At 33.0% G+C, this 72089-nt stretch overlaps 2 protein-coding genes and 1 long non-coding RNA gene across 3 annotated transcripts; 1 reads left to right on the forward strand and 2 right to left on the reverse strand.

The window, feature by feature from the left end:
- Positions 1-682: 682 nt before the first annotated feature.
- LOC147075750 (circadian clock-controlled protein daywake-like) lies at positions 683-22461 on the reverse strand. Its single transcript, XM_085942067.1, has 5 exons — positions 22237-22461; positions 20674-20905; positions 14686-14816; positions 12462-12608; positions 683-883 (listed from the first exon to the last, which is right to left on the reverse strand). Exons 1-5 carry the CDS (start codon positions 22319-22321, stop codon positions 732-734), a joined length of 747 nt encoding a protein of 248 aa, XP_085798193.1. The 5' UTR covers positions 22322-22461; the 3' UTR covers positions 683-731.
- LOC147075751 (uncharacterized) lies at positions 3897-5438 on the forward strand. The gene is made up of 3 exons (XR_015069994.1): positions 3897-3961; positions 4310-4515; positions 4940-5438. It is a non-coding gene; the product is annotated as an uncharacterized LOC147075751 (long non-coding RNA).
- A 15042-nt stretch (positions 22462-37503) lies between the features above and the next one.
- LOC147075752 (circadian clock-controlled protein daywake-like) lies at positions 37504-46079 on the reverse strand. Its single transcript, XM_085941795.1, has 5 exons — positions 45834-46079; positions 44277-44508; positions 40326-40456; positions 39696-39842; positions 37504-38026 (listed from the first exon to the last, which is right to left on the reverse strand). The coding sequence occupies exons 1-5, from the start codon at positions 45916-45918 to the stop codon at positions 37875-37877; spliced, it is 747 nt and encodes a 248-aa protein (XP_085797921.1). The 5' UTR covers positions 45919-46079; the 3' UTR covers positions 37504-37874.
- Positions 46080-72089: the final 26010 nt, after the last annotated feature.

Raw genomic sequence — 72089 nt, forward strand, 5'->3', positions numbered from 1 at the left:
TAGGCTATAATACCTCAATACACTACATTTTGAAGCATGAATTTAAATGTGAGTATCCTACTAAAATGAAACACATATTATAGACGTGCAACAGTGTATGTTGCAACCTTTAAATACACGAATATTGAATGAGCGTCAGTGCAGTTATCAAGACGAAGGAAAAGGTTAAAATGACGTATTCTTGACACGTATTCAAGTTTATCCCATATTCTTCCACACTCGAGAGCGGTTGCCTGTTACTCCACACCCGTTAGGTATTTCAATTCTCATTAATTCTCTGTTCCCTGGTGGATTTAACGGTCAACGTACTGTGTGAAGGTCAAAAATGAAGACTGTCTTTGCGAGTAGGTTTAACCTCAAATAAATAATCTATAGATTTTGTAGGAAAACGTAATATGATACATTACCATTTTTAGAAATTAACATTTGACGAACCCATAAAAAATATGATAATACAATGAAATACTATTACTTACTGTAAAAATTACCTTATTAGTATTGAGAATAAAGTCATATTTGGTACGTACATCAGATAGCATAATATTTTAAGGCATGGTATCTATTTTTAACTACTTTGACACTATAAAGGGAATAAAATATATTTGGTACCCTTAAATAGGTACTATTTTTCTGTATGCCTAGCAGTTGGCCATTCAATTACGAAAATTAATTCCGATCTTTTAATTCTAATTAAAATATGTTTATTTATATAATATATTATGTCAACATGTTTATTCTGGGAAAAGTACATTGAAAGGTATTTTACTCAAAAAAGTATTCACAATGTCAACCATTCTTACAATTACAATGTCAATTCCAGGACCTCCAACTTCACCTATCACATCTTTCCAGTTGTCATTCAATATGATAGTCATTGTTTCACCTGAAATAATAATATAACTACTTATAAATAGTCCATATTAATAATATCGTATTAGTTCTTTCAATTTGGCCACACCAAAGTTTAGATCCAGTATAGGGTGTGTGATGATATTCTCTATTCAAATCCATTCTCACCTCGTTTTACATTATGTTAATGAGAACGGAACTGGAAGTAGATATAGCGACAAGCTGGGAACATACAATAATTAAAACTCCTTGGCGACTAATATATTATATACAATTTATTAAATTTAAAAAATTGTATAAATTAGCTCTCTCCCAGAGTTGTGAAAATGTACCTGTTATTTCATTCATTATCCAGAAATTATGTTTGTTTTATTAACAACTAGCTTCCAGTCCCTGTTAATTAGGGAATCCAATCCCGAGCCAAAATTCTGATCCCGGGATTTTGGGATTACAATTTGACAATCCCGGGATCCCGGGACTGGTACCGGGATTGGCATTTTTTTCCATTGTTAATACAAAATTTTTATATTTACAAATAACATTGATAAAATCGGTCAAAAATAAATCTAGTATAATTTATACTATTTAAGACATTTATTGTTAATTTCGCATACGTTCAATCTTGGAAATACACAAGTTTAACGGAGTAAATAATATTGTAATAAAAATAATAATGTGAATTTAATAGGAGATTGCTGTTTCTGATAGTAAAGACATAATGAATGGATTAGCGAGATTTAAAATAGTAAAGCAAATAATCATGGCGTACTTATGGCCTTTCCTCTTCATAAATCTAATTAGTCAGCCAAATATGAAACTACCGTAACACGTATGAGATTATGGCGGAATTACTTTGTTAAAAGTGCGAAGCATTGTTTTTTTCCAATCTTTCCATTTTTAATAATTTATGTGAAAAAATAAAATGAATCGGCAACCTACACATGGGTATAAATCAAACTTCATTCAAACTCAGTTTATTTCTAATGTAGTTATTTTTTATTAAAGTATTTTTTCTGTTATATTTTCACTTTTATTTTATTTTCCATAAAAATTGATAAAAGAATCAATCCCGAAATCCCGGGATTATGTTTATAAATCCCGGGATTCATAGGTATCGAAAATAGCTCGGGATCCCGGGATCCCAGGATTGGATTCCCTACTGTTAATAGAGGCCGATAATGGAATTGCGTCTTTCGTCGGTCAATATTAATTTTGAAGTCGAACGTTCTGAAGATGGACTTATTATTATATAACCTGTGACAGCTCTCGTAAGACGGAGACAGACGTAAATGACTCAATTGAAGTAGAATTAACAAAACTAACTTTGTTTCAAAACCATTATATGTGGGGTTACTGGCAAAAGTCAAGTCAATAATTGAGGTATTAACACCGGATTATTTGTCTATAAATATAAATATGGATAACCGAACAATATAGAACATGACAAAACGGAAAATGACAAAACAGAACAGCCAGGGGAAAATGAAAAAATATTTTTTGTGGAATCTATTTAGGTTAGGTTAGATCATTATTTCGTTGTCCACCCAATCATTTTCAACATATTCTATTGATTAAGATGAGATATCCTAAGCTTGCCGGCAACACCGAGTTAGTCCCGTTTAATTGAGGCTTTCTAACGATTAGGAATGCAGAAATTAGGTATATAATTTGATTTATGATGGCGTATTGAAAACATGTTCTATTAAAAATCTATCAAGATAATAGAGATAGGACAATTTCAATATTAAATTTATATTTTTCCTGAAAGGTCATAGTTATATTTATCGTTGTTCTGTTTTGTCACTGTTCTGTTTTGTCATGTTCTGTTTTATCACGTTCTGTTTTGTCATGGAACCATAAAAAATATGTATGCTAGAAAAAAATCAAGGTCATCATATAGAATTTGCATATTATAAAGCACAAAGAAATTAGCATCATGCCTGATTTTATAGGGCATGTCAAACTTTTAAATTGCAATTACTCCATAACACGATTTCTAGATTATGGAGTTGTACCACGTAAACGCCAATGATTTGAGTTACTCCATCTCCACCCGTCATGTATGCAGCCGCGATTTGTGCACGGCCGCGTTCCATGACGTAATAAACGTTGTCAAAATGAAAAAAAATAGTGCCACACTCCTTTGTCCCGAAACAAAACTGCACCCAATCGATGTTAGTAGCAACCATGCACTTTGGTGCTTAAGGGCCCACATGCCCAACGAAGGTCAAAATGAAGATTTATGGTATTTTCAAAGCATTAGCCTGAACATACCTAAACGTTGTAGATAATCTCTTTATATAATTTGTAAGCCTTATTATCCTTTATATTTATTTTAAACATTTGATGACTGCATAAAGTATTTTTATTACATAAAATAGTATTCTTTTAAACCTCTCGATCTAATGTTTTAGAATATAGTCATATTTCAGTAAAAAAATCGTTTTCTTCGGTAAGGTACATGTTCAAACACGCGCTTTAACATGATCTTACTCCCTACTTTAGTTATCATTTGTCAACTTATGGCTACGGCCGTATGTTGTAGCTTAACTACTGGGAAATGCCAATAGAAATGGAATATTTCAAAAAATACTACCTTAAGGGCACACATGCTTACCTAGAGTTTCTGTTTTTTCATTTAAAGTTGAACTATGACATTGAATACTAGGTATGATTTTTAAAGTGAAAGTGATATTATGTTACATCTCTTTTACGCATGCTAATATGATTAAAAAGTTTTTCTTTCTCTTTCTGTCACATTCGAATTTGATTACCAAAGTTTAAACATTTACTATGCGTATTAGCTGACGTGCTTCGTCGTTTACAAATTATAACATGAATTTAAAAAATATATGTATTTATAATATTAAATATATTTTATAATGTACACAGATTTTTTTAACAACTATATTATATATACTTTTATTTATTTGTCGCATATTCAAAATGTTCTTGCTATATTAAAATCTTTTTTTTAGCCGGCCAAGTAAATCCGTATTTTTGGCCATAGACTAATAGAAAAAACTCTCTGCTGTCAGATTATGTTGATAGCAAATTGCAAGATACCTAACGAAGGAATTGTGTTTTATATCAGGAATAAGAAACACTATCTGTAAGTACAATATTATGTTATTTATTACTGTAGTAGTATTCTGTGTGTTTTGCATATATTATTCAAGTGTTAATTTATTGTTTTCTTAGTCTACATTAGTTGCGTGGTTAGTTTAGAGGTTATTGCGAGAATGCCTGTGATTTCATATTTATTTGTTTGATATAATCTAAGGCGTTCTAGTTGTTATTAAACATGTTACCTACCTGATTACTTTATTTTAGTTAATCAATCTTTTTTGATGCTTTGTATTATCACTAATCCGTTTTAATTACCATTCTTCAAACAGTCGCACACTATAAAAGATTAAAAATCACACTATTAACAGTTCATATGTTATGTTTTTTGCAGATGGAGAAAATGTCTACCGAGATCTTTGCTTGTCGACGGTTTCATATGAATAAGATGGAATGAAATAAATCTTTTAATTAATAATGAAATAAATCCGACTTTCGGCGTACGATCCGAACATGGCGTGATTCATATAATATTATTTATGACGTAGACCATCAAGCATATATACCCATTTTATAGATTTAATAGTACAATTACAAAAGGTAAATATAAAGTGACTAATGTTTGTAACCTATAGCTATGTCTATCTCGCATACATATTTAAAAAATAAAACAATTTTATAATTACATTTTTGCACTAAATTTATTATCGATAATGATATAAAAGTTGCTAAATTGATTCATAATATTCTAAAATATAATATAATTTTGCATATCAGTTACTTGTATCATATCAGGTATGTCATTTGGTAGAGCTTACTCTCCAAGTCTTTTCTTTTTCATCCTCAATATCACTTTGATATTAGAAACATTGTCTTTCTAACACCATTTCAAAGACTTTAAGTTTTCTAGATGCTGTATATTAATTCTTCTCTTCGGCTATATCTGCATCTTAGTTGCAGCATATGGATACAATGCGGCGCCTCCAAGAATCTCTGTCACTCTAGTTTTTTTGCATCGTTCCAGGTCATACTAGCAGCCCGTAACTCCGCCAGATATGCTATATAGATAGTATTTAGCGGCCATCCAGGACGCCGGAATCCGGTTGGCTTGAAGAACAGGCAAACCAGATTGGGATTCTCTTCAGGCACTCGCAGCACGTGGCCGGGCCAGGTACAAAGTTGCGTATTCACTCTCAACGTGATGCGAGGCTATTTGGTGCGTTCTTTTATCTCCCGTTACTTCTAAAATTACCGCACACCCAGTATCCGTCGTAAACATCTGTTCTCGAAGCTCAGTATACGGTTGCTCGGAGCCTTTGTAAGGTGCCATGACATAAAAAATAGTAAGATATTTAAAATAGCTGCTAGAATGAATACATTGTTGAAAGGAAATGAAAACTGATAATATGATATATCAATTAATTTGTCCATCTGAAGTTGTAGATATCAGTTAATAATTATGTGTTATACCAGTAATTAAATGCTGACTTCAAATGAAAATTGACTATTAAATATTGAAATAATATATTACCAGTTTTGATTTTTTTAAGTACTATACTATATCCATGGTTCATATTACAATGTCATAGTAAAACTTAGAAGAATAAAATATGTCGTAAGACGAAATCAATCTTGGGGTTTTAATATAAGTTAAATAAATAGTACACAGCTAATTTGTTATTACTTTGAATACATGCCATGTCTTTACATCAATAAAAAACAGAAAAACAATTTAATAATGTATAAATATTTATATAAGACTTAACGTCTAGTTAGACATCTAGTTAGACACGATGACCTCCATTTAATTTCCTCTTATTTTAAAATTCACCAAGATATATCCTAATAAGTAGGTAAGTATATTACATTTGTACATATAATAAGTAAATCAAGTACTTAACATAAATAATTATACTGTAAAATTAAATTACAATTGAAGCAGTATATATGGACCCCACAGAGTAATTAACAATATAATAATTTATATAATTATATCGGGTATATACTATATTGACACATTTTAATGAAGTCTATTTTTCTTGGTACCTACGTTCAATGATAAATGTTGTTTTATATTGTAACATAAACAATGGTAATATGCATTGATCTTTCTGATTTTTAAACTGTGATATCTATTTTATATATCTATTGATTTCTATGTGTATTATTGATACATTATTTATTTCAAATACAATAATTTCAAAACTAACAGTAAATAATATATAGAAAGCGTCATGTTGTTTAGTTGGAACATCTACTAGGAAATTCCATCCAATCCAAATTCAATTTTTACCAGGTGGGTACTTGTAGGTCAGTTATTTTTGGAATAAAATGAATCCCTTAAAAAATATGAAATAAGAATAGAATGATAAATATTTGTGAAAATTTACCAAATCAACATGTTTAACGTGAATATTTTCACACTAAAATGATAAATATTGTTAAGAAAATATACACAAACAGTTCATTCAGAAGTTATGACGTTTAAAAGATCCCGCGAGTTAACTCGTGCGTGGCACTGATCATGAGGTGATATCAGTTATAATCATTTATGAGGAATGGTTATAAGCCATTGGCACAACCAATTTGGTTTTTGACCTTGAGAACAAAATGTACTTTTTACACGGAACCAAAACTCACGGCTGCAGAGACGAATGCTTATACAAAATATGGCGCAGTGGAATCGCCAGCAAGATCAGGTATCATTATTTAGATGTAAGTATACATATTATTTTGAATTTCATAAAATTACACTCGTTCTGGGTGTCTCGTAACAGTAAACTATATTAGTAAATTAGATATATCTTGATGAACTATAAAATAGTGATGTAATATAGACTTGTTGAAAATATATTAAGCATAATAAAATTTAAAATAAAAATTTAGAAATTCAGCCTTTCTGGTTCTCTAATATTCATAGATCTACTGGTTCTGGGATCTACTATTTCTGGCAGTAGACAATTCATATAAAAGTGATATATCTTTTTTTCAATCTTTTCAATCCAAAATGTCTCGTCTTTTTTGATTAATTCTATTTTAACAGGAAAATTATGTCCCGTCCAAACTCCAAATAAACAGACATCTTTCTTAGTAATATGAAGCTGCCCCTGAATCTGGAAGTACCAATCGTGATTTTTATCTATTACCATATTCCTGTCTTTATCTACTTTCCAAAATTTAATTTTTTTCTGTACAATAGCTTCATCTGCACTTATTCCAGCAGCTGAGAAAGGACATTTTATTTCAATAATTGTATCATCATCGCTGATGCCATCTGGCGTTGCACCGATAAAATCATACACATCATCGATAAACAATCCACATCTCTCAATCTTAATCCGTTCTTGTACACTAAGCTGTTGTAAAGCTATTGATTCATTTTCTTTACCATATTTTACCGCTTTCACGTTGGCTAATGATTGGCTATATAATAAACGTTTTACCAAAGGCCCAAATTTTGTATTTTCTCGCCGCTTACACACCTTACCAAAAACAGAGGCAGTAAGAAGGTTTCGTCGCCTTTCTAGCCATTCTGCACATTCAGATTGTAATACGGTGCGTCTTTCTATATCCCTCCTCTCATAGTTTGTCAGTTTGAGTTTTTTCAAAAAAGTTTCTTTTAACAATTGATATTGATTTTTGTCCATATCAGGTTTTTGGCAACTCTCTCCATAATCTGGATTAGATAAAGGAACAGTATGTATTGGTTTTCGCCAAGATTTTCCTATTTTTTTTTTATTTATTTTCAACCTTCTTGATTCTAAGCGATTTATGAAGGCTTTTGGGCTATTTTTATAAACTTGTTTTTGAATTGTGCAATGTAACTTATTTGTATTAAATGCGATTACCGCCGCTGCACATCGTCCCATGTACGATTGTCTTTGAGAGTAGTTAATTCTCTTGCCGCCTACAAATTTTGCAATCATGTTATTAAAAGATTCTGAAATATTAGTAGAAAAATTATAAATTAAACTTTTTGAATTTAGCACCAAACGAGAATTATATATCATTAATTGAGAAAATAGACTGCATTCTTTTAATGCTGGTACATAATTTACATCAAGCATGTCCTCTGTATTTGGTTCATTTGTACAAAAATATGGTAGACAAGAAGTATGGTCTCCAAAAACATGGTGCGGTCCATTAAATAAATCTTTTTTCAGAGCGATAACCTTTTCTTCGAAAGTACTATCTTGTAGTTTTCTATACTTGATTGCACCTATGACGGCTTTCCGCAGACGTCTTTTTCTTGACGCAATGATTTTTCTTACATTCAAGGGATATCTTGTGTCTTTGGTTAATGCCTCTATTTTGCCACAATAATTTCTAATTAAATGGTTTTTACATTCAACTTTCTCGACAGTTACATTCGGATAAGGGTGACAATCAAGAATTTTTTTGTATGTGCTGGAATCTCCATCAGCAATCAATTTTGAATAAATCAATCCATGTGTATTAATAGATTCTTTAAAGCCTTCTAATATTGCTGTAGATTCCATTCCACCTGACGGACCGGTATAATTTAAAAAGCATTTATGTTGTTGAGCAGGGATATTTTTATTTTTAGCTTTGGCGCACAAATCGCAATATTTATTTTTCACTGACATGTACAAAATCTTTCCGGTTCTTTGACCAATGATCGTGGCAGCGCCAGATGCTGCGGAATAATTGCATCTGTATGAACGTTTCGACCAACAGCCGTCTGCAACAACTGATATCATGGGAATACCAGAAGAATCGACGTCACCATTTTCGATTGCAAGTTGTCGCTCTTCTTTCGCAGCGTTTTCCATACTCTTATTTTTGGTTTCTTCAAACCACTCGTACACCTTCTGTTGACTCTTTCTGTATGTTCTTGCTGTAATCGATGGTACGTCAATTGCTGAACACATTTCTTCCAGATTTGAAAATCCACTGCCGATACTGATTATACTGGATACAAATGCGTCACACAGATTCATTTTGTTTTTGTTCATTTCAGTGGTATATAATTTTAATTTTTTACCACAAAGTTTACATTGAATAAAAAATGTACTACTAAAGTTATCCCGATTTTCCCCAAAAATTTCTAAATGTGATAAATTACAATTAAATGGAGAATCATGGTGGCTAATTAATTGAAGTTGTTGGAAAAAATATGAAAAGTCTATAATTCTACGGCCTTCTACACGGAATTTAGGGCTTGAATCTTCAATTTCATTTTCTATAATAAATTCTTCGTGTTCGTGTTCAAATGTGGGATGAAATTCTGGTTCAGGTAGTATGCTTTGAGGATTTCCATGCTCAGGCATAGTCTTCGGCAATATATCAATACTATAATACATTCAAAAATATTAGTTTAGTAGATAGTTAACAGAAAACAAAATGTATAGCTGCTATTAATTATTGTACCAGATTATAATTTTTGTCACAGACACACTAATTTCGAATAAGACATGGCACAAACATAATATAAAAATAATATAAGTACAAATGATCATTATACTTAATTGTGTGTATTAATAAGTAATACGCAAAACTTCCTTTTGCAAGATAAATAAATATTGTGAACCAAAATTTTCTGTGAAATGTGGTTTTTTCAACTATGTATAATTATGTCAAATTATAAAATAATAATTTCAAACCTTTGTGTTTTTAATGTATTAATATTTCCATCTTTTCTCCTACGTCTTTTTTTGGAACTTCCAGCCATCGGATAGTGAGTTCGTGGCATTTTTTGTAAGTACAATCGATATAAATAATTGTGATAATATTGTTAGGTACCTATGTCAAAAACCGAGGATGAAAATTTCGCATTCCCGCTGAAATAAATGACGTTCATAGTATTGCCAGGCTAAACTTTCGAAATTAAAGTTAGTTTTTAAAAAAAAAATTACATTGGAAAATATTATGTAAGTACAGGCATCCATTATTATGTTATTTGATGAAAGTATTCTTTAAAATCATCTGTATTATTATAATCTCGCAAATTCATAATTTAGTAAAAGTTAAATTTTCTGTAATATAAACATCAGTAGGTACCTAACCTATGTTGATTCATAATTTTGGCTAAGTAAAAAATATAGATATTTTTACTTCGCGATGTGTTTGGGGTGTTCTAAATTATGTAAGTATGTTTAATAACAAATGTGAAATTCGTAAAACCTCATGTGTATTATTTATTAAATAAAAATAGTAAAACTAATAGTAGATACAAATGGTGAAAAACTTCATTCTCTTATTTACTAAAATATCAATTCAATAATATTTTAGTAGATATGGCAATACTGGACGACCCGATATATGTCACTGAAATAAAATAAAATCTATCACAATTTATAAAATACATACCTACTACAATCATAATTATTTTGAATGTAGAGGGAGATAGTTATAGAAAGGGACAGAAAACTGATTGCTATGTTGCAATATTAGGCAAAATAGATTGCAACAGTGTTAAAAATTATAATGTATGATTTAGTATGACATTACGTAGAATTGACGCAAATACAAATTTCTTCAGATTTTTTTTTGTTTTGTCCTCAAATGTCAAAATATGTTTTCCTTTTGAATAATATGTTCGAATTTGTGTTTGTTTCGCCTATTTTTGTGTTCAATTTGTAGCATTCACTTTTATAAACATATTTTTGTACAATACTTGTGTGTTGGCGTATTTTTTTGGTCATATAAAGTTAAAATAATACCAGCTAAAGATTCCATACATCATACACCAATTCGCAGGTGGGTCTGGCGGATATCAAGATGGTCGAATATTTCGTGGAAACAGTTGTTTTAAAAAGGTCTCTATTTAGTATTACAAATTTATAACTAACAAGATATTTCATCATTTATTCAATGATTAATGATAAACCTTCTGATACGTAGCTTTATATTATTTCGTATGTCTATAATTGTAGCATATTTAAATAACAAAATGTCCACTCGCTTCCATTAGATTTAGAACCAATAGAAACTGCAAATATTATAATTATACTGAATATATTTTACTACATTATGTTTTATAACATTACAACTATCTATAATAAATCGTTTGAGATAATAATTAAGGGAAAAATTTGTCATCATCACAGCCTATTAATGTCACAAAAATATGGCTTCGTTCTCAATTATCACGTTTCACGGTTTCAAAGAATATTATTTTACGTCATAAAAATACTTTATGTAGTTATCAAATGTTTTACATAAATATTTGACGATGAATAAGCTTCATAATGATATAAATAGTTTTTCTACAAATCTTACGTACTATTCAGGCTTAACCTCTGAAAATACCAGAAAATAGCTGACATGGAACACCTTCCCCCTTAATAAACCAATAATTATTATAAAACAATCATCATTACTAGGATGTTTTATTACATTTGAATGGTCAAAGACATAGCTTGTAATTAGTATCTTTAGAATTATCATTCAATGTGTATAACACATTTGAATAATTCAATTATTCAAATGTGGTAATCTTACCCATTTTTTGAATAAAAAAATGCCTAATCCGACATGTCAAATTTGGGATCACAGAAATTATAAATATATTTTTTTTATCGTAAATATTTCACTATAATAATGTCAACATAAATTTTACTCATGGTTTTACTAATCTTTCCAGTTGTCATTTAATATGATAGTTATTGTTTCACCTGAAATAATAAAACTTCTTATAAATAGTCCGAATAATATCCTAATAGTTCTTTCCATTTGGCCACACCAAAATTAAGATCCAGTATAGGGTGTGTGTTGATATTCATTATTCAAATTTTAAAATAAAACGATTTTTTGTACTTGTACGTAAAACATTAGATCGAGAAGTTTAAAATAATACTATTTCATGTAATAAAAATACTTTGTGCAGTCGTCAAATGTTTAAAATAAATATAAAGAATAATAAGGCTTCAAAATTATATAAATAGATTATCTATAACGTTTAAGGAATGTTCAGGCTAATGCTTTGTAAATACCATAAAACCTCCATTTTGACCTTCGTTGGGCATGTGGGCAGTTAAAAAAAGAGTTTAGAAATTAATTGTTCAATAGTTCATTTTGATTTAATTGAGCTTTCGACAAATGGGTCTTTTACACATTGTGAGATTACAATTAAGTTTTTGAACATATCTGAAAGATACCGAGAGATAACAATATTTAGCACCAGCTATCTCTTTTCCAAATTATTTGTCACTCATAAATGATGCACTATGCTCTGGTTTGACCCTTATAAAAAAGTAGGTATTGTGGATTGGAGAAAGTGTGCAACCAAGGCGGCTGCTAGTAAACATTAATTCTGAGTTAGACAGGAAACGTTAAAACTTTTTGAATTATATAATACCCACCGTATATACGTGGGACTTATCCACCGCGTGCAAAGCACCCATCAGTCCACAATGAGCACTCTGATGTAAAGCAAGTAGTGGGAAGATCGAGTGCGATCGATTTGAGTGAGAGAAAACGCGAAAGAGATTCCAGTTTAGTGTCCAGTAGTGGAAGATAATAATCATTGGGTAGGTTGAGAAGATAGGGAATATAAAAAATACTGTTTACAGTGAATACTTTACCAAATTGTTTACTGGACAGTCCGTCTATCTGAAAATTGGCATGTCCTACCGCCACATCCTTTTTTGTTATCTTCAATTTCATGAATTCAGTGCCTTGTTCATCTTTTGTCAATGTATAAGACATAACCAGTTTTAATCTGAATTTTTCTGCAAATAAAAATAGAACAGGAGATAAAGAACTGAATTTTATGATACACTATTGTATTGTACATTATTGTATTCGTCAGCTGAATGCAGAACTATTCTAACTCACATTTGAAATATTCTGCAGAAGAGTTTTTTGAAACAGTCTACTTCAGTTATTTATTATTTATATGGACATGTGTATGCACCATTTTTTTCATCAATAATCCTACTAAATATGATGCATCCATTTATCCATAAAGATAATAAATAATTTCAGTAAGTTGTTTCAAAAAACTCTCTCCTCAAAAATTTCAAATGTAAGTTAGAATAGTTCTGCATTCAGCTGACGAATTTATTGTCACGCCATTAATAACCGGGTGTTCAAAAATCGTGAGGGTGGTGGTAACTACAGACTAACATGTCTCAAACTTGTCATCCTTCATACTGTTTGAACCTCTTCTGAATATTAACGCTATACTTCAGCTGAGGCATGGTCTAAAAATATCGTGACTAAGCGATGCGCGGATTGTGCAAATGACGCGAGCCGAAAGAAATATAATTTGTCATGAAAATTCAACATGCGTCCATTTAATGTTATGTTTATTGTTATATAAGTAATAATAATAGTATATTTATTGACATGTTTTCTTTTTAATGTACATGCGTAACGTATTTTAGTCCTTTCTATGCCGCAATTAGTTAATTGATAGTAATTAACATAAGAATTGGTGTAATTAGGGCGTCCAAAGACGCTTTGGGCACTTAACCGGTTAGTCATCTTTACACGATTTAAGAATATATTCCTCCGACGCCATCACAAAATAAATTGACGTGCTCACACCTCGACTGTCGGTCTTCGATTGGCCACGGGCGCGAAATTTCGTTCCACCTACTGTTGAAATTTTTTTGCCGTTTCACTTATGTATGCTCTTAAACCTTGTTACAAGTAAAATACTTACATATTATATTCGATCCAGAATGAAGAAAAACTAACCATAAGTGCGAATGAGAAAGTATTCGGCACGCGTATAACCGCCGCAATATACGTTAGACTAAGACAGAAGGCATATAAATTGACTTAGTGAAGCCATAAGTGAACTCGGTAAAATATTGGTTTGATTTATATACTTAGGGCACATCTGGGAGCAGGTACATACGTATTGTTGAAATATAAAGTTACTGGTCAACATTTTTAGTTAATTTAATTAGTTGAAAAGATGGTTAAGTTAAGTGTGTTGTGTTTTAAATGTGATAGACATACTGAGAAACAAAATGACTATAAAATTTCATAAGTAAGTCAACTCATTAGCTTTGCAAAAAGAAAATGGCTTAATGTGACAGGAAAATAAAGGTCCACCCACATTGAGGTGCATAGCACGGTGCTTGTCGCCTGCTGTCACGGGCTACGGCTACGGGAAAAAAGTGTGTAAAGTCGTTGTTCTTGATGTTTAAAATCTTATCAGACTGATGCTCTCATCCCGTAGCACATTTTGAACATTTAAACGAACATTTTCAGTTGAAAAATCTGCCGTTATCATTAAAACAAGAATGAACGCACTTCACGTTGAACTTCACTGCATCTGCACCTGCATGACGTTTTGAATGTTTTTATCATATTCCGCATGCCTGCACTTTTTGAATGTCACGTCAAACTGACGTTCTTTTTTGTTTTTAGCAATTGGCACTATGTATTTTCTATAAGAATGCAGGCTGTGTTCTATTATCTATGAATGTCATGCCACATGTATTTTAAGGTACGCACACGTAGAAACTGTTAAAATTAATTGAAATTAGCATGAATAATTAATAATAATTCAAATTACTAATACATTATAGTAGGCACTCTTCATCAGTGTCATTATTCAGTGAATTTACGAGACGGTGCACGTTCAAAATATTCTCAAAATGTATTCCACGGTGAAATGTTCAACGAAGAATTCGTCATTTGATAAAATGTTATACGAACTCATGTTTCACGTACTGCGGCGCACGAATAAGTGTCCCACGATGAACTGCATACGTACAACTTACATGTAACCACATACGACACATTGGCTCTGTCGTACAGATATATTTTCGATAATATCAAAATTCTTACTTAGCTTCATGCCCATGTTGCCTTTGTCGTTGATTGGTATATTTAATAATTTCCCACTAACTTCGAATTGTCCGTACGATTGGAGGTCAGCTCCGTATATAAGTGTCACCCGTTTCTTGCGAAAATTTATCCTATAAAAACAAAAATAGCCAATATTAATAACAATAACTGTCAGATTATTATATCACAAAATTGTTTTGTTTATTAAGGGGAAGTGTCGGGCGCTTACACAAGGGGGCACATTAATCTACTCTACGTCTCATTAGTGCGTAGCATTCTTGAATATGGGTCGATTATTTGGTGTCCTTATGAGGTTTCCTATAAGCTTATTTTAGAACGCGTCCAGAAGAAATTTCTTCGATTTCTTTATTTTAAGACATTTAACTATTTTTCTTTTGATAATTCGTCAAATGATTATTTTCCGACTGCCTTTCTACAAGGCATGCTTACTTTTCACTCTCTTGAATCTCGTCGGTCTCTTCTGCTCTTGGTAGTGCGAGGGATGGTTTCCAATCCTGGTGTCCTAATGAATTTGAATTTACATGCGCCTATTCATTACCTACGTGGTCGCAGTCATGATTTATTCTGGATCGGAACCGTTTCCTCGTGTTAAGCTTATCAGGCACCAGCTATTCTGCCGTCCTAAGCGAAAGAGCGGTATCTCATTTTTTTTCGTTTTCTGGTTTTTGTTGCCTTATGAACATTCAGGGGGTGCCACATCTATTTTCCTAAGCGATGTAGCCGCATCTCATTTTTAATGGGTAAAATAAGCTAATTAAATATGGCGTATCTCAAAATCACAATGAAATCCTAAGCGCAATAGCAGTATCTCAATTTCCTAAGCGGTTTAGTGGAATCTCTGAGATACGCCCTTTTCGCTTACCATTATGACCGAAAAAGCTCACAATATTTCGCTAGCGACAATGCCATAATTGTCGGCTTGACGTTTCGGCGTGTATTATTGTAGGTTTGACAAGCGTGTTTTCATCAAAAATATATCAAGAGTGTATTCAAGAGCGATGAAAATGATGATAATGTGTCAATAAAATATAAAGGAATTAGGTAAGACATTAATATTATTCAAATACAATGCATTTAAATTTCTCGAAAAAATGCATGTGAGGTTATGTCAATCAAATTCGATCAAATCGACTTTTATATTCTTTTATACTACAATATTATCAGCGATTGTTGCGAAATTTGGTTGTTTTCAAAGTAAGTATTCTGAAATCTATATCTAAAACTGAGAAAGAATTAATAAAGAATAATTTAGCTGTTGCTGAAACGATTTTTTTTCGGTTCGATATATCTTCAAACACGCGTGTTAACATGATCTTACTCCCTACTTCATTTATCTTCAAATGTGTTAATCGTGTTGAATAATAAAATGCCTAATTCTTGTCAAATTTGGGATCACAGAGATTATAAGTAAATATTTCACTGTATAATATTAATATTAATTTCACTAATGATTTTATAAATACCTTTAAAAATTAATATATCTAGAAAATCTTAACTATATTCTAAAGATCGAGAGGTTTAAAAGAATACTATTGTATGTATTAAAAATACTTTATGTAGTCATCAATTGTTAAAAATAAATATAAAGGATAATCAGGCTTCAAAATAATATAAATAGATTATCTACAACGTTTAGGAAATGTCCAGGCTTATGCTTTGAAAATACCATAAAACCTCAATTTTGACCTACGCGACGCGGCGCACGTGGGCCGTTAAGTGCGGACTTACGTCATTTCAGAAACTGTTAAATGTTCGGAACCTGATGTTGGTGAGGCAATGCAGAACAATTTGGGTGGGTATGGTTTCAGAAATGCTTCAGGATGAAAACATATTGTGTTTTGAAGGTAACTTTGATTTGTTTTAATCGATATAATTCAATATTATGTCCGTATTTATAGTGTATCAGATAAAGGCCAAAAAATACAATATTACGAAGATCTTGGCATAAAAACATCAAATGTCCACTTTTTTCCATTTTCATTTTATTGCATTTCTATATTCCCTGTGTATGATTACATACAACTGTGCAAAGATACATTTAAAAAAAAAATCATAAGTCCCTCAAATCTGCTCTCAAAAATATGCCACTTTTCTAAAAACCGCAATAGTCCAGGCATTTTTGTGTGAAAACAGCAAAGGTCCAGTAGTTCTAAACTTTTATCACCAGGCGGCGTTAGTAATGTTAGTATACATTCCATACAATTTAGTGTCTGAGCTGTCAAATTATCCTTGATTCGTTTAATTATTGCTTTTTATAACGTTTTCTAATGATTGTTTTTATATTTTATCATGAATATTACTAGCATAGACATCTGAAACGTTTCAAAAGAGAAAAATTAACAAAACTATGCAACGTTTTTACCAAATAACGGTGACTCTCATTATTGTTCAGTTGGATGCAATAAGGAAAATTCTGGGCCCTTCATTATAAAATCTAAAGAGACCGGAGAAAAAGATTTTTTTAATATGAAATATAGGTTAAAACTTTGACATTTTTCTGTAAAAATTTGTAGGCTAGTTATAATGTACAAAATAGACCAGGCTAGTAAGGGAGAAGTGCTTTGCGAACATTTCAGTTTCTCTCTAGGCTGTGGGATAGATTCAATGTAGTAAATAAAAATCAAATGCAAGTCACGATTGCATTTAAAACAACATATGGTGGATTAGATCCATTGAAAGGAGCTAAATAAAAAATATTTTAAAATTAGCTAAATATTTACAAAACCCAATAAATGTATCGTTTAATTTGCTGATAGTGAAGGTGTCAGACGAGGCTCATCGGTTTTCTTTTTTCGTGTTAACTATCAATTCATGGTAGAAATCCATTGTGTTAATGATTTAATTTAATAAAACACATTTTTTAGTACTTATTCCACTTTTAATAAATAAATCTGGATAGGTTTCGTCCACCTTATAGGGACATTTTCAACTGTTGAAAACAGTTGGTAGAAAAACAGAGGCGGACGAAACCGGTCCAGATTTATTTATTAAAAGTGGAATAAGTAGATACTAAAAAATGTGTTTTATTAAATTAAATCAACAATAATAATATGAAGCTAATCAGTATTAACCCGCAGATGATTAAAACATTTTTTTCAAATATTTAATTCTTGATTTTTTAGAAACATTGAAGTCGTTTGTTAATAGGTATATAAAATATAAATGTGTATAATTTGAAATCCTCTTTCCTGCCCTTATCCTTAGCGATAGGTAGGGGGGGGGCAAAGATCTTAGCCTGGGGCCCCGCTTTATAATGTGGGGTCCATGAGCGTGAATATGGTGATGAGGAAACATGGATAGAAAACATCCACCCAACCAAGAGACTCTCTTTCAATATACTAGAAGTGAAAATGAAAGTTGAGGCTAGAATGCGGCGATTGAACTGTATTGAAAAAACAGAAATCATCCCTTAGTAGTTTAGGGCAGCGGTACGAGTTTTCAGCAAATATGGTGTTGTCAATTGGTGAATTATTGTTGACCTTACACGGAAGCATATTAAAAAACCTTGTTTTAAGATAATGACGCTTGAAAAAATAAAATACGAAAGCCTTATTTTTTGAGGAAAATTTGTTTTTTTTTAACATAATATAATTAAGTTATGCAAAGGAATCAACCCTGACATTCCCGTGTAGAATAAAAATAACGATTATTACTAAAACGGGTTATTTGATTTTATGACGCAATCAAAAACATTTTGACATTTTGTTTTACTAAATTATATGGAATGAGAAACTCGACATCAAATTACATCATTAATATAAATAAATCTTTGAAATTTTTAATTGCTTCGTATCGACTTGAAAACTAGGACAGGCCTCAAAAATGCGGTAACCGTGAGCGTCAGTGCACCCTCGGAGGTTATAATGATATGCCCTCACCAGTGTTGATAACTTTCGTTGACAACAATATGTTGAACATGATTAGAAAATACGTATTTTGAACCAAATTTTCTTTACATAATATTCTTTCTTTAAATCTTGTAAATTCGAATAAAAGTTCATATCCTCTTCAAATTCATTTTTATATATTGCGTAATAAAATTTTATAAAAAAAATGTGTCTGCCATGTGCCTGCGGCGCAATTGTTTTAAAACGTTCTATGTATTAAATTTGAATTTGTTTGTGCATCTATATTGCATCTATAGTTATTTATATTCCGCCATCCATGAGGAATTTTTAAAGATATTGAAAACCACAATAAAACTGTCGCTGATAAATATATTCTTAAGGCTAATAACTAAATTATAGTTATTTTACATTGAAGCTTCATTTTTTGTAAAATATATATTTGCCATACAAACATCCTTGCAATCAGGGGCACAATATATGCATTTTAAACGAAGTGAGAAAAAGTTTACATAATCATGTAATTTTCATGACTATATTAACATCCACTATATGAATATACATTAGCGCAATCACATCTGAAGTCAACTTCTTACGTGGGCGAAGTCGATGCAAACGCGATGCGACGCGGCGCGGCACGTAAACATCAAACACCAGTGGGTCTATTCTATAATTATCGACCGCTAAAGTGATAAATATTATCAAACTTATGGTAGGTTTGTATCAAAGTATTAGCACTTATTGTAACAATTACAATAACTTGGTTGTAATTGTTGCAACAAGTGCTGCTCGCTGCTGTTAAAATATGACACATGAAAAAATAATATATAATATATAATACATTTATGGCACTCGGAAAGATCGAAATTCATGTGTCTGAACACATGATGTCTATGAATAGGTACGTTTTCGAGAGATATTATAATTATTATATTATTCAGATACTAAGTCAATCAAATGAGTGTCAACATAACCGGATTACACTATATACAAACACGCGATAGGTGGCCCCCGTCGTCAATTGCGAAAAGCTCAGACTAATGACTTCTGATTCGGGCCTCTAGTTTTGATTACCGGTGAGGTCACAATATATCTTTGTAATTTTATCAAAGCTTTGTTTCTGTAATTATTTCACAGCTACTACTATACTACTGTTTTAATACTTGTGTTTATTTTATTATTGAGCTACGAAGTCTCATCTGAGAGTTATTTAGCTTTACATATACACACATTTGCGAATATATAGTATTATTATTTATAATGGCTAGGTGTAGGCGGCTCTCGTGGTGCACTGCGTAAGGTGCTGGCCTTTCACCAGAGAGTCACGGGCTCGATTCTCGGCAAGGACACAATATTTTGGTGTTTTTCACAAAGCTTGGTGTTTGTGATTGTTCAAAATTACTAACAACCACCTTGTACGAAAAAGCAAGGACATGGTTATTACTAATTCTAAAAAAATGGCTAGATACATAAAATTTAGCTTTAATCATGTCTTGATTTTATATAGGAAAAAGGGCGTAACCTCAGTTTTTTTCAAAATAGGTTTTATTATATAATAACGTTGTACACGTTGTGTCCAAAGGATGTAAGCTGTAAACGTCAATTTATTATCTAAATTTAGCCGGCAATTTAAAAAAAGGAAACGACGTGGGAAAAACAGCTTAACCATCATATTTGTTGATTTTTCTCTAATTTACTGATACATTAATATCACATTAGAAAAATAAAAATTAAATTATTAATTATTATGCACTTAGAGGTTATGTCTAATTTGTATTTTAACTTTGACCGAAAACCATAACAAAAAAGTTTTTGTGCCTCCTGTAAAATTTGATTTGTGTGGATTATGCCCTTTTTGAGTCGAGTGGTATCACAGTATAAAGGTTTCACTCTCTCAGAAATATTTTCATACACAGAAATGCTTTCATATTTGGCTGAGCTTAAAATATCACAAGATTTACTACACTATTGTTATTAAGACACATGACATATTGTAGTATAACAATGGAAAACATATAATATAACCTATTGTACTATTCCATTTGAGTCATTTTTTGTGACCCGGGTTTTACCTATTAATATTATAAATAAACGAAAATATTACCAGTAAGTAATTACTCACTTAATATCGTCTATCGTCCCTGATGATAGTCCAGTCAATACTGCGTTTTTTGTTTTCATACGGAAGGCACTTCCCGCCGAAAAATCCGTGGGTTCGATTGGAATTGGATCCATCACTGGAATGTCAAGCTCGGGGATCCCTTTCATGATTTCTGGCCGAAATTTTCGGCTCTCTTTAAGCAAGCATGCATTTACATTGGGATCTGACTGCCTGCACGGTGTGATGGACGATGCTGTAAAGAGGTAAAGTTTTCACATGAACTTATTAATTTTTTGAAAGAGGGGTATAATAAATCAACAATTCTGCCCAATTCACTATTTACGTCACTTTAATAAAAAATTTTAGGATAATAAACCTCAAAAATACATTCAAAATAAGCTCATTGGAAGATACGATTTTTAAACGTATAAAAAAACACCAATAATTAATAAACCTGTATTACTGCACAAACTAAATACCATGAAAATTAATCGAAAGAGAATCTTTAAATATTCAGAATGAATACATAAATTAATTCTTAGGTCAAGATTTTGATAATGAGAGTAAAAGTAAAAATGTTAGTACTCATGACGTGCTCGTCAAAATCAGTCCTGATGCATTAATTATTGACCTTTTTGGGAAGAAAAATACAATATTTCCCGTCACTGTATGGGCCTTGCGCACATATGTATTTGCCTGACAGTGGCATTCAGGGAAAAGAGTTTCAAGCCGTTTTTCTGATGTACCTACATTGAAGTTAATGACAGAACCAAACCACATTACACTCGCTCTTAGTCGGGCGTATCACGGAGCCCTACGTTTGAGTGTGAAGCATATTTAATAAGAAGAAATGTCTCAAAAGTAAGTACCGAAGACTGACATCGCCATGCACTCAATGTGTTTTAAAAGTGCCTATGTGAGAAAACACACACACACAGAAGCAAAAATTAATTTTCTACATGTAAAAAAATTGGCATTTATTACGACCTGGTTGGACCGACTTGATCAGCTCCTCCCTTTACGCAGGTACACATTCAGGAAATATAGGTCATAGAGGATGTGGTTTTCATCCTATACCTATTTTTCCAACATACAGTAACGAATATCGGCTGCTTAATTGCAAACCGGCTAATTGCATTTGGGAAAATAATTGTTCAAGAAAGAGAAAAAAACCTAATAATTTAACTAACGGGCGGAATTTAACAATTCCAAAAATACACTTTTTACGGATTTTTTTTACAAATAAACTGCACCATGAATTAAATTAATACACTATTTTAGTTTCCTTTTTATGTATATATAAAGAGCAGAGTTGTTTCATTTATGATACTTATTGAAAATTTGGCACATGCAGTTGGCTGTTTTGTGTAAAGAACCATAACGCATTTATTTATAGGTTTAGGAATTTTAAATTTTGTGTGACCATAGAAAACATGATTTATAACAAAATACCATCAAAATATTATTTTTGGTCAAAAGTGCAGTTAGCTGGGGTGCAGATTAATCTGTCGATATGGTGCAAAAAGAATAAATTTGATACATCTAATATTAAGTACGGTGCTGTAATAATAAATATATACTTACGTAGTGCAGAATAAGTGTTTGAACTGTGTATAAATGTCAGAAATAATAAAAGAGAGAATTTCAACGCGTGCACTTTTTCCATCATTTTAAAAAAGTAATCCTTGGCAACACAATAAATCAGCTGTTATATGTTAAATAATATGCAAAACGTGTTGCCACTAGGTCGGCTTGTTTGTATTCTAGCGGACTCTGCTTTAGTGATTGCTGACAAAAATTATGACAACTGAATGAAATCGAATCTGTTAAAAACTTATAAACAACTTAATTTTAACCCTCACTGTGCAAAGTTTATACAGTAGTGCACTAATTATGTTTTTCTATTATAGTATTAACTGTTAATTCTTGAAATCCTAATAACTTCTCATTATTGAAATAATAATACCCCCTTTAATGTTGTTTGATAAGCTAAATAAATTTAATTGATTTATTTCTATTAGTCGTAATATCTTCAATACATATGTTTTCCTTTTAAAATTTGTTAGTATACATATTATTTGTATTATTGTATATTCTTTACCAGTTGACAATTTAGAGCAGTCTTTCTCAAAATGGGCGATACCGCCCCCTTGTGGGCACTGGAGGCTTTCAGTGGGGCAGTAGAAGGCTCAAAGAAAATTAAGGGGCGTTAAATAAACCTAGAGGGACGACGGAATTATGGTCGGTTGTTCAACGATTTTTGATTCCAATCGTCGTATTTGTGTGAACTTTGATTTAGTGCTGTAGCAACGTTGCTAACTAAAAAGAGAAATCGGCTGAAAGTTACTAAACGCGGTGACTTACGGCTGTTTTTAAGTGAATTCGAGCCTGATATTAACAAACTCGTCGAAATGCATCAGATTCATCCTTCACATTAGATAGGTTTTAGATTCTATCAAAGCCTTCTTTTAATGTTAATAAAAATACTTCTAAATATGATTAAGTATGAGTTTTATTTCCTCTCATTGAAACATTCGTTGATCTCAGAAATAGGGTATGTGTCACACCCTATCCATCATATCCATATAATAATGCATGTTTAAAAAATATATTTGCAATAATTGTTTTTAAGATACGCAACAGATGGTAATGTAAAAAGGTAAGTTAAAAAATATGGGGGGCACTAGACTTTTTTTAAATCTCAAAGTGGGCGGTGGTCGAAATAAGTTTGAGAACCTGTGATTTAGAGTAATGTGCTGTGCCAGTTGTGACGACCAGAGAAACGTCGAGGAAAGAATGTAGAATGAAATTGAGATTGAGAACAGTTTGATCCATATGCGGGTTTCTCTACTCACCATTTTAATTTATATGACTATCCAGTCAGCGCCTTTTGATACGTATATACGTCGGTATAACACTTGACTGTGCGATCGACAATGGTTGGTATTATGTTATATGCACCATTCCACCATTGCGATCTGACCGCTTTATCTTTTTCCATCACGATTTATAATGAAAAATGTCAAGTGCGTTACTTTTAAGTTTTATTTTATTTTATTCAATTTTTTTTTTTTAGATTGTTACCAATCAGGCCTCGGAATGGACCGGAGGGCCCCGGAGCGCCGTGAAAATAAATTATCGCTCAGTCTCGAGGAAAAAATAATTTGGCTGCCTGAGCTACATAGGCCATGTAACAAAAAACTCACATATTTTTATATTTTTAATTGTATGTTTATATTTTTGGGAAAATATCGTGCACTCCGGTTCGTTTCTATTTCAAGCGCTGGTACCAATAATGTAGTTTATAAGTTGTGCAAGTTTCATTAGTATTAACACTGGTAGGTTTTGATTTATAGTAAAATAAATACGCAAACAGACATAGATAATAAAAATATATATTTTAAATAAAGTAGCTATTACATAGTCAAAACGCTTATTAAAATTCAAATATTTTTAAATCATAGGAAGACACTTAGGTATTGTTTGAAAAATATAGAATATATTATTATAAATTATTAAAATAGTCTCATACTTAAAGAGTTAATTGTAAATACAACAAATATTTTAAAGAATGTTTATTTGCATTGAAACCAAAGTTTTTTTTGTCTAAAATCTAGGACAAGTCATAACTCATAAAAATAATATTGTCGATGTAATTAACTGGGCTAAATATCTTTAAAATCATATATTTAAATTCATTTTTAATTTTATATTACAACATTTTCTCGTATGTGCGACGAAATATTAATTAAGGGGGGACATGCTCGTCGAAGGTCAAAATTGAGTTTTTATTGTATTTTCAAACCATGATCCTGGACACTCCTTAAACGTTGTAGATAATCTATTTATATAATTTTGAAGCCTTATTATCCTTTATAGTTATTTTAAACATTTGATGACTGCATGAAGTATTTTTGTTACATAAAATAGTATTCTTTTAAACCTCTCGCTCTAATGTTTTAGAATATAGTCATATTTCGGTACAAAACTGTGCAGTGGTGTTAAGATTTTTTACATTTATTAATTTTTAAACGCATTTATAAAACCATCAGTATAATTTATTACGAGATAATTTTTGTAAAATATTCACGATAAAAAATTATTTTGATAATCTCTGTGATCCCAAATTTGACAAGAATTAGGCATTTTATTATTCAAAAAATCGGCAAGATTAACACATTTGAAGATGATTCTAAAGATATTTATTATAAGCTATGTCTTTGACCATTCAAGTGTGATAAAAATCTTATGAATAATGATTGCTTTATAAGAATTATTGACCTAAGAATAAGGTAGTGTTTTTTTGAAATACGCCATCTCTTTTGTCATTCCCTAGTGGTTAAGCTACAACATACGGCCGTACCCATAAAACGACAAACTATAATTAAAGTAAGGAGTAAAATTATGTTAACGCGCGTGTTTGAACATGTACCTAACCGAATTTTTTTTTATTTTTTTTTAAACGGTACATGTTCAAACACGCGCGTCAATATCATTTTACTCCCTACTTCAATTATAGTTTGTCAATTTATGGCTACGGCCGTATGTTGTAGCTTAACCACTAGGGAATGACAAAAGAAATGGCGTATTTCAAAAAAACACTACCTTATTCTTAGGTCAATAATTATTATAAAGCAATCATTATTCATAAGATGTTTATCACACTTGAATGGTCAAAGACATAGCTTATAATAAATGTCTTTAGAATCATCTTAAAATGTGTTAATCTTGCCGATTTTTTGAATAATAAAATGCCTAATTCTTGTCAAATTTGGGATCACAGAGATTATCAATATAATTTTTTATCGTGAATATTTTACAAAAATTATCTCGTAATAAATTATGCTAATGGTTTTATAAATGCGTTTAAAAATTAATAAATGTAAAAAATCTTAACACCACTGCACAGTTATGTACCGAAATATGACTATATTCTAAAACATTAGAGCGAGAGGTTTAAAAGAATACTATTTTATGTAACAAAAATACTTCATGCAGTCATCAAATGTTTAAAATAACTATAAAGGATAATAAGGCTTCAAAATTATATAAATAGATCATCTACAACGTTTAAGGAGTGTCCAGGATCATGGTTTGAATATACAATAAAAACTCAATTTTGACCTTCGACGAGCATGTCCCCCCTTAAGAATTTGATTATTTTTCAGTATTTTTCTGAAATAAATTGCTGAAAAACAGTTGAATTGAACCACTGATACTCCAAAATTGCTCCTACGCATCATAGCAAGGAATACTTTTCAGTGAACTGTAGAAAAGGGATGATTTGAAAATCGCTGAATGAGTTTATTATATACGATATATATATATATCAATTTGTAAGGAACAAAGATATTTAAAAAACCAGAGCGTTGTAGCGGAGCTCGGAGCACATGCACGGAGGAGTGGAGCAATGTGGTTTTACCCGGAGCACCGAAATGTATAGTGCTCCACTGTTCCGGATTTTTTTATTATTAAACTCTCGTCCTAAAATCCAATGAAAATATTATTATATTTGACATTTTGCAATACTGAAATTATTTGAAATACCGCAATACTACCGAATCATAAATAACCTCACTTTTTTGACAGAAGTGGCAGTTACTGAAAGACGATTTGTTGTCGAAATAATGTAATTATTAATGGAAAGGACGAATAATAAACCTAATTTCAAAACTAATATTAATTTTTTAACATTTATATACATATCTTCTTCTTCTTCGACCATGTCCGATCCTAATAGGATCATATGGGCCTCTATAGAGTGGAGGTTTGTATTGACAGATTTTTTTGTTTTTACGAGAAATGGATGTCAGCCACTTGCTCAACCTATTAGGTCCATACTCAGTGCTCGAAATGGAAAATTTCACGAACAGGAACGCTCTATAATTTTCCGAAAAAACGGTATGCTTAATTTTTTTCTTTACATACGTACGTACGTTGGATGTATAAATGCAACAATAAACTTTGAACTTCTTACGTGGATGTATATTGAGCAAGTGGGCAAGGATTGTCAGCGCCGCAGGCGAAAGAACCTCGTCTCAACAAAGTATACCGTCAAGAATTGTATTATTCTTTACTCTTACTTTATTTACCACCCATAATCAGCAGGCATGTTACTTCTACCACCACTCGTCACTGCTTATAACTTATATTACTGTCTCATTTGGGATAGTTCAGTTTGTTAATTAATTAAACTTAAAAAACAACATATCCACATACCTACCATAAAGATTCAAATTAAAAATTAATTTACATATAACAAATTTTACAGATTATAGATTCAAGACGAGCACAGAATATTTTTAAAAAAATCAAAGAAATAGTATTAAAATAGTGTTTAAAAATAAAGAAATAGATGCAGCAACTATTAGAAAAAATAGTAAGTACCTATACAGAGACGAGTAAATACAAAATTTATACAGTACATATCTGTACACCGATAGAGCTAACTACGCCATTTAATTATTTAAGACGTTATAAAACAAAGAATTTATAAATCGTTCACATAAACTCGTTCTCACGCAAGAGGAATATACCAATATCCGACGCGATTTGGTTGAACACAGTGTGTAAGCGTTCTTAAGATAAATCAATCGGATAAAGCCATGGATGGCATCCACACAGCTTCAAACAAAGGATCCTCAAAGATTTCTTTTGTACCTTCTCCACCATAAGGGCCATTAGGCCATACCTACTTCTAAGAAAAGCTTCAAGCCATCATCACCAAACTACGTAATTATAGCATTTTAAATTACCAATGCTGTATCATTAATTATTGGCTTTTGAGCTTTGAGAATCGATGTCTCCGCCGAATCTTAGGGGTACATTGGTACGACCGCGTTACAAATACCCGAGTTCGTGAGCACAGCAGCCTTCGGTGATTGAAGTTATCACGAAGAGACGATTTACGTGGCTGGGACACGTATTTCGGATGCCGCCAAAGAGTGCGGCACTTCGTACCCTTGTGGCACAGCCTCAAGGGTTCCATCGCCGTGGCCGCCTCTCCCTCACCCTGCAGCGGTGCTACAAAAGCGACCTATTTGCTGCAGGTCTGACATGGCGGGAGGCGCATGGCGATGGACCGAGGGAAGTGGCGCCAATGCTTGCCCTATGCCCCTATATTAGGACATGACAGGGTAGAAGAAGAAGTATCATTAATTATATAAGATAAAACATGACGGAAGGTGCAACTCGAGTTGCTAAACACGATTCCTATAGAATAATATAAAATTGTCATTAATCAGTAGGTACCTACCTATATTCAACATTATAAGGACTAATATTGTAATGTATGTATATACCTATACCATAGGCCCCACATCGTGAAGCTGGCCCCCAGGCTAGGATCTTTGGCGGGGCCCCCTTCTTATCGCTAAGAATAAAGGCAGTATGTACGGGGTAACAATAATCTGTATATTTAGTGTTTTATTGTATATTTTAAAACATCCATACGAATTATGGAGATGTCGAGTATTGATAAACAATTAAGAATTGTTTCGTATAACCACATTACTATAAATAATAGTATTGTAAGAAAATTCTTTTTTTTACTATTAAAGCAAATTTGTGATGTGTGTTTATCTCACTTATCTGGTCAATTCGCCTCGCCGGGCTCCTCCTGAGCACGGGCTCCCAGGCTAGAGCCCTTTCAGCCCCTCGTTGTGGAGACCATGACCTATATGTTACAATGATGATGCTTTGGTTACCATTATTGTAATATACGTACACTTACCACCTCAGATTAAAGAACTTACCACCGTATTTATTTAATCTATGACTACCATCTAAAATTATTTGTTGTCCGCACTGAACACGTACCTACCTAATTTGTGAGTGTATTTTAAACTAAACGATTCAATTTGTGATGTTTGTCCTTACCTAGTCTCATTATAGTCATTATTATTGCCACGGTGATGAATAATGATAATACAGAACAATAATTTATTATTATGATAGTAATAAAATTTTATTGGACGATATTCCTTTTTTTTAAAACAAATTTACAAACAAAAATTAACTAAAAGTTCTCTACATAGTAGGTATCTATTATTTCTATTATTTTTAAAGTAGCAAGTTAAAACGTATGTAATTATAACACAATAGAAACGTCCCTTAAAAATAAACTAATTACGGTAGGCTATTCAATAGTTTCATACCAAAAACATTTTTGTAGGAAAATGGCATAATGGTGCATTTATTTATTATTCATTGTAAAAATAAGGGTTTACGACACGTCATTTTTAACACGTCGAGTCAATTGTCGAAATGACATTGAATCAGAAAACCCTGTTTCAACTGTATTGTCGATCTTAAATGCTTATCGGAGTAAATTCTTAATTTTTTAGCAGATTTACACGAAGTACCTACTACTTAATTAAACCTTCATAAAATTTATAAATATCCACTCATATTTATCATTTTCAAAACGAAAAAATTCTGCTTGTGGCCACTGGTCAACAGCATTATATGTTAAATCAGTTTGGATACCGACGACAAAAAAATATACTTATATGTAATATATAGAAAGGTATCGCCTGCTGAGATGTTTAACCAAATTTTAGGAGAACAAATTTAAATAATACAAAATGTTTTAAAAAACAAGCGATTATCACTAATAAGTAGATTTTAGCGGAATTTTACGATTTAAATTACCAAACTTTATCATATTAATGTTACCACCGAAAATTTTGCCCGCAAAAATAGACGTGGGTATAAAATTAACACGGCGATTAGATGGCGATGAAAATAAATAAGTTTTATCACTCACAATAAAATATAAGTAATAAATTAGTAGGTAAGTAAATTCGCAATGCATACCAGTCAAAGGTAAAAGCGAGACTGTACTGAGATATTTCATACTTTAGAAATTATTATACAAATATGTAGGTGCCAACTTTATTTTTTATTGAATTTAAGTTATTTAAGTACAAAAGGTTTTCAAACAATGTCAGCAAAGGCACAATTCTTTTGTAGCTTGCAGCTGTAGTTACTTTTTTTATGTAAGTATGCAATTATTTGGAGTGTTTAGACAATGCATTTAGACACGGATGTATCGACACAAAAAAGAAAATTGAAAGAAATTTAGGGATGTCATAAATTTTATTTTTAACCCTTGCACGCCCGGCATGACATAACTTCGTTAATTTTTAATTTTGAGAAAAACTTTAAAAGATACATTCACACATAAATATCTCAATCTAACGAACCGCAACGCAATTTTAAATGAATCCACGAGCCGGAACGGTATATTTTGGAATTCCACGAACCACAACGGCGCTCCGGTGCGTTCCTGTCCATTTCGAGCGCTGTCCATACTCCGACTCATACACAAATTGAAAAACAATATGTGTTCTTGTCAGACCCACGATTCGAACCCGAGACCCACGACGCAATAGGCCGACGCTTAAGCCGCGCGGCCATCGTGGGTGATACACATAATACATATTAAAACTTTTTTGATTTTGTGATTTTTTTTCAGAAATACACTCACGAGCCTACGAGCGCCTGTACACATACATGGATTTACTGGCAGCAATAGTGCGTATTTTAAACTATCGTGACAATAACTGTACGCGTAATAGTGCTGACTTTCTCTTCAATTCATTCTTTAAGAGTGAGCTAGACGCAATGTTGTCTTTTTTATGGTACTATTTCGTACTATTTGACAGGTAGTGAAATTTTTCTGCCAGCAGGTTCGCCACTATAGTTCCACTGTGCAGGCGCAGATCGAAAAAATCCTACTGTCGCATGAAAATTCAGAAACTTCCAAACTTTTTTTTTCATGCATGCAATCTTGCCAACTGCAGGGTAATACATGATTACCCATACATTTTCTTTCTCTCAACAGTAAATCCATGCACGTGTAAACGGGGTATACATTCAAGTAAGTAATTATTACAATAATTGACGCTGTTTCATATTTAAGAAAATCAAAATGGCAACTAAACGATGTTAATATTTGTAGAGTCTACCAACTTACCCAAGCTTAATTGCAAAATAATTTCACATGTCATAACACTCACAACAGAAATAATTACAAGATAAAAAGAACTTTTTATACACAACGTTTTTAAATTTTCTGTTGAATTATTATGCTCAATATGCTCAAACTTGTACTCGATATGAAGTAAATAAAAAACAAACAAACAAACAAAATAATATAGAATACTGAAATGTAATTTTGATTTCCATACAATGACATAATAATGTCATTGTTTCCATAGTAACGCACGTATATATTAATAATTTGGTTGCTAGGACCACCCCCTTAGCAAGTCTTTTACTTTTTACGGATTTTTCTGAAATAACTAAATAAAAAAACAGAATTAAATGAAAATTAATTCAATTCTGCTTAAAGATGGCTAAAAGTTATTAAAATAATGCATCGTGTTCTGATATATTCTAAAAGTTTCAAATGTCTAGCTAGTCGGGAAGTTAGTTAAAAATCGATTGCAAGATTTGTATTGGACAAACAACCGCCGGACAAACAAGAATACGAGCTAATAAAAACGTTGTAAAATAAGGTATACGACTCATTTATAGTCAAAATTCTTTCTTAAGAGATCATAATATTGATATTCCGGGAGCTTTTTGATCAGACTGTCTACCTGTTCGTTCTTGTCATTTACTAAAGCCTTTTGGCCAATATACTACTAAATTTTTATAGCGATATATACAGATAATTCGTAGGTCTTTATGTTAATGTGATGGAAGTATCTAACATAATAAATTACTACTGCAACCTTGAAGAGTTGAGAGATCACAATAATTTTGCAATGCTGTGTCGGCCTCTTAATGCCAAGGATGTCAGTGTATCAAAAAGAACTTGATAAGAAAAACACATTTTTAAAATCGGTTAAGTCTTTATAATACATTATTATTAATGATCCAACACAAATTAACCGTTAAACCCATAGCTTACGGGCCGCACAAAATTGTGTTTTTGCTAATTACTTTTCAAATGCAAATTAACACGTTAATTACAAAATTAATTAAAAGGGCCCGTAAGCATTGTGTTAAGCGTTAATTACATTGAGCTACTTTACGAGCTGTTTGTTGGCGAATTTACAATCTGTCTGTAAAGTCGCCCAGTGTAATCAACGAACAAGCTAACAAGCAGATTGTAAACACTCCACCGAGAAAAGTAATGAACGTAATTATGCAGAATGTAGCCAGTCCACAATAATGTCGAGCTGAGATAATGGCACTTTAGCAACAATGTGATATTAAAAATGTATGTAATATTGTAAATAGTATTTTATTTCAAGAATAATTTGTTTGCGGCTTGGCTATTTTCAGCAGAATGCAGAGAAAACCTTCTCGCATCTGATCTATATCATATCTTATTTTTTTTATTTTTTGTGGACTGGCTACTTTCTGCATTACTATTTCCAGTTGAAAGTCGGTCAACTTTACACACTACACGCCGGCGTGTGGGCCTACTGCGTCTGCGCAGTAGAGCGCAGTAGCAACCTCCCGGTAAAAAATCGAACTATGTTCTGTCAAAATAGTCGCTGGCTTGTGGCTTCTCAGCGAATGGAAAGTTTTGTGTGTCATCATCATAATCGCAGTAGCTGAATCGCCCGCTATTAAATTCGCCAACAAACAGCTCGTAAAGTAGATCAATGTAATTGACGCTTTAGATGGCCTCACGTGCAATGTAACCTAGTCATCGCTACCGTACCAGCGGCGATTTTCTTTGTCGCAGATGACGCGATCAATTCGCCAGAAGATTTAAAAGGGGTCTCGTAACAGTTCAAGCATGTCATTTAATTATTATTTTTACTATGTTTGGTCCTAATAAGATAACGTGGGCCTCCACGGAGTGGAATAGTGTATTAACAGTTGTATTACTTTTTTTACGAGAACCACTAATCTTGTTCAACCTATTAAGTCCATACTCTGATTGGAATAAAATGTGAAAAACAATCAACCCGTGGAGGCGGTCAGATCCCGAATTCAATAATTGTTTCCTGAAAGACTGTCAAAAATTCCAACCAGAACATTTTAAAGGAATCTCCAAGCTTGAGATTCCGAAAATGAATCCATTCTCCCTCGGTGCCCGGAGTTATCTGTTTTTGGTGTGAGTATAAAAAGCATAAATGCAGTATTCAGTGGACTATGAAGTGCAAATATCAAAGATATAAGGTTTGAAAAACTCTTGGCCTTTCTCGTAATATCATAAAAAGTTGGCTCGTGAAAGTCTCTTTGTTAAATAATAATTCATCTACCTGCCTACGTAATGGAATATTACACCAAGTCAAGATAGTGTGTCTTTTATGTAATAATTCATATTTAATTAGATTAGTGTAGCCAATATTTTTAGTAAGCTTACATATAGTTTTTCTGCGAAGGAACAACTTGAATAACTTAAAATAAACATACATTTCACTATCAGGTTGGTGTAAGATTACTTTATTATATAACACTAAATATTACATTTTGTTGAGTTAGTGTGTTATAACTTTTAATGCTATAAGGCTAAACCATGGCCCACTATATAGCCAGGCCATGACGCAAAACATCGATCGTAGTGCTAGTTATTGTTCATACTTCAAATGCAATATGGTAAAGTGTTTGTAGATAATGATGTATGCTGTAATGACATATGTTTTAACCAGGCCCGATCCTAGTAAAATCATATGGGCCTCCACGATGAGGAAGTTTAACAGTCTTTTGTTTTTACAAGAAATGGATGTTAGCCACTTGCTCAATCTATTAGATCCATACTCAGACGTATTTTTTTAAAGCCATATGTGTATTTGCCAGACCCATGATTTGAACCTGAGACCCACGACGTTATAGACCGACGCTTAAGCTACTCGGCCAATAATAATTGTAGTACGTAATAATTTTAACGAAATTTGCAACCGAAAATCTTAATTTATTTTAACTCATTCGCTGCTGAGTAGATAATTATTTTTTAATCGAAAATCTTAATTTATTTCAAACAGGTTGTCGCATTATATTCGAAGATAAATAATAACTAACACTACCATCGTAATTCGAAATTCAGTGCCAGAATGGTTTTATTGATTAATTTTGTTTATTTTTTTAGGATTGATTTTAGCAAGAAACAACTCACACTTGTACACCAAGCGGACCTCCAGTTCCTTTACTGCACGATTTTTATTATGAATTTTTTTATTTTTTCTTGGTGTCAAAATGCCTTGTGAATGAAGGAAAAATATTTTTTTTTTTCGAAAATTTCATTAAATTTTGTATGTTAAACGTGGTGTCGCAGATTTACATTAGGAAATCCTACATTTCAGTATGACAAAATACAAATCCAAATGATAACAATTATTAAAACTAATGTGCACACCTTATTTTGATGTGTAGATATTTTTATTCAACCAATTTCAATATTCTGTACATTTTTTTTTAAATTTATTTACAAATGCGGATTTTTGTGTATATACGAATTCGTCAACTGTCAAAGCAGAAATGCAGAGACTATTATGCAGAAATTCTTTATTTCTTGAAATGTCCAAACGAATTCGGTAAAGTAGGATGTTTATGGTAAAACAGTTTTCTAGGCATCGAAAAAGGATATTATTTGATAATTTACACAGATGGCATTGGCTATATCAAAATAGTTTGAAATGTCGCAAATTGACAAAAATTGAAAAATGACACTATGCAGTAAAGCGCTATTCAATATCCCGGTCAACAGCTCTGCATATTATATAGATATGAAACTAAAAGAGAATTTGAACATTGTAAATTATTATTTTAGTGAAACTAGTTCAGCTACGGGTTCGTTCAATGGAAATCGAATTGAAACGAAAATTGTCACCGAGTGGATGATCTCTTTTAGAACCTGCCCACAAGGCGCGTCTCCAGGTGATTTATGCGCGAGTACCGAAAATGCGTTGCGCCCAGATGACGCGTTTAGTAATAACGTGAGAGACGTGGCCACTAATGGTCGGTGCCGCCGACTCTACATGCATAGCAATCACGAAATTGTCTTTCTTTCACTGACCAGTCAATCGGTACTTTATGGTTGCAAAAGGTGGGGTATTTCCTACTTGTATATAAATGGTAATAAGTGAGAAAAAACGAGTTTTCGTACGTATTCGAAAACACGCGTTTTAGTAAAAATCAAACTTTAATGAGAAGAAATACCACACATTTCAGGCTTGCGCTCGTAGGTTATTGATATTCTTTGTTAAAGCATGTACTTTTATTCAAATTATTTACAATATAATATACTAGTTAAAATTCTTAATATTTGTTTCATTTACCCTTTGCACCTAATGGTATCTCCAGATCCAAAAATATGAAAGTGGGTTAGATTAGATATTTTTCAGATATCATAAGGGCGATATGCCTAGTATTGTACGACAACATCTTTTTGGCTACGTGTTAATACTGCGAACTAACATGCTCCGCCCATTTTTACCCGGAATTCCATTATAAACTAACAAGCTCCTCCCATTTAGTAGACAGCAGCGCCTAGAAGCGTAGCCAAGAACATGTTGTCGTACAATAATCAGGGTTTCATTTACGCTTGAAGGTGCCCTGCGCTAATACACATTACCCCCCCCCCCCCCCCCCTAATAGCACATTAAATGTAGGTCTTACTCATTTATTGCAAAATTACTTATTTTTCCATCAATGTTTAATTTTTAATTATGAAAATTTAACGTCTCCATCGTGACATAATATTATGTATGCCCGCCTCACCATTAATTGGGTTGTGTTAATTTTCACTTTCCATTATTACTTCTATCCTTTATAATTAATAAATTATTGTTTTCCTCGTGCATATTTTATTAACTCGATTCGATTGGCATTGGTTTTCTTTGGCTCATTGGGATTTCTAAATAAGCACAAATCTTCTCATATAATTATGGCTATAACGATACTTAATAACTGTCTATTCACTATTGCATCGTTTTTTATAACTCGGCGTCACTTCAACTATGACATATTATTTTCTGTCATAAATATGGAACTTCACGCTTACAAGGCCTGTACACTTGCATGGATTCACTGGCACCAATAGTGTGGACATTCAACTATTGCGACAATAACTGAATACGTGTATTAAATAAGGCTCTAAGTACCAAAAAGTAGTATTGCCTGTAGTTACAAAATACCGAGTCATTGCAGTAAAATTTCATGAAGCAGACCTTTTGAAAAATGTAGTTTTACAGTCTGAAGCAATCACGGCAGCTTCTATAATTTTAGGTATTAAGAACTCGCAAGTGTCAACACACCATCGTCAGTTGTTTTATATTGAATGCCGTTGACCACTGCAGTGCTACTTATACCATTATAAATAAAACACGCTAACGCACTTACAACGTCGACAGGTTTAATTATTTTGCTGTATTTTTTTGACTTGCTTGAGGCACTTGGACTATAGTTGAAGTTATTGGCGTTGGTATGTAGAACATTTTTCTATAAAAATGTCAGTTTTTATGTTTTTGGTACTTAGCGCCTTAATTAATACACGTATTCAACTGTTGTAACGCAATAGTGCCTGTACACGTGCATGGATTTACTGGCACCAGTACACGTGCATGGATTTACTGGCACCAGTACACGTGCATAGATTTACTGTTACCAGTACTCGTGCATGGATTTACTGGCACCAGTACACGTGCATGGATTTACTGGCACCAGTACACGTGCATAGATTTACTGGCACCTGTACACGTGCATGGATTTACTGGTACCTGTACACGTGCATTCATTTACTGGCATCAGTACATTCATGGAATAAACTTAAACATGTGTCAAGAATACGTGATTCTAAGCTGATCCTTCGTTCTGACAATTACTCTCGGTTTATGCAGTGACGCACATTTAATATTGGTGTATTTGAAGGATGCAACACACTATCGCACGTTTATAATGTGTGTTTTATTTTCGTAGGACACTAACACATTTAAAAGTTTCAAAATATAGTGTATTGTGGTATACATAGTGTTACACCCCCGAATGGTCCCCATCTGGGATGTCTCTGTGGATCTAGATATTCCCGAACCATTATCAAGCCAACACATAGTAAGGGTTGATTGCGAAAATAAATATTAAAAAAAAATAATAAAACCCGCAATTCTGTAATAAGTAATTTAACAAGAATGGCAACACAATACGCATTGCTTTCTGCACTTGATTTTCCCGCGCGGCAGAAGATTTTTTACAGCCAAATCGTAAACAATGTGATAGGCCATCCATGGACTGCAACCGTATGCAGTTTAGAACCGTGTGCCATACTATGCTTATCTTTTCTGTTCATGTAAATATATTTTCACAAACTATATTATAAGCATCTGATCGTATCCGTTTATACCATACACTTACACTTACAAATTTAGTGAAAATATATTTTCATGAAGCAGAATAGCCTTCCATTCAGAGAAGAGCTCAATTGCTTCCAAATAAAGAAAAAAAAAAAATATTTTCATGAACAAAAATCATAAGTTTAGTATGGTACACGGATCTAAGCCGCATACGGTGTCAGTCCATGGATGGCCTCTAAAACACGCGCTTCGAAAAAAGATTATTTATAAAAATGTAGTTGTAATATTAAGTATTTAAAAAAAAATCTCGCTGTTTCCGACCACAATTCAGGTGTTTAATTTGTTCATCCCCGAAGTCCCAATAACAGACGATAAAAAGCACAAAAAAGCGAGGAAAGAGCCATCTTTTTGCGATCACATTTGGACGGAGAAGTCAATAGATCATCGGAATTATATTTATTAATCAGCTGTTCTCTGGATAGTAATAAAGATGTTTTTCGAGTTGACATCCAGCATTAAGCCTTAATTTAAGTCAATTATTATATGAATGCTGTACAATTTTATTTAGAAATACTTTAATAAATATTTTTTTATTAAAAAGAAATCCTTTATTAATTTACAATAATATAAGTAATTTACATTTTTACAATATTATAAATTTATTACATAAATGACATAAACGTAGAGACATATATTATTTTAAAATACTTTTATTAATATAGCTGATATTCACATAGGTTTTATAAAATATTGTTAGATAAATAAAATCGTAGGACTATTAGAATATTATGTATCTTTAAAAAGTTATTGGTAGCATACCTACCAATGGTAGGTATGTAGGTAGTATTTTAAAAAAAATCGAATTTTATCTACCGCATACAAAATGTGACTTCCAGACTTATAACTCAAAAGAACAAATACCTACATACTATATTATATTATTATTATACACAAGCGTAAACATTTTTACTCTAATATGAGTACACGGTGAGGTATTTTACTCAAAAAAATGTTAATAATCTCAACAATGTTTGGTATAACAACATCCATTGCTGGACCACCGACCTCAGTCATGACTTCCTTCCAGTTGTCATTTAAAAAATTATTCATTCCTGCATCTGAAATTATAAAACCAGTCATCAGTTATCTTTGATTAGCTGCATAACTAACTAACTCACTATATATAACATAACTAAGAAATAAAACAAGAGAGGGAATATTATTATTGTCCGAGTATTGGTGGTTTAGCAGGGCCGCAGCTAGTGGGGACACCCTCCAGCACTTCTCCAGACAGTTTTCATCAGCGACGTCCCGTAGGGGGTGGGGTATGCAGGCTATAAATTGCATATAGGCGGCACATTATAAATGACGGCGAATGAATGAACGAATACAAATATTACAACTTTTGATAGTAATGTCCATTCTATCGAAAGTATCGACATCTTACATTAAAAAATAATCGAAGTATAAAAAATCCTGACAACGTAACTATTGTTATACTGCAATACTTTTGTAATGGATATAATGGTAGTTTATCGGGCAGAAATTTTTTTCACAGGGATGCTTCCAAAACGGACAGTGTCACAGACGTCTACGTACCCAAAACCGCCCTTGTTTGAGACCAAGTGCAAGTATCAAGTGCTTTAATTCTTAGTAAATGGTGTATATGTTAATTTAAAGATTGTTGGTGATTTGTCTGTTTAAGATAGTCGAAAAATAATAATACAATATTTAAGAAGGTGTGTAACCTAACTAACAATTTTTCAGACAATTTGAAACTAAAATGAAAGGAGGTGGCATTCTAAGTGTGCTCAAGGGTGGCACTTTGCCTAGGGACATCACTGGTTTTCATCAATATTATGTTACACGCAATATTTTTGAATCAAGTGAATAAAGAAGCAATTGAAAAGTAGTAAACTGGGTATAAAAATGTGATGGAAGCGATTAGTCAGTTCAATTCCTATGTAATTATTTGAAAATGTATTGATCTTTAGCATCATCTCGCCGCTTTAAGGGCGTATTGTCGAACAAGAACTTCTTGTGTTAAAACTGTGAACTCACAACCCCTCTAATGTTGTCGATAATCACACTTTTTCAAGTAAGAAACGCCCGCATATTTATTATTTCATTTTACGCTCCCATGGTGTACGTATCTATCAATTTACGTAATTTGAGGCTTTTTTATAATATAATGTGTCTAAAACGATCAGGAGTGAGTTATTATTATTATTATAGTGTAAACATTTGGCTTATTGCGAACAAGAAAAGGAGTCGCATCTAAAAGGAGAGCCAATACAATATTTAAACACGCCTCTAGCACACGTTGCCGCCGTGACAGGCTCTTCACTGAGAAATCTTCTACATGCGACTACAGCGACTTCGCAGATTTATTGTTGTCGGACAATAATTCAGAACCATATTTAGTTGCGTAAGTAGATAAGGTAAATAAGTCCTGACGACACGTTGCATGTTTTTCTCACTTCTAGTATTATAGTTTTACTACATTAAGGCTACAGACGTGTCAGCGGCGAACTGCGGAACTATCTTTCCCCCCGCACTTTCAGGTGTGTTTTTACGGCCCCGACCCTCGCAAAGCTCCTGACAACTGCATGCTGCATACAGCGCCATTAATTGAACCCAAAATATAATGGCTTTACTATAAGTCTATAACGCATCTAATAAGATTACTAGGTATGGATATTATGTTTTTCACACTCAAACTATGTGGCCGATTTCGATATCGTAAATTTGACTCCTATCTTTTGGTATTTAAAATAAATATCTTACTAAGGTCTTTATTGGGCAGTCCATTGATATTGAACATGACGTTTCCGAACATCAGCTCTTTCTTTGATAATTTCAGTTTTACAAACTCTATGCCCTGTTCGTCCTTTGGCAATGTGTATGAAAAAATCATTTTTGATCGAAACTTTTCTGAAAATAAGACAACACAATTATTATCTCCAATTCTTAAGTAAGTATATGAAGTTTATGGAATTCACATAAAAATAGGTAAGTATTTAAAATTATGAGACATTTATAATACCGCATTTTATCGATTATAAGGAAAACACTAGTATGATTTTTTTCAAAAATGGTTTTGTCACCTTTTAAATGACTTGTGACGTTAAAATATTCATACAAAACAATGCAGGTACTAATAATAATTGACTTCCAAAAAGTTTTTTTTTTTTTATTTTAAACTTTATTTTTTAACTAAAAAAAATAAAAACATACGTAGGTATATTATATTTAATGTCCATATTAAGCGAATTGATTATTTAAAATGAAAGTTGTCATTAAAATGTACCAAATTTTAGATTTTGCTAAAAACGTTCCCTTAACCTTAAGCAGGTAAACGGAAAAAAAAGTAAGAACGTCTCAATGGGTATATAAAAAAGTAATAGTATTACTTACTTATTTTGATGCTCATATCTCCTTTGCCGTTAAGTGGTAAGCTTAAAATGTTTCCCTTCACTTCGTATGTTGAGCTAGTTTGAATGTCCGCTTCGAATATCATTGTCATTCGTTGTTTGCGAAAATCAAACCTGAAAAATCGTGTAATAAAATAAATTAATAAGTTCGCTCTTCCACCAATTTGCCCTTTCATGAGGCTACCCAAAACTACCAGTCTCTCCAGGTTACATGGTCCGCGCCAAAAAATATATAAAAAAAAAACTGCAAAAATATTGTCGAAAATCTCTATATCATTGACTGGGTTATCCTATTCTCCATCCAAGAAACATGCGTTCAGCACTAAGACTTGACACCGTACAATAGTAGCATTATTGTGACAATTGAAATTCCTTGATCATGTCATCGTATTTTTCGAAATGTGTATGCGCCTTCTTATTTCTGCTTCACATCCGTCTTTGCCACTAATGGTCGATCTCAGATATATTATGTTTCTAATATTATTTTGATTATAAGGGCGATGCGCATAGAGTTGTGTTTCGGAAATTTCCTGACGGGAATTCTCGAGATTTTCTATCCCGAATCTCGAGAATTTAAATTTTTAACATTTCGGGAAATCCCGGATCTCGAGAATCTTTCCTCGGGATTTCTTTGTTATCAAATATTAATTGAAAACCTGATTTTTTATATGAAAAAAATGGACAGAAGATACAAAACGTTCAAAGGCTGATCGGGGGGGGGGGGCATTCAACACAATTAAGCCAACGTCGACTCAAAATACGCGCAATTTTTACAACATCAGGGAATTTTGTGTATCGAAAACGTATAATAAGTAATGTTTTGAATTATTTTTGTTTTCCTACTTCTATTTTAGTGTCTTCTTACATAAATAAAATAAAATCATATTTTTTTGGATATCACAGATTTTAAGATTTTTACAGGTTTTTTAAATTTTCCGATATCTCAAGAATTCTCGAGAATTCTTTTGTGGAAATCCCGAATCTTGAGAATTCAAAATTTCTTCATTTCGGAAAATCCCAATTCTCATGATTGAGATTTTCTCTGCAAATACCCAACTCTAGATGCGCAGTGCTACTGTAAGTAGTTCAACTCGCAATATCTGGCGAAGCATAAAATCTAATACAATTTTACTATAATTTATTGTTTGTTTGATTAATCAATATGTAGGTATCTTATATATCATCTATCGTATATATTGTATCAAATATTGAAATAAAAAAAAATCATTTTTTTAATTAAAATATAAAATTATTTAAAAAAAAAACCGTTATAAAAAATGTACGGTCATTGAAAAGATCATACTATTATGGGCCTTCATAGAGTTGAGGTAGGTTTGTATTAACAGATTTGTTTTTACGAAAAATGGATGTTAGCTATTTACCCAACCTATTAAGTCCATATTCTGACTGAGCAACAATTAACAAGAGATTTTTAAATAATTAATATTTTGTGTTAGTATTTTATATTTAATTTGAAAAACATAAATTAAAAAAAAAAGCTTTTTTATTTACCTAGGTACATTGAATCGAACTTGGGTATCTATTCTGACCATATCAGATAAATTAAATACAATTAACCAAAACAAGTTTGAACATCATTATCATTGGTTTTATTTTATATTAATTAAAAATATGTACGTCGTCCATATTATTGGTGTAAATAATAACAACAATATAATATCAAATCAAGGACATATTATATAATATAATATTGTAATGTTATTATTACTTAAGACAATGCATTTCGTATTGCTCTTTTTCAAAGTAATTTATTGAATAATGTACAGGTTATTCCTGATATTGGTCACTTAAATAAAATTATTATTATAATTTATACATGTAAATTAAATGTTTATCTAATTTATAAAATACAAGATTTAAGATATAAAATCTACATAACACATTGGCATAGAATTAAGCATATCGGTTTGATAATTGAAAGGTGACTCCAAAAAGAATTACCACGCTGTGCCATTGGTAGAAAACTTGTTCGACTTCTTGCATTAAAATATAATTGCGAGCTACTGAAAAAAATCACAAAATTAATGAACAACGAACATGTTTTTACACGGCATGTGTTAATAATTTATGTCTTCTAAATTCAATGAGATGCAAATATTACAGTGTGCAAACCATTGCGTCGATGCAGTTTTTCATTAACGTGTTTTTTTTAGATATCCAACTGGTGAACTTTTAAATGAGCATACATAGCATTGTTACGATATTTTCCCATGGTGTCATTAAATACATATTTTTTTTTCACGCAATAAATATTTTATATTTAATGTAGATCTTCTTCTTCTTCGACCATGTCCGATCCTAATATGTTCATATGGGCCTCCGCATAGTGGATGTTTGTATTAACAGGTTTTGTTTTTACGAGAAATTGATGTCAGCCACTTGCTCAACCGATTAGGTCCATACTCTGACTCATACACAAATTGAAAAACAATATGGTGTACTTGTCAGACGCAGGATTTGAGCCTGGGACCCACGACGCTATAGGCCGATGCTTAAGCCGCGCGGCCAACGTAGGTGCAAGTATATATTATGTAGATATTAATAGTACATTATTTTTTATTTATCTGATGAAGTCCTACACAGCATTTTTGATTCGCGTTTTTCAAAGGTAAAATTGAAAATTATTATAACCTAACCTAACCGAATTTATTTTTATTTTTTTTAAACAGTACATGTATGTAATAAAAATACTTTATGCAGTCATTAAATGTTTAAAATAAATATAAAGGATAATAAGGCTTCAAAATTATATAAATTGATTATCTACAACGTTTAAGGAATGTCCAGGATCATGGTTTGAAAATACAAAAAAAACTCAATTTTGACCTACGCTGAGCATGCCCATGGGTTATTTTATAAACAGGAAATAGGTATATATTTATATAAAAATTATAGCTACTAATCGTATTATTAATAATTGTCCTATCTTTTATTTCACTATTAAATTCAGAATGCCCATTTATTTTATGTCTTTTCTCTCTTAGAAACGTAGATCACCAACACACAAACATACCATCGACCAAAATGAAATTATTCTATGTGCTGAACACACAAATCGTTTGCATATAAGTAATAATAAATTACACTTTATGTTTCGAGCTTAGTGATCAAAGGGGCTATATTTTATAACAACTATTAGTCAGCTTTCATAACCCTCAGTCTATCTTACTTTATACATCTTATACTTTCATACATTTTGAATTTTTCATATAAAAAAAAAAAAGAATACAAATCATTGTTCATTAGTTACTAATTCCTAAATTAGAACGCAATGTTTTCATGATTTGATAATGCAATGTGGATTTTAAAACGAAATCTTTGAAAATCGAAATTTCAATAGACGTCCGTGGGTCTATTCTACACAAAAGGTGACTATCGACCGCTAACGTGCTAACGTGATAATGTGTTAGTATTTATTACATACATTTTGTATTGAAATATTATAATTTTAACAATCAGTCAGCCGTTTAATCAGTCGAAACTGTCTCTCTCTCGCTCTCTCTCTATTGCTCATGCTCTAAATTTTAGCACAGCCAAGGGGCATGCCGTTAAAATATAGCATTTATTGCAACAATTAATACCAACTAATTGTAATTGTTACAATACATGCTAATAATTCGAAGCAAATATACCATAGTTAGCGGTTTTAGCGGCGAAAGCAGCCTTTTGTATAAAATAAGCCCACTGATGTAACAAAAAAAAATGTTGTCAATATCAACAACTCGATAATTTGTAGTCAACGCCAATAACACGACAATAGTTAATTGTAGTCAACATCGAAAATTCGAACTTTTTTGTAGTATCAACTTATAGTGGCTTTGAAACCATTGTAGGATATTTATTGATTTGTATCCATTCGTTGATGTGTGGCTTGCAATGAATTTTTTTTTTATTAAATTTAGTTTTTACTAACTTCATGTCTTCTATAACTCCATCCGATAGTCCAGTCAAAACACTGTTCTTGCTTTTCATGCTGAAGCCAGGGCCGGTAGAAAATTCGTAGTCACCAAGGATAACTGGATCCATCACAGGAATTCCAAGCTCAGGAATTCCTTTCATAAACACCTCCTGAAATTTCCGACTCTCTTTCAACAAGCATGTGTTGAAATTGGGATCTGACTCACTGCACGGTGTGATAGACGAAGCTGTAAAAATATTAGAAAATATAAGTTTGTATAATGAAAAGTGCAGCTTTCTGGTTTGTTTTCCACTTACTCTCCAACACAATTTAATTGATTTTTAGGAAGTTTTTATTTGCTCGTTTTATTTAGCGATACTTTTTCGATCGCTATGTAATTGAGTTAAAGAAATTTGATAGTCAGCATAAAACATTATTTCGAGTGACAAAATATAATATGTATGTAGTTTTGGCGACATAATATAAGGGGCAGTAACGTTTAACAGTACGCCCACGATCGTCGAGTAGCTAACGTGTCAGCTTATAATGTCGTGGGTCCCAGGTTTTCCAAAAAGAAAAAAATGATGAATTGCATTGCGAATGCATGTTATGTCGGGAAAATCTGACAGTATTCGAGAGTTGTGCGGCGTTATTAGACAGCAGTTTTTTTTGTGAAGCTTATTTTTAACTATTCACGATATTGCACGTAAAATAGTTTTACTTCAATTTTGCACTTGTTTATTTACATTAAAACTTTTAATTTTAGTAGGTACTTTGATGAGTCACATAATAATTTGATAAATATGGTTCTTGGAGAATTGACCGCCATGGTAGTTTTGACTTACTATTACACATTTTTCGGTTAATCTAAATATTATCAAACTATTATAGAATTGTACTATAATTATAGTTAAATATTGGGCAATACGTTTAGTAAACTGAAGCGAAACACTTTTAGTTATATTTTAATTCCAGAATTCATTTATAATTTTTTATTTACTTTACAGTTGTTTCATTATTCAGGAATATATTATAAAGAGAAAAATCTTCCGATTATTCGATCCGTTTATTTTTTTTACTTATTGTAATATATTGTACATATTTTCTTTTATTTAAATTTTGTAAAACTTTATGTAATTTTCCATTTTTCGGTAAGTAGTTTTTTTAATATATTTTATGGCTATTTAGATAGGTACTGGTTAAATCCTCTTTAAAAGCTCCTTTGTACTATTATATTTATTTATGTAAAATTTGTCTAAAGTATTAACTGACGATTAATTATTATTTGAATCGGTGTTTAAATAATAATTAATTAAGTGGTTAAATCTCATTGTAATGGTTTTAAAACTAAGTTTTTTCTTAATTTAGCGATACTTTATGAGTTATTCATGTTACAGAATAACACTAAGATAACTTTGTGTCATTTTAAAGAGAGGTGCATAGCCCAAAGCATCTATCAACATAAATAATTAATAATTTATCGTAGAATTAACGAACAAATTTATTTTAAATTTTAAACTCATACATAATTAATTTTAATGTGTGTATTTTAAAAATAGGGTAGGTACTTACGTATTGCGGAATAAGTATTTGAATATTGAATTAACGTCAAAAATAAAAATATGGAAAAGTTCAACGCGTACATTTTCTTCTTCATCTTAAAACAATGCTTCTCAGTAACAAATAAAGTGAAATTAAATTCTTTAAGATTTATTATATTAGAAACTAATAACAAGACAGAATGTGTGTTATTATAATATAGTAGCACACTTGACTCGTGTTATGTTATTGGTGATCGTTGAAAAGACGGTGACAACTGAACGAAATCGAATATGTTGAAAAACTTATAAACAACTTAATTTTTAACCCTCACTGTACTTAGTAAAAATTTAACATCATCATGGCATTAATATCATCATCATCATTTACGCCATCGCACCAATTATACGTCCCCGTACCTCTTTGTATCACACATGGCCTACCCAATGGTGTCGTTCCACATTCATGTGTGAGACTTTTTCCTTCCGGTGTATTGAATGCAATAACTTACACCAGTGGCGAAAGGTGCCTGTTGGAATTAGGCAGGCTGTGGTAGATAAGTGAAAAAATCCTAGGACAGTAATATTTACAGTACATACCTGAATTTGATTTTTTTCGTCTTCAGTATTTTACTGAACAAAAATACCTATTATATTTTCCCGTTTTATTACATATTATACTTACATGAAAAAAAGATAACATGCACTTAAATTTAATATTTATGAAAGAAAGGTAATGCCCAACGGCGATTTGAACTTGGGCCAGAAAATTGTGCTATCACGATAGTTGGACGCTTAAACCACGAGACTCTGTATGTGTTGTATGCGTGAAATGTACCAAATGACTTGAAACCTTTGTTTTATTTTATTGGTAACATTGCGCGAGCCTAATACTACAAGGTTCTAAGTGTTCGTCCTTGAAAAAACAAACTCAACAATGAAGTAGTATTCTAAGCTGCCATATTGTTACTTTTGTTTCGTCAAGGACAAACACTTAGAACCTTGTAGTTCTCCACTCGCGATTGGTATAATAGCGGCACGTATTAGTGTCAATAGTATTACCAAATCAATACGTGCAACCCCCATCGCGGTACGGTTGTTTACCCCTGCGCTAAACAGGGTACAAGGCTAACGGTTTTTTCGAAAAAGCAGGTACCTGCCGCATTACGCAAAGCGAAATAAAAAAAGCACTCGTTGCAAAAAAGACGCACGTACCAGCAGGATAACCCGACGCTCCCAGATCCCAGAAACTAGACATTACCCCTCGAATATCCACTTCAGTTGACTTAAAATTGTCAGTTATTAATGTTGGATGACCGGCGATAATAAATATGCCAGCATCTTTCAAATATCAAACTTCCCCCGCCGCGGCCGTCGGATCTCACAAACGGATATCCTAGCGTCATTTCGCGGTGAATAGCGGCAAACCCGGTCATCAGCGCTGGGTACCCGCCAAACTTATGCTCTGCATCTATGCAAAGGGAGACGGCCGCCAAAAACTCCAGAACCAGGAAGGTCAGGTGGACGTCACCCCAGAACACCTTCCAGAAGACCTTCGGCTAGTTTAAAAAATCCCGCCGACATACTTGGACAAAATAAAAACGGCCGGCATCCACCTCAGCGGCGGATAGCGGTATCAGCGGCCGCCAGCAAAATACCCGCTCCACCACGGCGGCGCGAGAAAGGCTTTAAATAAGCTCGTGCAACTCGAAGAATCCCTCTTTCTCTTCTCCGACGTTTCGAGGACTTCACCTGGATCCCCGCAACACATTCATCCGAAGGTCCCGAAGGCACCACTCATCAGTCCGCCGCGCAAACATTGAGTACACTGTATCATTATCAGCTATTGACACGTTTCCGCAAATCACTCCAACCAGAATTTTATTTCTCTACCTGAATTCACTCTCTAGCCGATAACCATTTAAATCCAGCCGCCTCGCTCTGAGTTGAAAAGTTTGTTTTATAATATTCGACTATTGTGTTCGAGTGAGCTGCCGCCGCAAATCCTTACCCCTAAAAATTCGAGTATTGCTAGCAATATTCCGCTGCGGCCAGCACAGCCACAATCAGCCAGTTCCACAAAACCCGAAACTGTCATTCCCAATAGACCCGTACCGGCAAAGCGTTCCTTTGCGAAAGTTTCCGGGGCTACACAATCTTCTGGGAAGCTGGAGATCACACCTGTCCTGAAGTTCCCGGCTTTGATTGCAGTTGCATCGGGGAAAGTCCGTTCACGTCATGCTGTGATCTTAACAAGCAAAGACAATAATAAGACAAGCGAAGAGGTCGAGAAATGTATCAGAGAAACGGTGGACGTCTCCGGTCTAGGGATCGCTCAGATCGCTGTCATGTCATTGGCGAGGGCGACTCACAACAAGTGCATCGTCAAAGTCATGAGCGAGGACGACTCGCGGAAACTGGTGGACGCTGTCAGCGGCTCGGAGGTTCTCACCGCATCGGTCAGCTCACTGAAAAGGCCGAGGGTTGTCCTAAAGGGTATTGAAGAAAATTTTGATGGGAAACAATTGATAACTGCACTAAGTTATCAAAATTCTTTCATCAGAACGACAGTAAATGTGTTGTGTTCAAAACAAAAGGTCGCATCTAAGGCAAATCTAATTACATTCTGGAGATGGAGTCTTCTTTGTATCATCGGATGGTGGAAGTTGGCGGCCTGAACGTTGGTTTCCAGCGGGTTCGAGTGCAGCCATGCTCTAGTGTTGTGCATTGCACAAAATGCCTGAGGTATGGGCATACTGGTTATACTTGCAAGGAAGCCTTTGCATGTCGGGGATGTGGGGGGGACCACAAAATTGCGGAATGTCCCAAAAAGGGAAAGTTGACATGCTTCAACTGCGTCCAGAAAAATAGGTGGCTCCATCTGATGGCTCCGACGGGTCACAGTCCTCTGTCACGCGCATGCATATTGAACCACCAACAAGAAGCCAAGTCGACTTCCGCAACTGACTTCGGAAATCAATAATGGCTATACACCTAAAAGTTGCACAAGAAAATCTTGCACGGTGCGAGGTCGCCACAGTCTTTCATCAGATATATGGAATCTAATAACGTGGACCTGGCTTTAATCCAGGAACCGTACACTGGCAACACGGGTCAAAATCGTACGTCGCTTTTTTCAGGTATCATTTTTCAGAAGCCGAGCAGTCTGTATCCAGTGAAGGCAGCTATTCTTGTGCGTCGGACGGATCTCTAACCCATTGCATTTTACTTTCCGAGTTTAGCTCATATAGTGCGCTGTTGTAGAACTACTTAGGAGAAACGCTACTGGTTGGATCACTGTACTGCGCGCCATCGGTGCACATCGATGAATCGCTGACTGGCATGAGCAGGCTAATGAACTCTTCAAAGGGTCACAGGCTGTTGCTCGGAGGCGACGTAAACGCAAAGAGCATCTGGTGGGGCAGTCGACGTACTGATAGCAGAGGCACAGCCGTGTCAGAATTTTTATCACAGCACGACCTAAACGTATTAAACGAGGGTTCTGTCCCAACGTTTGAAACGATCAGAGGAACTCGTAAGCTGGAAAGCTATATTAATATTACTGCGTGTTCCAATGCTTTGCTTGCCAGAGTTGAAAATTGGAGAGTATGTCGTGATGCAGCGCTGGGATTTGACCACAATGCGATTGTTTTCTCATTACAGGCCGCAGATAGCTACGATGCAAACGTAAGTTCAAATGTCAATCAACAGCGACCAGGTTTGTTTAAGACTTCCAAAGCTAACTGGATAGATTTTGGGCTTGCTCTTATTTCCCAGATTCAAGATCGCGGTATCACTGTAGATAGGTTGGATAGCGTCACAGACGCACATGAGCTTGAAGACATTGTCAAAGAATGGTCATTGGCGAACGAGTTGGCATGCGAGAGCACGATGGTGCGCTCTTCGGGCGAAGGATTCCAAAGAAAAAGTAATTCATGGTGGAGTCTGAAACTGGATACACTGAAGACGGCTTTTAGGGTTGCAAGGATAAAATTTCGCAATTCAGGCGTGGTTCGACGGCCGTTCACTCAACAGATATTTGAAGCCGCAAAGACTAAGTATGAAACTGCGATCGAGGATCCGAAATTAGAAAGCTGGAAGACCATTGCTCGGCTCAGGGAAAAGAGAATGTATGGTCTAGTCTTCAGAGAATGCTCAAAAGTAAGGCGTTCAAACCGCCTGAAACTCTGACAATCAACGGTCGCATGACCTTTTCAGCTCTCGAATCTGCAGAGGCTCTTCTTGCGTATTTTTTTCCAGACGACAATATTGCAAACGAAACGGAGCAACAGACATTGATCCGAAATGCCACCTCGATTCCTTCAAAGGAAGATGACGACGAGAACTTTACTCTCGAGGAGGTCGAAAGAAAAATGAGGCTGTTCAATCCAGCTAAAGCTCCGGGACACGACAGCATCACGGCGGATATCTGTCTCAATTCATTCTTAACTGTTCCCAGCATAGTTGTCGCTCTTTATAATGCTTGTTTGCGAATTGGACATTTTTCAAAAATCTGGAAGGTAGCTAGAGTGGTGGTCATTCCTAAACTGGGAAAGGACGACTACGCTAACGTCTCGTCATATCGGCCCATCGGATTGCTGCCCGTATTCGGCAAAGTACTCGAAAAATTATTTATTAATCAAGTTTCCTGGAAAATTCAGACTAAACACCTGCTCAGCGAATACCAGTACGGTTTCACCCCTCAAAAGAGTACTGAAGACGCGCTTCATGCAGCAATTGATCGAATCACGGGAGCTAACCGCGATGGTCAGCTCGTAGTGGCGGTATCTCTTGATATCAAAGGAGCGTTTGATAACGCATGGTGGCCATATCTTCTTGAACAGCTGAAATCTAAAAATTGTCCCGCTAACATTTTCAGGCTCATCAAAAATTATCTATCCGACCAAGAAGTCTTCGTCGAATATGCTGGAGCATCTGCTACCAAAGAGACATCAGAGGGATGCATACAAGGTTCGTATTGCGGCCCTGTCCTGTGGAACATAGTTCTCGACGATCTTCTCTCTATGCCGTTTCCTGAAGGTGTACACACACAGGCCTTTGCTGATGATGTATTGCTGATTGTGGAATCCAAAGAACTTGGTTCTTTGTAAACCATGACTAACAGCGTTGTGGAGAGCGTCTAGGCCTGGGGAAGAAGGGCCAAACTGTCTTTCTCCGCGGAGAAATCGAAGGCCTTATTCTTTACTAGGAAGCGCGTTTCTCTGCCTTCGCTGGTGATGAATGGGCAACCTATATCTTTTTCTAGGGATTTTAAGCTTTTAGGGGTAGTAATCGATGACAAACTAAATTGGTCGAAGCACGCGGACAGCATCTGCAAAAGAGCAGCGATGACTTCGCTCAAACTAGCAAGAATGGCTAAAACCAAATGGGGTGTATCTTCTGAAGCTCTTCAAATTCTCTACACTTGTGCTGTTGAACCTATGATTACGTATGCGGCCAGCATATGGTATTAAGCTGCCAAACGGAAAAACATAGCAAAAAACTCAATACGGTTCAGCGAGCACTAGCGATACGAATATGCAGAGCTTACCGCACGGCTTCGCTAAATTCAACGCAAGCTCTAGCAGGACTTATGCCTCTAGATTTACGTTTAAAACAAATCGCTCTCACTTACAGAGCTAAGAAGGGTGAGGAGGGCCTTGCAGGTTTTCTGCCAGACGATAGACTTTACGAAAAACCGGTGGACTAAAGAAGGCTGCCACACCCGGATAGACTATTTTCTGAAGTGGTTTCTTATCCTGCAACGTTGGAAAGCAACGAATGCAATAACATGCCGATTTTCACGGATGGGAGTAAAATTGATGGCGGTACTGGTGCAGGGTTTGTGGCATACATTAATGGCGGTGAGACAGACCGCCTTGCCAGCTATTGTACGGAAATGCAGGCTGAATTCTATGCCATCCTACGCACTCTGGAGTGGGCAGGCTCAGATCCAATCCAACGAAAGCTCACCGAAAACCAATGTATTTGTATTTATTCGGACTCCAAAAGCTCAATCCAAGCAATAGGAGATCCCTTGTCTACTAATCCGATTGTCTTTTCAATTCACAGCGAGTCCGCAATACTGAGACGGCGCCACCCCGAGGTGCACTTCAAGTGGATAAGGGGACACACCGGGATAGAAGTAAATGAAAGAGCCGACAAATTGGCTCAGCATGGTGCCTCTGAACCTAAGACCGCGATAGCTTATGACAAATTTCCTCTGAGCTACGCGAAAATTACAATTTCAGATATGGTGAAAAACGAATGGAACTCACGATACATAAACTCATCGACAGGGGAGTTGACCCGAAAGTTTTTACCTTCGATTTCAACAGCACGAGACTTAGGGTGCATAAGGACTGTGTTTTGAGATGACTCAGATTCTTACAGGTCACGGAGTCATGCGAGCATACCTGCACCGGTTTAAAATAACATCTGATGGAAAGTGGCCATGCGATAACGGAAGCGACCAGGATGTCCTACATTCACTCCTAGATTGTCAAATCTTTAGCAAGGATCGGCACAACCTGAACTTTTTATTACAGATGCAGGGCTCGAAATGGAACAGAACGCACCGGAGCGCCGTTGCGGCTCGTGAAATTTGTAAAATTATCGCTCCGTCTCGTGGAAAAAATATGTTGACCATCTGAGCTAGATAGGCTATAGAATAGAAAATCTGACACACTTATTTTTATAAAATACACATACGATTTGATTACTATGTAAATATCTTCAGAAAATTTGTCGAGCGCTCTGGTTCGTAAACTTTTCCATTTCGAGCGCTGTATAGATGGCAGATGCGGACATTCGAGACCTTCCGGGGACCATGACAAACGAGGCTGGAAGAGATGCACTTTTAAATTTCTGTATTGATTTAATAAAAAGAATAAAAATAATAAATGGTGTCATGTAATGATTCATGCCTTTCAGATCCAGTGACTGCAACAGTGCTCGAAATGGAAAATTTCACGAACAGGAACGCTCGACAATTTTCCAAAAATGTGTGATATTAGATATAATAATATCTGTAACATAAAAATATCTTTTACTTTTACATGATGTACTTTTTTATCATCATCTTCGCCCAATACGCTATCGGCTATAACAATTAGTGGTAACATACAAATATAGAGTCATTTTAGTTTACGAAATCGTTTTCTAAAAAATACATTAATAATTATACAAATATAAATAACTAAACGTATTTGAATCTAATTGGAGTGGGAAACATTATTAAAATACATGAAACAATAGACAAACTAATCACAATTTCCCATTGGTTTCGTTAGTAGTTTGAATAAAAATATGCAACTAAGGGTGAATAGAAATATGAGTGAAGATACTTCGGTTTAAACAAAATACATGCCGCTTTTTTCAAAGCTCTGATTTTTCGTAAATTCGAAATATTTTGATAACGGTTAACTATTTTTTAATCAAATCAAAATCCATCGTATTCGAAAAACCAAGGGCATGGTTTTTAATAAATTAATTTAAAAAGTATGTAATACACAAGATTTACAAATGTAGCATTCTTTATTAAATATGAATCATTTTAAACAACCTCAGAAGTGTAGGTACATATTATTAGAAAAAAAAATATTTACATCATGTGGACATGTAGGATAATTTATTCTAATAGGTTTCCAATGTTATAGAAATTGTTATATACAGGGAAATTTTTCATATATTTATCCCATTGGATTCTGATTGATTTATTTAAATATTTTTATTTCGTATTGTACCTTAAACAATACAATTTTTTTAACATGCATACGATGTTCACGAATATGTATCTATATTAATTATTGAATTATTTGATTTAAGTTATTAAATCTATTATTATATTAGTTTAACCATCAAAAACACAGTTCATTCAACCCGAAAAATATCCATATAAAATTAAAACAATAAAAATATATGAGGAAATGATATTTATTTTTTTTGTCAATCAATGTAAAATATTATAATAGATTAGGATAAATAATTACTATCTGGCGATTCCGTTACGTTGAGTAGGTAGGTAAAACAGCAAATACATATATTCTGGTCACAGGGAAAAGCATGACTGTATTTACTATTTAATATGAAATATTTGACCCCCATAGAAATTATTAAACAACAATTTAAGCTATTAAGTAGGTACCTACAAAGATTTTTTAAACGATGTCAGAGCACAAGTTTTTCGGAAATTTAAAAATTTAGCAAAGCAGCTGCAATAGTTAGGTTTTTTCATGTATGCAATAATAATTATTTAGAACCCAACCCATCAACCTTGGTCGATCCAGTGCTGGATGAAGGCCTCCCTTATTTTATTCCATCTCTCTTGGTATCTACTTACTTTTTCACAGCAAAGTATTTCCGCTGAACTTCATCAATTCATCAATAATGTAAGAAATATAAAAATAAATTAGTGTAGAGCAGCAAAGCATGGAGGTTAGGTAATGGGAAACCAAAAAACACAACTTAAAATGATTAAATTTGGAAAAATAAGGAGTCTAATTTTGTCGCTTCCTCTGATGAAAACGCTTATCATTGGCTGCATACAACTTAACATTGATAAACGACCAATGAACGACCCCGATTTCATTATGAAATACAAAAACTATGAACGCGTCAAACCCATGTAAATTTCGCTAACATAATAATATGATAAATGGACAATTCGGTCAATTATGGTTGTCTCGATACAAAATTTAAAGTTTCATTACAAAAAACCATTGCCTAACGCTGCCATATTGATCATAAACGTACTCAAGAATCTCAACCCTCGGTAGGACAGATATAGTATACCTATCTCGGTAGATACTTAGGTAGGGCACGTAGTTTTATTTACACTATTTTTACTATGTTATTTTTGTGCAATATTTAACAAATTAATTAAGTCATTTATACAGTAAAGATAATATTATATGTATTTAATGTGTTTCATTTAAAAATTTAAAAGTTCCAGTGTGCATTATAACTATTACGTTATTACTTTCTATATTTAGGCATGTACCCTTAACTGTATTAAAATAATATGTATGAACTTGTAAAAAAGTAAGTGTCTCGTTTTATAAATTAATACTACAGTAAATCTACATTCCAATGTAAAATAGCTTCCAACCTTTCCTTGCAATCATAAAAACCTTTTTTTTTTCAAAATACATTATTGTCCCATAGGACAATGCAATAAATCTTACTTACCCCAGTGCATTTCTTTGTATACAATTTTATTGTTTTATCACCATTGACGCAAAAGGTCTGTCTATTGGTGCATTCAAGGCCAAATTCGTTGAAAAAAGTATTGTCTTGAAAAAGGTTAGTTCTCAAATACGCTGTCTTACACTTACTCTATCACTATTTCAAAAAACTTAAGTGAATTATGTACGGGTCATAGAAAATCCAGTGGTTCTAAACCAGTAAAATTATTTTTTAATAAAAAAAAAAAATATGTTTTTGTACCTTTGTACCTATCAATTCATTTTCGTAAATTTTAAATCTAACCCAGAACGTAATAATATTAAGTATGACGCTTGAGGATTTTACTAGACGACTCGCTGTCCGTCGGATATTTTACGAACCGGTACACCATTTTCGAGGTTTTAACGAACAGGAACGCCATCCTTGGAAATCCCACGAACAGGAACGGCGCTCCGGGGCGTTCCGCTCCATTCCGAGCGCTGGACTGCAATCATATAAGATAGGATAAGTATATGCTCAGAGTATCAGTCCTATGCGACATTTCTTTTACTACGGGAAAAAAAACTCGGCTACAAATCGCAGCCCTCAGTTCCCAATGAATACGACAAAATATTCATCAGAATCACCACCGCCTTGCGCTACAAAGAATTTTCCTGGGTTTTTGCAAGGCGGTTTCATAGGCCCTGGCCGAGTTCAAATTAGTAATACCCGATGCATGAATAGTTTTCGATAAGGCATATTCTCTCAGCCGGCACAATTTTCATTTGAATAGCATCAAGTAGAGTAGTTTGCGTGCCAAAGTCATTAAGAAACCTCGATAGTAAATGCGAGGTATCCATAAAGGCATCTGGAAAAAAAAGCCCCTGTGTATCAACATCTCTCATCTTTCCGTTTCATTTCGTGCCAATTTCATATAAATTTATTTCAAACATTCAAACTAATGCACCTCATTGTGCTTGAATAATATTAAATCCATGCCTTGTTTGCGTTAAAAGTTAATTCTAGTTGACATTGTCTTTGTTTTTAATTATTATTATTTGGTTGTTTCATAGTTCATAGTATCTCATTATTTCTTAAGGATTTTTCTATAGCCGATGAATGTGCGGGTTCTTCTTTTTATCGAGATCGCTTTATTATTCATGACCATGCAGATTATAATAATTATCTCGTGGTTATTTTTAAATTTAATTCTCGATCTACTGATGTTTATATTGTCATTTACGTGTTTAGAACTTAAGATTTCCCTATTAATGATATTTAAAGAAGACCCGTAATTTTACAGTGTGTTATATTTGTACCGCAATACGTTAATATTGATGTGTAAGTGAACAATCGTCGCTTTTTGTCCCGACATTTCGGCTTCATAATATATTTGAATTTATCACAGTAATTTCAATATAGCGTGCGCACTGCCATCTGTAAAGCTCCGATAAGGCCCCCATAGACGGACAGTTCTCGTAGCAGTTTGAACATGGCACAGACAATAACTGTTCAATAACTGTACGTTAGTGGACACACCACAGATCAGTTTAACTACCCCATTTAAATCTGTCAAACTGTCAACAGACGTGCCCATATACGTACAGTTATTGTCTGTGGCAGATCAAGTGTCAAAAACTATGGAGGTTATGTTCGCCGAGATCATACACAGGGGTACCATGTGTTAAATTAGTTTTAAGTAGGGTATACTTGAACGAACGATTGATCTACGAATATTTTTACTTTGTTAGATTTATTATGATTACAATTTATTGTTTGTGTAAATATATGTCCAGATTCTTTTATTTTGAATAAATTATTCATAGTATACTTATTGTTGTTTTAATAAAATTTAATTAAGATAAAATACATACGTATTGTTTTATTTAAATCAGGGTTATATACATTAAATTTGTGTAATATGTTTTATTCAATCACCAAAACAATTTACTTATTGGTTTTGAATAATATCTATTAATTTGGTACATATTATAACATTAACTTAATACTAAATTTACGTAAGTACATATTTCTTTTGTCTAGATTTATTTTACATCAAGTTTACATTTAAGTAGTGGAAAATATTGTTTGCGGTACCTAGTTGACACCACAATATTCATAATTATATAATATGAGTATCTCGCAAAAGAACTAACACGCAACAAAAATAATATACTTCTTACGAACGAACTATGACAGAACTGTCAAAATTTGCCGCCAAATCGCGCCAGCTACTCCTACTTTACGTTACCAGCATCTAACGTCAAACGAGAACTTTCGGCTAGTTGAAATTCCAACAGTTTTACAAAAACACGGGAGTGGGGGGTCGCTGGCAGTTTGAACATGGCACATATCTGGAAGGTCGAAAAGTGTCCGTCTATGGGCGCCGCAGATTATCTACCAAAGATAACTGTATAGTTATTAACTGGCATGTTCAACCTGTTACGAGAACTGTCTGTCTGTGGCCGGCAATAGAGGCGGGTTAGCGCGGACGCACGGTTCAAAAATTAACTTTTATTACATTTTTTTTTTAAATTCTACCTATTTTACGGTTATACCTGTGTAAATAAAGTCAATAAATAAACGACGGACGTAAGGTGAATCGCTGAAGGGCTGTGCCCCTATTTCTGCCCGTAAAAGTGTATTTCATCGACCGTCATCGATCTATGATTGGCGAATTTTTGTGGTACCATACCAATCATGGGTTCTAAATTAAACAATTATTTTTTTTAACGTCACTGCCATCTGTGTTCCATTTATGCAACATAAAAAAATATTTAAATAGAAAAATAACTGAGTCAGATAACCAGCAGGCACCACCCTCTCTGGAAAGAGGCAGGCTCGAGGATTGGCAAGTAGCTTTGTGTAGCCAAGTCCCTAAAGCTTCAACCAGTAGTTGTCATACTGGGCACCTTTGGCCCAGTATCTCCAAACAAAGCCCAGTATCAGAACTGATATATGACACTAAATCACTGTATAATTTTTAAGACTTCTTTTTCCAAATCTATAATGTCCATATATAATTAATTAACCCTTTTAGACCTATTGTCTATTGTATTAAACGTGTTCCTGTTGAAAAGACGGAGCATTTCATTTCAACCACCCACGTCACAAAAGCTACATGTCCGTCCAGTTAAGGGAGAGAGGCATATAAATTCATTATAATTCATTATCAAATTAAAGCTTAAAACGTATTTAAATCGATCAATACCTATTATAAAACATATTTTTTTATTTCAAAGAGAAAGCGGCAAATTAGAAAAAAAACGGTTAAAAATAAGAGTTTACTACCAGATACATTTATTGTTCCAAGTAATTTCGTGAAACAAAATTATCGATTTATAAGTTTTCTTGGAAATTAATTATAGTTTTAATGTTTTTTTTTTCATATATATATAAAATTTAGATATCATTCCATAATATTATATATTTTTTGGAAATAAGACCATTGTAAAATAATATATTCATTAGAATGACTATAAAATCCAGAATCTGGATTATTATTCAATTATATTCATATAATTATTATTACCAGGTCGATTTTTATAAAAATATGAAGACAGTTTGATTGAAATAAAATGCAAAATTTTATATAAATGTATAATACACCGGTTTTAGATTTTTTCATCAATTTATAATATGGAGACATCTACTTAAGATAGATACCTCAAAGGTTCATTTGAATTGGAATACAATAATAGGAATGAGATTCCATTATAATTTTTCGTATATGATTCGTAATTCGGGTAATAGATGTCTATGAAACCACAATTTTTGATGTCATCCCCCTTAAGCAAGACGGCAGTCAATATTTAATACATAATATCTACAGACAGATATCGTTAGAAAATTAAATCACTTTGTAGAATATATAATAATGAAGTAATTATTTAAATACGTTAATAAATGCAATTAAAAAATATTTAGTTAGGTAAACTTTAAATAATCGCTAAGTATAGATTCTTTGCAGTTGGCTTATATAATGTGCAAGTAAAAAGTTTGTGACATAGTTATTATAACGTATATTAATTGAAGAACTATAGTCGAACAACTTAACCTTGGAATTGTGTAGATTCCGATTTCTTCTACTACATAGGGTAAATTTGATTATTGTTAGCGTTATTATTTCCGACTGCTCTTACATAAAACCTATTACATCATTTCTCTCACTCGGCATCGCTCTAACTACGTAGTATTTTCTGTCAAAACTACGAAGTTCACGCATATGTGGTATGTTCAGGGCTCGAAATGGACGGGAGCGCACCGGGGCGCTGTTCCTGTTCGTGATATCGGTAAAATTATCTCTCCGTCTCGTGGAAAATAAATATTTGACCGCATGTCTATGTATTGTGCTTCAGAAAACGGTCGAGCGCTCCGGTTCGTAAACTTTTCAATTTTGAGCGCTGTATGTTTATAGAAATCAAAATAATTCAAAGAAAAAATATTGTGTCAGGCAACACAATGTCGCTTCGGTATAATAAAGATGCTACATTCCAAGGCATTGGACCGCTACTTGAAATATATCTTCTACAAAACACTAATAAGACCAGTTGTCATGTATATGGCTCGGAGACATGGTGCATGACCAAAATATTGGAAATAGTGTTGTACTCGTTTGAGGAGAGCGTGCTTTATGGTATCTTCGGACCCATCAATGACACACACAGTTGTGGAGACAAAACAACAATTCCGAGCTGTGTGTTTTATATCGGCCTTCGTAAATCACACAGTTCGTAAAATTGGGCCGCATTAGATGGTTGATCCATGTACACAGGATAAACGATCTCATGCATGACAATGAAACTGACATTCATGAATCCGATAAGCAACCTAGTTGACCTCGTATAAGATGTAGGGATAGTATCGAGATAGATTTAAAGACCTTGGATGTCATTGATCTTAGCCATATTGGCGTGAATCCAATGAATGCTGGTTCGAGTCCGGCTCGCCGTCGTATTTAAAGAAATCTAATAGGTATAGTGTTTTTAAATTATGTATATTAGTTTATTGTAAAGAATGTTTGGTTAGTTCGAAATTTTGTATGTCAATATCAGTGGCGAAGGGTAACTTTTGGAAAGAGGTAAGCTGTGGAGATGCGAGAAAAAGAGCACACTTCTCATGTAACTTACGGGAAATAAGAAGATAATACTTACGATATTACTACTGATGAATAGGTGCACACTAATGACAACGACACACTGGTCATAGGTTTCACCGCTGAAATTGTCAAATTATTTAAATCACTTATGGCAGTAGAATTCCAGGCAGACTTTTCTTTAGCAAACAATACGCATGGCCAACAAAAAAGTTTGTTTAATGAATATGTATCATATTAATTGTTGTGAAAATGTCTAATATAAGTTTTTTTGCTGTATTTAAATCTAAATGAACCCTTGGAAGGTCAAGCTTTGATAATTTTTAATTTTTGAAGAAACGTCAAACTCGGGAATGATTTTTTTAAATGTAATCGGTCGCACAACATCTTCAATCGGAACACTAGACAATTTAATAAATGCTTATATATTTAAAGCACTGACGAATGATTTCGGTACAATATGAGATTATTTATCCACATTCAAAACACAGTAATACACTGAATTTTGTATTATAAAATAAAACTCTGTGTGCGAAAGGAAGAGGGCGATGAGTCGAAAATCGGTACTTTTCAGGAGGCAAAACAAAATTTGCGTCTTTGAGAATATTCTTAAAATTGTAATTAAAACGAAAATATTAATTTTTTTGGAAATTTTTTTTTGCACTTGTCTATTAAAATTGATATACTATGGCATAAATTTATCAGATTTTCAATAGTTATGGATTTTACTATATTTTTTTGACATTTATCCCTTTCTTCCTTTCGTATTTTTTAACAAAGAATATAAATTGACAACTTATCTCTTTTGACATGTAGGTACAAAAGGTGTGATTTTATTATTTTTTTATCATTTAGTGACAATTTAAATTATTTTTCCCCTCCAGACGGAGCATATGGATTATTATAATGTCAATAATGTAATCTGGCATTTATTATTGCAGGTGTAAGATCTAATAGTTTAGTACTTTCATAGAATATACGTAGCTGGATTAAAGTTATTATTTAATAAAAAAATAGTTTTATTTTAATACATTTATATTTGAAACAATATGTATAAATTTGATAGATAGTTAAAAATAAAACCAAAGGACATATCATTTTATTTTAATACATTTACATAGTAAATCTTCTTCTTCTTCTTTCAACTTGTCACGACCCAGCGTTGGGGAATAAGGCAAGCACAAGATCGCGCCACTTCCCTCGATCCATCGCCAACTCTTGCGCCTCCCGCCATTCCAGACCTGCAGCGCGTAGATCGCTTTTCTAGCACCGCCGCAGGGTGAAGGAGGACCGGCCACGACGACGGAACTCTTGAGGCTGTGCCACAAGGGTACGAAGTGTCGCACTCTTTTGCGGCATTACATATTTGACAGCAGTTAGAAATAATAACTAGGACATATGATTTTATATTATTTTTTACTTTATATTGTAAATTATAGTTACGTATTTGACACAGTTAGACATAATACCTACTACTTGTCAAGTCTTTCATGAAAATTATCCGGATTTATATATGGTACATTTATCTGGGATTGACAAGCAAAACTCATGAGTCTTTATCGATTAAATATGTAGAATACTGAGATCTTTTTTCTTCTCCTTATTAATTTGCACTGGACCACTGTAACATTTAGGAGGTTCAAGGATAACATGCCTTCCTCGGCGACTAAAAGATATTGATTGGAATTGTTGCAAATCATCCAGGCTATTTTTAAAGAGGATGTTATTAGCCTCGGCACTTTTTTTTTTAAATTGAAACCACTTCACCTGCTGGATGGACCCTTCAAGAGACTGGCAAAATCTAAAAACATGTCGTTGTACATTACTTTAACTACAAAATTATTATCTTTTTTCGTACAATTTTTAACTAGATTGTACTAGTCTCTCGGTCTCTCGAACTTTCATTAAGTAGAAGTGCTTGTGTTTTGGTCGATGTACTAAGAAATCATTTATCTATTGATAGTGAATACAAATCTCCGCAACTTAAACAATTGAATAATCCTCGAGTAGTCTTGATATTTCTCTAAAATAGCATAGTTGTTTAATACCATTAAATTTACCTTCATTATTATCTTTTGAATCAGAAAATGGCATCATGGCTTCTATTTCTTGGGCTATTTTCCACTGTTCTTCTCTCCGAGAAGCATTCATTATAATATCATAATTAGTACCCAATTCTGTACCTGCAATTTACAATCAATGTAAATAAAGATATATAAAGCATTCTTCCTCGAAATACTATTACACAGGTACTTAAAAAATCAATTCCTTTAACCCATTGCATGTCATTTACTACTAATGGAATATAATATTGTAATTTAAAACAATATAATAATCTTTCATAATTATTATCCTACAGCTTTGCCCGTTTTTGCGAGCGATTGTGTGCCTTATTCGTCATGTCCAATAGGTTTAAATGAAAAATCGGCTCTCGGATCGTGAAATATCGGTAAACCATAGTTGACAGCCGTTTGACGAAATACCACCCTAAATCGGTGATTTTCATTCATTTCCCGATACATTTTCCAGTGACACGCCACTTTATTGACAACTGATTATGTCGGGAATTAATTTTTTCACAATGTTTGCAACACTCAAACCGGCTCACCAAAGATGGCCGCTTTAAATTTAAAATGCGTTTTAACCGATATCTACAATCGATTTTCACAAACTAATCGCAATAAGATTGACCGATAAACATATGAGAACTGATTTATTTAATTTTTTGTGAATAAAGTTCTTTGTTTTAAGTTAAGTTTCTACACCTCTGACGGAAATCAAGTCTTTTGACACTACGTATTTATCGCGCTATGTATACTCAACTACATTATTCCAATTTACTCACCGCGTGTTTACTTATCAGATGCATTCGAGTAACTACAATTTGAAGTGAGCACAATTTTGTAATACTTAACACAGTCATAAAAAAATCACTTTTAAAAACTAGGTACCACCCGTCATTTGTTGTTTCACAGGTCACAGGTGATATTATTTACGTCTCATGATTATTTTAAAATGCACAGCACTATATAATAACTCACATTTATAACAAGTACCCGTAGATATAACTATAATTATTCAAATAAACAATAACATTTATACGAATTCCGATTAAAACTGATCATTTCATTGAAACGCGGGCGCACGAACGTTTCGGCGTTTTAACATAACCAAGGAAAAATATTTCCAAATTAAATGTTACTTTTTTTTTGTACGGCTGTTGGATGATTTTTTTTTGAACCAAATTTTTTGTAAAAATCTACTGAAATTTAAAATTTTGAATTGGCAGCACTGGGTTGCAGTGTTGCCAAGTCAAAATTTAAAAATTCAGTAGATAGACATAGCAACACTGACTATGCGATCAACCCAGTGTTGCCAAGTCAAAATTTTAAATTTCAGTAGATTTTGACAAAAAAATAAGTAGATTTCATAAAATATCAGTAGATTTTGAAAAATGTCGTTTATATGATTTAAAACTAATAAGAATAAAATAACAATAACTAATTATATTAATTTATTGTAAACAATGATGATATTAATGGGTAAAATGGCGCTCTTGGGTAGAGTTACAATGCTTTTTATGTCAATTTAGAAGTGTATAACATCAAAAAAGGTCATGCGTAAATCATTACAAATTTATTATTAAAAGAATCATCAGTTAATTTACAATTATGGAGAAACACAAATATCAGTAGATTTCTTGAATTTCGAAAAAAAATATCAGTTGATCTACTAAAATTTCAGTAGACATGGCAGCACTGGATACCATAGAATATTATGATATGATAACGTAATATTTTTTTTATGGCTGTTAAATGATAATTTTTTAAACCAATGAAACAGACTTATATACATTCAATTAGATCATATAACCCAAAAATATTTAAAAGATATTCAACAATAATTGGTGTTATACATATTATTTAAATCATTATCAACCAGGATCAATCCACTGCTGGATAAAGGCCTCTCTAGCCTGATTCTATTCCTTTCTGTCATTTGAATTCCTGTATTTATCAAAATCGGTGATATTATATTTATCCTCATATTCATATCGTCATCATAATCATCGACCTGAACCAATCCACTGCTGGATAAAAGCCTCCCTACCCTGATTCTACTCCTTTCTGTCATTTGAATTGCTGTATTTATCAAAATCGGAGATATTATATTTATCTACATATTTGTATCGTCATCATCATCATCATCAACTAGGATCAATCCACTGCTGGATGAAGGGTTCCGCAACCTGATTCTACTACTAGCAGTTAAACGAATTCGTGATACTATACCTATTTATATCATCCTTATCGACATCAACCTGAACCAATCCACTGCTGGATTAAGGCCTCCCTAGCCTGATTCTATTCCTTTCTGCATTTTAATTGCTGTATTTATCAAAATCGGTGATATTATATTTATCTACATATTCATATTGTCATTATCGTCATCGACCTGAACCAATCCACTGCTGGATAAAGGCCTCCCTAGCCTGATTCTACTCCTTTCTGTCTTTTGAATTGCTGTATTTATCAAAATCGGTGAAATTATATTTATCTACATATTCATATCGTTGTCATCATCATCATCAACTAGGATCAATCCAATGCTGGATGAAGAGTTCCCTAGCCTGATTCTATTCCTTTCTGTCATTTGAATTGCTGTATTTAGTGAAATCGGTGATATTATATTTATCTACATATTAATATCGTTATCGTCACCATCGACCTGATCCAATCCACTGCTGGATAAAGGCCTCCCTACCCATATTCTACTCCTATCTGTCATTTGAATTGCTGTATTTATCAAAATTGGTGATATTATATTTATTTAAATATTCATATCGCCATCATCATCATCATCAACCTGAACCAATCCACTACTTAAAGACCTCCTTAGCATGATTCTACTCCTTTCTGTCATATGAATTGCTGTATTTATCAAAATCGGTGATATTGTATTTATCTACATATTTATATCGTCATTATCATTATCATTATCATCGACCTGAACCAATCCACTGCTTAATAAAGACCTCCTTAGCCTGATTCTACTCCTTTCTGTCATATGAATTGCTGTATTTATCAAAATCGGTGATATTATATTTATCTAGATATTCATATCGTCATCATCATCATCATCGACCTAAACCAATCCACTGCTTAATAAAGACCTCGCTAGCCTGATTCTACTCCTTTCTGTCGTATGAATTTCTGTATTTATCAAAATCGGTGATATTATATTTATTTACATATTCATATCGTCATCATCATCATCATCAACCTGAACCAATCCACTACTTAAAGACCTCCTTAGCCTGATTCTACTCCTTTCTGTCATATGCATTGCTTTATTTATCAAAATAGGTGATATTATATTTATGTACATATTCATATCGTCATTATCATTATCATCATCATCGATCCGAACCAATCCACTGCTTAATAAAGACCTCCCTAGCTTGATTCTACTCCTTTCTGTCATATGAATTGCTGTATTTATCAAAATCGGTGATATTATATTTATTTACATATTCATATCGTCATTATCATCATCATCATCGTCGACCTGAAACAATCCACTGCTTAATAAAGACCTCTAGCGAGATGAAGAGTTCCGCAACCTGATTCTACTACTATATTATACCTATTTCTATCGTCCTTATCATTATTGACCTGAACTCATCTACTGCTGGATAAAGGCCTCCCATGCCTGATTCTACTCCTTTCTGTCATTTGAATTGCTGTATTTATCAAAATCGGTGATATTATATTATATCTATTTATATTTCCATTATCATTATGAGCCTGAATCAATCCACCGGTGGATGAAGGCCTCTCTAAGTTGTTTGAATTTCTGTCGGTCATATGAATTGCTATATTTATCAAAATTGCTCATATTATATTTACCCATTCATAATATCGTCATTATCATCATCAACCAAGATTAATCCACTGCTGGATGAAGGTTATCCCAACCTAATTCTACTCTTCTTGGTCATATAAACTGCAATATTTTTTTAAATGTCTGATTTTATATACCTACCTATTTATATCGTCATTATCGTTATCAACCTGTATCAATCCACTGCTGGATGAAGGCCTTTTTAAGCTGATTCCACATCTTTAGGTCTTATAAATTCCTATTCTTATCAGATATAATATGTATTGCTTCATTATTTATCAACATTTGTCTCGATATGAATATCCCGCACCGGGAAATTATATTGTTAAAGGTTAATTTTTAAATCAAAATATGATTTTTTAAATATTATTCTACGGCTGCAAGCATTTATTTTTTATAGACACTGAAACAAAATAAGGTTTAAATTCATTTTTTACACTGCTAATCTTCTTCTATTATCTCAATGGGACCCGAAGGAGATTAATATCACGTTATATTGGATCGCTATTTATGATAATCACGATTGAGATGTATAATTATTTATCATATTTAAATGCACATACCTACACATATATTGTAGTAAAATTAAAATGACAGTGGTATCAATCAGCGATTGCCAGCTGTTCTGCTAAGCTTAGCAGTCTGAAATGGTGTCAGATGACATTGAGAAGGCCAGGGGCTCGATTTCCTAACTATCATCTCGTGTGACACCAGACGACATGACGTAATTGTGGCGTCAGCCAATACACGCTCGAACGGGCTTTAAAATCCAACACCAAGTCACTATGACGAAAAGCTGTCTGCAAGACCTAGCGAGACAGACTGGCGAGAGCCAGCTGGCTCAGCTAGTGCTAAATTATTATCTCCTGAATCAGAAAATGGCATCGTAGCTTCTATTTCTTGGGCTACTTTCAACGGTTCTTCAGTAAGACTACTGGTCCGAGAAGCATTCAGTATATCATAATTAGTAGCCAATTTAGTAACTGCAATAACACAAACATAATCAATAGTCATCATCATCATCAGCCTGAATCTATCCACTGCTGGATGAAGGCCTCTTCAAGTTGCTTCCACTTCTCTCGGTCCTGTGCATTGCGTTGCCACGTACTTCCGCAGAACTTTATCATTTCATCGATCCAGCGGCCTCTAGGTCTACCTTGTGGACGTTTTGTACTTCTTGGATACCACTGGATGACTAGATTTGTCCAACGATTGTCTCTTCTTCGAGCTATGTGTCCAGCCCATCTCCATTTAAGGCTTTTAATAAACTCTATTACATCGCAAACCCTTGTCTGCTTCCTTATCCACTCATTCCTCTTTTTGTCCTTTCGCGTTATGCCCAGCATGCACCTCTCCATACCACGTTGTGCTACTCTAAGTTTCTGGATCTCTCTTTTACTTAGGGTCCATGTTTCACACGCATATGTCATCACGGGAAGCACACACTGGTTGAACACTTTGCGCTTTAGGCACAGTGGAAGGTCACTTTTGAAGACATTATTCAGGCGGCCAAAAGCACTCCAGCCTAGCTTTACTCTGCGAACAATTTCATCAAATATACATCCATCTATAGATACTTGTTGTCCCAGATAGATGTAGCTTTTCACCTGTTCGAGCTGAGTGCCATTGATGAGGATCTCTTTTTGGCCTGCAAAGCAGTTGAACATGACTTTCGTCTTTGTTACATTTATTTTCAAACCTACTTTGTTGCTTACTTCAGCGAGTTCCTGCATTCTGCTTTGGAGGTCTTCTAAGTCTTGCGAGAAAATTACTATGTCATCGGCAAAGCGCAGATGACTCAGGTATTCTCCATTTATGGGGATCCCTTTGTCATTCCAGTCAAGTTGCCTGAATAAGTCTTCAAGGATAAATATAGTTACCTAAAATAACCTTCCTTGTAATACTATCACTTCAAAAATCAATTCATTATGACTGCACTAATGGAAGATGATAATGTAATTTGAAACTATAAAATAATGCTAATGATAATATGTGCAGCACTGTTGAGTAAATTGAAATATTCGTTAAAATTGTTGGTTTAAAGAATTATCATCACTTTAATGATTGCAATAATATCGAGGATATGTTATGACGTTTACTTACCTGTATTATTTTGAGACATTTCCTTCGCACGCCTCATGATTAATTCGATTCTTTCACGAGACATAGTAATAAGTATATTATTACTATCAAAAATGAACTGTAGATAGAACAATAACCAACTTTAACGTTTAACAGCAAATAGCGATGACTCGATGACGTTTAACTCGAACTGGTGTGAACAGAGCCAATGGTCGAAACTCGAAAGCAATACGGCGTTGTCGCGACTCAACGCTGTCTTCCTTTCGGCGTGTGACAAAAACTAAAGTTCCCTGCGAGATGATTACATTCAACGCATTTATGCTTTCGAAATATTACGAAAAATAAATCATCGCATATTGTTAATGTACAAAATTTACTTACATAGCGGCGTTAATTCGACTGGTCCCTTTTCTGCTTTACGCATATCGACGGCCCCAGGAAAAACCATTGTAAGTCTGAAAAAAGCGTTTCCGGTTTTATTCGGGTATTCCGGTATTATTGTTATATATGCATGTCCTGTAAAAAAATCAGGTCTCTAGCATAAAAATTGACGAAGTTAGGTTTTTGACAATGGTGCTCTATATCTACATATCGCATCGACCAAATTTGTGTTCACAGAAATATCCGAAGAGTATAGTCATACCTCGATAACAAAAGTGCACTGCGCTTTATTTTACAAATAAGAAGGTTTTTATACTTGCTATAACATTCTTTTACGGAGATTTAAATAAACGGCATGATTTATATTGACGTATCACAATAATTTAAAAAACATATTGGTTTATCTCCGAAAAATATTGGTATTTGCAGTAAGTATTTGCATTATTAGTTTAAAAGTTAGTCAATATTATTGTGTCAGAAAGTTAAGTTATTATATTATTTAATATAAAACAAATACAAGTAACGGAATTATTTTCACTTGCCTAGCTACTTTAAGAAACTTCTCAGTTATTAATATTATCTTAAAATTTGAAGTACTTATATTAATTTTGATTCGCTTATTTAAATTAATTCACTGCATGATAAAGACCTCTTCAAGCTCTCTCTTACTCTTTTCGGTTGATTACTCTCCCATATAGATACTCAACAAAACAATGAAGTAAAGTTTCAATTTGAAAATATTTTATTATTTAATAGAAAAATAATATCATATTTAAAACGTTATTTATATATAATTATATTTAATTACTTTGCAGTTACCTACTTAACTTAAAATTAGTTTGTAATATTCTAATATATAAATTTAATTTACATAAATACCCAGTAGAAAAATACATATTTTAATTAAATATTACTATCACAATAAAATCAAATATTTTGGACCTAAAAAGGTAACTACCTAAAATATTATGTTTTAACTTCAAAATGTTATTTTATCATTAGTAGAAAATGACATTCCATATTATTTTGGTTAAATTAATCTTGCACAAAGATAATAAAAAATCACTATTATCATGGTTCAGTTTGAAAACATTACTAATTGCTGACTATTTTTTTATGATCCAACCAAGTTAAATAATCCTTTACATTGCATTTTGAAATGGAATTATTTATGAATGGCTTGCTTTGGAAATAGTATAATAGTAATGAACTTCGTCTAAATATCATTAACACGTGCGTCAGTTCTTAGTATTTTTGAAAATATAAAAGGGTACACATTAAGTATATTATGCATAATTTTGTATTTTGAATATTCTTCAAAGATAGAAATTACCCAAAGGATTATATTATTTTATTACATGCCATTCGCCGAAAGGGATTAAGCGGCTGGAATTTTTGAAGACGTGTAATTGTTTACAATACAATTTGAAAGTAACAATAAAATTTTAATGGTCAATAATTGCTAAAGCATTTTATGCTTATCTAAGTGGATATATTTTGGAAAAAGGATGAAGTAAAGTAAACAAAATGATGTGTAGGTATTTTGAAAACAAACCCATCGCTGGTGATTGGGAATTTTTAATATTACCTACTAATTAAAGACATATATTATAATCTTAGCATTGGTGAGTGGTGACATAATTTTCGATGTTAGTTAAATTTGTTCAAAATAAATATACAGTGTTGCTTTTAACAAACAATAACATTTTTATAATATTTTCATCACAATTTGACATGGCTTAATTGAGTTTAACACTATAGATAAGTACATAAATATTATGTATCTATAGTTTGTGAAAAACTTCAAATATCAATTGGATTTGAAAAGTCTGTAATGGTAAGTATGTACTTAAATTCATATACTTACCTCCTATTCACCTATTGACTATGATTTTTATAAATTATGAACACCACTTTAAGTAGTAACTACCTAATTATTATTTCATCCAATTTAAATCGGTCTGAATTATACATTTTGTAAAACTATCAAAATAAATATATGAATGGACAAATGATATAGGAAACTGTGTTTCTTTGAGAAAATTTGTATTAAAACTCTACGCAATCGATTAAATAACAATATAACATTTCAAGAACATACTACCTACTTGAATGCAAATTATTTAATTTTTTTCAGTTTATAAAAAAATGCAAATCCACACCAACAAAATAAATTTGATTATTTAAATTTGAGAGCATTAGTACACATTTATTTCAACCTTTTAAATAAATAATAAAAATCATAAAACATCATATTAATTAACGTAACTGAGCTCAATTAAGAAATATACCTACTGAAGTTTATGTTGACAATAGAATATAATCAATCTATATTTAATTATAATTGGCAATAACATTCATATTAACGATAGAGATTAAAAAATACAAACGATAATTAATATGGTCATAATTTATATGAAATTTTATAATCTAATAAGTAAGTGTCCCTACTTGTTTAATTATAGAAAGGTATTATAAAATTATATGCACAAATAAGGATACTCTTAAAAAAATAGAAGGTAGGTACTGACAAAGGAATTTCTCTTGTTTATACAGATACTGTATGAATATCATTTTAGATAGGTACTAAATCATAATTATCCAATTGGCTTGTAATACAAGCCTAATAATTATATTGATTATATTTTTTATAAAGATTTCTGATGATGAACAGTTGACTGCGGTCTCATCTGAGAACGAACGTAATAAATCTCTCTTTCATTAATAATTGTTAGGTATTTATACATAACATTAGTTATTTTGTTAATACGTAGTTATAATTTTCAAACTAGAAAATCTATATTTTTGCAAATAGTATAATGTTTAGATAGGTATATCTGTGCCAAATGTTCAAGAATATATTTCAGTAGTTGTTTACTACCTACATTATTATGTTCAAATAAGCAAAGCGGTTAGTGATTTATATTATTGTAATAAACCGTACATATGTTTTTTCTAAAATGGTAATTACTTATTTAAATAAAACTCATTCCCTCAGAAATACAATGATGCAGTTAATAGAATTAGTATATAAGTAATTATTTCCTTAGTTTTCATAATTAAGTCAATTACTACTAATAAATTAAAATTGTCTTAGTGATTTACATGGCGATTAACATTATGTTTTTTCAACAGTTTTAATGAAAATTGTGTTATAAAGAATAAAAAAACATTTCTTTTAGCTATTTTTTAAATCTAATAGTTACCAATGTTATTTTCTTATATATAATTTTACTTACTTATAATTTCTTATACAACTTCTTTATTATTCCATTATTAACATTTTTCCTGAATGTTTATTGTTTCGTAATGTACATATTCTCATTATTTATAAAAACATCAATAATAATTTACAAAAAAATTTAAAAAATCATACTTAAATACTTTTAAATTATAAAAACTCCGTATAAAAAAATATATATGTCAATATATCCTCATACTCTTTGTTAAAACTTTATAGACACGCTGTATTATTTCGAGTTAAACATTGCGCAATGATGGTTCTTCCGTAAAAGAGCATTATAAATATAGTTGTACTAAGTGAAATCGTATAGAGTAAGAAAAACGTGACGTAAAACAAGGTTACATCTCAGAGTATGAGTCTGTTACGCGGAGTCTGTAATCTATTTCGTCCGCGCAAAAGCATGTTGAATCAAGTCAAAG

This window comes from Rhyacophila brunnea, unplaced genomic scaffold (assembly GCF_057557595.1).
Source record: "Rhyacophila brunnea isolate RB1 unplaced genomic scaffold, BYU_Rbru_1.0 scaffold_14, whole genome shotgun sequence".
NCBI lineage: Eukaryota > Metazoa > Arthropoda > Insecta > Trichoptera > Rhyacophilidae > Rhyacophila > Rhyacophila brunnea.

Coding starts and splice junctions, on each gene's coding strand:
- LOC147075750 (XM_085942067.1), bottom strand. CDS start 22,321: ATGATGGAAAAAGTGCACGCGTTGAAATTCTCTCTTTTATTATTTCTG. Junction 12,609..14,685: donor CAACATGGGCATGAAGCTAA/GTAAGAATTTTG, acceptor TTTTATTTGCAG/AAAAATTCAGATTAAAACTG. Junction 884..12,461: donor ACTGTCCAGTAAACAATTTG/GTAAAGTATTCA, acceptor TTATTATTTCAG/GTGAAACAATGACTATCATA.
- LOC147075752 (XM_085941795.1), bottom strand. CDS start 45,918: ATGAAGAAGAAAATGTACGCGTTGAACTTTTCCATATTTTTATTTTTG. Junction 40,457..44,276: donor GGAGTTATAGAAGACATGAA/GTTAGTAAAAAC, acceptor ACGATTTTTCAG/GTTTGATTTTCGCAAACAAC. Junction 38,027..39,695: donor ACTGCCCAATAAAGACCTTA/GTAAGATATTTA, acceptor TTATAATTTCAG/ATGCAGGAATGAATAATTTT.